Below are 72,089 nucleotides of genomic sequence, written 5' to 3' on the forward strand. Positions count from 1 at the left end.
AAGTTGTCACCCATAAAATGAGCACTTATTTGATAGATATCCTGTGTGAGAGTTCTTTTCTTTCCTGAAAAAAATTTCTAAGCAGGACTTTTGATGAATCTTCTTCGTTACAAGAAAAGTATCTGGTGTCTACAACCTCAGAACCTCCCATGGAATACTATATAAAGGTTTTCGTGGAATAATTCAGAACTAGTTCTGCTGATAAAATCTTTACAATGGGATGCCGAGATTGCCAGCAGGTCTTTTGGATACTTCTTGTGCTTTTGGATACTTTCTTGTTTTACAGGAAAGACACTAAAGACTCTACTGGAGAAGGATTTATTCCACAAAATAAAAGGCTAGCATGGAAAAACAGAGTTCATGGGCATCATCAGAAGCCTAGCATATCTAAGCCCACAGCTCCACCACCCTGGCAGGCATGTGAGATAAATTAATATGATACAAGTCTGATGCTACTCAGTAGAACTTCTTGGCATAAGAATGTCAAGCAGGAGATCCAGAGTCCTCTCTGTCTTATGCTTGCCACTAGGCAGGACACATGCACAAAGATTAATTCTTGTTTCCCCATTTCAGAGCTGCCAAAACTGATGTGAAGGTCAGCGGAATGACATGGCAGTGGTGTGGCGTGCCTCCAGTCAGTGTGCACACATTAAAAGGCTTATTCCACAGGGATGGGGGAAAAAAGGAAATGAAAGTTATGTCTTTTTTTCTTTCTACTGGGTGCCAAGAGCTATATTTTAGCTGCAACTGAGACAACTCTAGAGAAAGGGGCTGACAGTCAGGAGGAGGAAAGTAGGAACAGTAGGACAAGATAAGCTTAACCTGCAGAGAATGGGCAAAGAAATCAAAAGAGGAAGGTCAACAAAGTAGAAAAAAAGAAAGAGAAGAAAGAATAAAAGCAGAGGGAAATAACCCAAATAATTCAAAGGTAGTGGCAAAAATAAAGAGATAAAATATTCACTGAACAGACACAGAACTGAATATAACCATATAGGTCATCAATTCCAGCCTCAAAATACCACAGACAACAATGAAATAGACATTAAGCTGAGAAACATCCATAACCTCCGCTTCAATTCCCATTCCAATTTTAAGTCAGAAAACATTGCAGCCTTACAACACTTGATTCAAAAGAACGAATGATGCAGTGGCTGTAACATGTCCAACCAAGACAGTGGGATAGATGAAGGGTGTTGGAAAGATCTTACATTCATGTTATTTCATGCAGGTGGCCACACTCAGATACTTCTTGAGAGTGGATCATGCTCCACATGGCTGTTAAGGAAAACTAGATGATAAATCACTCTAAACAATCCTTGCACTTCAGTCCAGAAGAAAATTCTGTCCCAACCCCACATCTAATCAAAGCTTTTAATTCAAAACACATTGGTCAGGCACCACCACTAGGGGCACCAGCAGAAACCACCTACTATCCTGGTTTTCGCCTTGGCCAATTTATGATAATGTAATGCTTCAAAGGAAGATCAATTTGCCCTCTCCCTGCTCCTCATTTTCCCCACCCTTACATACACATCCAAGAGAAAAAAGGACTTTCTTCTTTACCCCAACAGTGGTCAGTGGGAGCTCTGAAGCATGAAATTAATTAATTAAAATACAAATGCAGTGTAATTCCTTCTATGAACTCTGCAAGCTCTACTTTTTAATTATTTAAGTTCCTTGCCCTTGTCATCCCATATGGAAGACCAGAATTTCATTCTTTTGAAGTTTAGAAACCTCTTCTGATTTCCAAGCTAATTTATACTCATCTGATCTTTTAGCACTGCTTTATTTTCAGCTGAAACAATTCTCCATCATGGTATTTACAAAGATATTTACTGTACTCCTTCTCATCTTTCTTTTGGTAGTCTAACTGAGCCTCCCACACACATTTTTTAAAAGGCTGCCACTTCTCTTAATCATTTTCACAACTCTCTGCTATGTATCACTTTCTCTTTTTCGATCAGAAGTGGCCCAAACTGGCCACTAAGGCATCCTCTGTCCTTTGTTATCAGTGCATGACTAAAATACTTCCCTTTCTGAAAATACACTTGCCTGATACATCCCAGAATTGCACTAATCCCTTTCAAGGCAATGTCACGTTTCAGAAAAAAAGGCAAAGAAAATGTGAAGCAGAAAAGGGAGATGCTTGAATGGAAAATTGAAAGCATCATGAGGAAAAACAGACATTTCTGAAGGGAGAAAAAAAAAACATGAGTGCCCTGCAAACGTAAGAAATAATCAGCTTTGTAGAAAAGGTAATTCAAAGAAATAATGGAAAGTCAGAAAGCTCAGGCAAGGCACATCTGTACAAAATCACAGTGCTCTAGCTTTGCACGACCTTTCAGCTTCATGCTAAGTCTCTGACACTGCGTGCTAACATCAGTGTTTTGGCAAAAACTGGGCTGACAGCGTCACGTTGGTGAGGACGGAGACTCTAAGTGCAAAGAAGACAGGGTGAGTGGATCTGTCCCATGGGCCCTGAACAGGCCCTTTGCAGCAGAGCTGGTAGATGACCTCTCCAGAATGCAGTGCTTTTTGCCTCATAATTTAAGAATTAGCACTCCCTGTATGTTTTTGTGTGTTTTATGTCAGGGGGCAGGGGTATGTGTATGATATACTAAACCTATGGTATTTTTCTTGAGCCCTAAAATTTTAAGGCAAATATCTTTTAATAAAAATATTTCACTCCATACACATGTAAATATTGTCCTTTAATGTGTGAATTAATATGATAGAAGATCTCAAAGTGCTTTATGAATATTAATGAGAAGTTGCAATAATCATAGAATCGTAGAATCATAGAATGGTTTTGATTGGAAAAGACCTTTAAGAACATCGAGTCCAATCATCACAGAATCATAGAATCATAGAATAGTTTGAGTTGGCTGGGAGCTTTAAAGTTCATCACCCCTCTTCAGTAAGCAGGGACATCTTCAACTAGGTCAGGTTGCTCAGAGACCCATCCAACCTGACCTTGATTGCTTCCAGGGATGGAGCATCTACAACCTCTCTGGACAACCTGTTCCAGTGTTTCACCACCTTCATTATCCTTAGGCAGTTTATGCTTATGCATCTTCTGTGTAGTCCACTTACTCCTAAGTAAGTCCTGCACTGCTATCTCACACTTTCCATAGTGAAATATGGTTATGCTTTTTTCAGTTATCATTTTTAAGAAAGACTTCAACACTGAATCCTTTTGCAGAACTTTAAGACAGAAAATGGAGGGGAGAGAAAGCTCTACATTTGCTGCTACAGAGTAAAGTTGATGGCTTTGCCTTTTCAAAAGACAAAGGAAATAATAAAACTCAACAAATTGTCTCCTGGGTGGTTTGTATAGCAGCATCTTTGTTTCTGCCAGTGCAGAAGGAAACTCAAGTTGTAGCAGACATGCGATATGTCAATTAATTTCCATTGTATTGGCAAGAAGCAACACATATAAGACATTTATCAAGCTATCTGAAAGTCTAAGAGCCAAGAATTCTTCTTCCAGCTCTTTCCTGTCTCTGCTTTCCTCCATACACATACATGCACAAGTAAAGGCAAATCTGCCACTCCTGAAAGCGTAACACTGTAAAGTTCTGCAGTTTTATTGTGAGTGTTTATCATAAAGCATCCTTATCTGTTATCTGTTTATAGAAGTGGCTTTGGTATGTTATTTCAGAGTAATAGCCAAGAGCGAGTTAAATTGCATTAACCTTTAAAGCTGGCATTAATGGGTAACCGTGTCAGGAGACTCTATTACTGTACAATTTCCTTTTCCTATTCTTATACTGGCTCTGCATTTAGAGCATTTTTTGCTGCTAGTGCCAGCCTTACATCACAGCCTTAGAGCTCTGAGTACAGCACTCATGCTCTAGGGAAGCACTGGAGCTGGAAGAAATGTAGGACTGGCTTTCCCTCACCACCGACAGACAGCAGGAGAGAAGGAAGGTTCTTGTGACAAAGTCTGTGCACCTTGTCCTGCTCGATCAACAGTTGATTTGGTGCGTGTTTCGCACCTGCAATAATGTGACTTCAGGGCAAGACTGCACTCAGATCCTGAGAGTAGTATGTTAGACTTGCTATCAGATCTGTTATCAGTGCAGCGTATGAGACAAGTCACCTCTTGGTTCTGCAGAAGATTATCAGCTGGTCATTGCGAAAGACAGACCTTGGAATTCAGATTTTTAGATGTGGAGACTAAAGCTTGTGAGCCATATTGTGTTCTCTCTTGCTCTGAGAGGGAAGACGTCTGCTTGATACTCCAAGTGTATAAGCCCAATTTAACAGCATCTTTCCATGAACAGGGATAGCTGGAGGTACTCCAAAACTATTATGGTGTAAATGGTACTGGAATGTAGCCTAACACTTATCAGATATTCCCTTCCATGTATTAATTATATACGTAACAGTCCTGTGTTTAGGAATAATCGCAACAATCTATCACTTTCAGAGAACTGTAATTGCAAACAGAGCATAACCATTTGTCAGCTGTTTCAGATGGGAAGGAGTACACTGACTGAAGGCAGCAGCCTCTTTGATGACATTTTGATTAGGAAGTTTCTTTGTTACAGTTTGGTTTGTGGACCCTCCTCCCCTTCATAACTCTTCAAACCCTCTTCATAAGCTGTTTATCCAAAGAATACCTATGCTTGACTCATCTCTCATCAAAATCCCTCCTGAGTTTTGAAGGGAGAACTAGCAAGATAATGCTGTGAAATGACACAATGTTCACACACAACTGAGGCCACATTTCTGAAAATATACAGCTGGCAAAAAATGCAGCGATCTCCAAATTTTTCACAAATTGAGAACCATCAGATTTCGCATTTGGCAAGCATAGATTACCAAAGAGACATTTCTTCTGCAAAGGGGGAGAGGTCCAGAGTCAGTTATAATATTTCTCAGAAAAAAAGACCTGGTAAGAGCAGATATCTACTTCCTAGACACCTGCATACAGGACGTGCCTCGGGTGATGCAGCAGAGATGTATGTTACTTGGCTGCCATGGAGATAAGTACAACAGAAGAGCCTAATAAAAGAGAACATGTTTTGTTTTGAAGCACTGTTGTAATAAAGGTGCATGTTAAATACAGAGCCACTAGAGTTTCTTGCCAAAAGCTAACATTAATTCTTTAAATTAACACTGCAATTATCACACACTAAAATAAATGCTTCCTTTTTTATCTTTTCCTTTTTTCTTAAAAGAAAGCCAAAACTGATTGCTTCATGAGCCTCCCGTAGGGGCACGCAGGCTGTGCTGCCCTTTAAAATTGAACCTTTCTGCTTCTTCTCCCTGGCTGATCAGCAAGGCTGGGCAGTGCAGGATGGGGAGGCTTCCAGGCCTTTGGGTGCACCTGGCTTTATGCTTTCTCATGAACCAATTTTTGTCACCAGGGTTGTGCTCAGTGACATCTTTTAAGCTATCTCCCCAGAGAGGTCTGCCACAGCCCCTGCCTAGGTTACCACATTCACTCCTTCTAGCTATAGGGATTTACCATCACAGTGCAATTCATTTTCTGGTATCAACAAGAATGGAAGCTTGCACATCATTTAGGACTGGTATAGGATTGTGAAGTTACGGGGAGCATCCTGGGTGGCGAAACCCATGGCATCTACAGTCTGACCCGGTTTTGCCTGGAGTTACTAGTATAAAGCCCTGAAGGAGTCTATCAAAACCCCTTGCTTTTTTATTTCATACAACAGAGACTCATCCTATTAGTCTCAGAGGTGCCAGTTACAAACCCTAGGGTGTCAAGCAAAAATAGGCGCATGCATACTTGCACATCAGTAAGCCCCCACTTTAGGGGAACAACTCCAGATCTGCAGCTTTATAAAAGGTTTTGAAACAACATGTTGCATTAGGAACAACTCTCTCCCTAAGGAAAATAAAGGAATAAAATAATGACCATTGGTAGAAATGGTGTTGATTTTTCTTAATGATAAATGAAATATAAATTTCTATTAAAACAATGTATGCTGCCAGTCAGCAGCAGTACTGCATCCAATGCCTCTTTATGTACCCATCTCATGAAAGTGTCAGGGATATTTAAAAAGAAAAAAAAAAAAAAAGAAATATGCTAAAATTAAAATGGAGAAGAAAAAGTCATTTCACACATTTAATGGCATAATGAAGTCTTTTTAATGTAATTTTCTTTACTCTTCTGATTACATATTCACAAAGAGGATCTTCACTTCCATCTTTATTAGGCACTGTGTTTGTCATCATTATGGGTTAAGTATTTTCATAAACATTTGATGAATATTAACCATTTAAAATAAAAAATAACAGTTTATTTTCACTGAAATGACTGCTGCACACGGCGATATTAATACTACAACAAGTAACGTGAAATTACACACCCCTGCAAGGAAGCCGCGCAGAGGCTGGGAGAGGAAAGACTCAATCTAGCTAGCATGCAGACGGGCTTGCAAAGCTGGATCTTCACTAGACCTATCACCAGGGCTGACAGTGACCACAAAAGACCATCAAGTCTCCCTGCCAGAAACTTGTTCCTGAGCCGTTTCTAAGGGTCACAAAATAACAGGCTGCTTCTTCGCTCCTTTCCCAACTTGATCACATTTTTCTCTTCCCTGTCCTCGCAAGGGGCTAATCCAGCCTAGACTCCAGTATAACATCCTGGTTAATTTATTTGTTAGCTTTAGTTGGTACAAATGTCCTACGAAACACATTTTAAAACATGGCCTGTTCTCTAAAGCAGGGGAATAATTTCCTGTAACAACCAGTTCCAGAGCCAAGTACCACAGAAAGAGGAGGAGGTATGAACACCATGAAGAAAGGTCCACCAAAAAGCGGTTGATTGGAGTTGCGTAAAAATGTAACCTGGATAATTTGTTTATAAGCAGAGCAGAAAAATGCAGATGTAGCATTTTGGGTCAATAATAACACTAGTTATAACAAAATTATAACTATAATTTTTTATTTTTATTAAGAAAGGTTTATTAATCAATGAATGAGTCATTTCAAAAACAAAACCAACCATGTGTAGTACTCAAACATTGTCTCACCTCTTTCCTCCATCCTAGTTCTGTTTCATTCGCGCTTTTATCTATTTCTCTTCCCCCAGTCAACAAAATAAAAACATCAGTGATGACATCCTCATTTCCAGGAAACACATGAAAGCTCATTTCTGGCAGAAGGCTGTTGTAACAAAAATACCTAGCCTGTTTTTTTTTTTTGTCAGAAGGCCTCCATATTCCTTCCTTACCCAGCTGAAACAGGAGGCAGCTGATACCCTGGGGGTGACCCCACCTGTAAATCAATTTTTAGACAGCAGGGGCTGGCTCACTCCATGAGTTTCCACGCCAGCATCAGCCTGCCCCAAGAGTAAGAAGACATAAAGTGCAGGGTTTTTTAAAAAGAAGGAGCAATATAGAAAAAGTGAAGGGTAAAGGTCCACCTGAGGATCGAACAGTGTCCCTCCCCAAAGTGAAGAGCAGTATTGCCAGTGCTGTCAAAAGTTATTAGAAGGGCCAATGTGGGAAGGAGCAGAGGGCAACTCTTTGTTGCCTTCCCAGCCATAAAGTGGGTCACTTCAAATCCTGTCGGTAGGGGATTCAGAGGAGAAATGTAAACAGCCCAAAGGCCCATTTCAAAAGATCCTGACTTGGCCCTAACTGAAGAGGGTTAGCAGAATTACTGGTGGATGTTTAATCAGGATTTGAGTAACGCAGATTGAGCATTAGGCTGTGGTTGGTTTAGGGCTCATGTGTGCTCAAGCGTCAAGGTAATTTCACATTGTGCTTTGCTGCGCCCTTTGCCAAGCTCTGCCAGTGCCTTGTGGGAGCTAGAGTGAAAGCTCCACCTGGAGACAGTAGGAGCCTACCTGCTTCCCTGGTTGCTCACAGTGAATGCTACTGGCAAGGATTTGCTAGGAGAGCAGGGGGAGCAGGAGCACTCATCCCTGGAATTAGTTCCTCGCTTGCTTCCTGGCTGCAGCCCTGGCAATTCTCTTCCTCACAGCACTCGGTGCTTCTAATTCCCCAGTCCCACAGGGAGCCGAGTACATGCTGTGCAGTAACAGTGAGTAACGTCAAGTCTGCAGCAAGGATATGGAGGAGAGGAGACTAAGGGAAGAAGGAAAACTTGAGCCAAAACCTCCTGCCACTCCCTGGCTACCATCCATGGGAGAAGACAAAGTCTCAGAGCTATGTTTGGATCTGGACCACATGCAGCCTCACTGTCCACTACCTAGTGTCACAGGAATAGGCAGCCAGCCCCTTGCACAGTGTGCCCTTCCAGTGTACAGCAACGTGCTAGTAGCCCACTGATGCTATCTCCACGCTAAATTTCTCACTCTTCCCTGCAGTCGCATTAGAGAATTTTCCGAGAAAATGAGATGAGATGTGATTCTCTGCTTTGGTCTCAGGCTCTTTTTCTAGTCGTTCTGTCTAATTTGCATCATCTCCACTGACTGCTCTCCCAAGGAAGCTGCTGAGGCCACTGGTACACCAGGATGAACAAGGAGGCAAGACCTAGCTTCTGGGAACCACTCACTCTTCCTTGTCTGGGACAGATTTCGAAATCCTAATCCTGAGCAGAAGTTTGCAGCTTAGTATACTGTTTCAGTGCCAGAACTGAAGTGCAAACTGGTATTAAGCCTCAAGGTTCTGAGTGCTGTGAAGCAAATGGATCCTCTTCTTTCTGGCTAGTGAGTTAAACAGGTGCTAAGAGTGCTCTCAGCAGCAGGAGCTTAGTTGTCCGCATTGCTGGCACAACCTCTGGCATAGTTTTGATCCAGGCAAACAAGCATTCCAGAGGACTCCTGGGCACAGCCTGTGATTTGGAATGGGTCAGGGTTCCTTTCCTACAGGTACTTTACACATAGCCGCCTTGGTCTGGAGGGAAGAAGAGCTTTGTTGTATGGAAGCAGAGCACTTGAGGCCAAGCAATATGGATATCAGGGAACTTTTATGAAACATGTCTAAACCACTGGTACAGAAGTAGGCTTTTTCAGAGAAAGTCTGCTCAGGACCGCTCAATAGAGAGGACAGTCTCTCCTGAGGTGGGCTTTCCCCAGCTGAGCTCAGCCCCGAAAAGACAGAAGACCTTCTCCTGGACTTGGTTAAGGTCTTTCAATCAGGGAGGGAATAAATAGACCTAGATGAATTTAGCAGCAGAAAAAATAATTTAAGATACGGAAGAAAAAAGACCTTTACGCTCCTAAAAGGTGTGTGCTAATAGAGCATAGGTAGCAAGAACAGAGGTGACAAGAGAAGCATTCAGCTCCAGTTTGCATGCCCGTGCCTGGGAAGCATGGTTCAGTATCTCTAAATTATTTAAAACTAGACTGGTTTGTTATTAGTTGAAACCAAGTCCTTGAATGTTATTAGTCAGCAGATGGTATATAAATGTGATGTCAGGAACCAATCTAGCACGACTCACGGCAAGAAGGAGGATGATTAAACAGGGAAATGAAACAAAGCTGAGGAATGTCACAAAAGAGTCAGCATAGAGGGACTTGGATCCCCAGCAACACAGGGGCTTTAGACTACAGGAAAAAGCTTTGCCAAGGAAAAAAAAGCAAAAAGTGAGTCTGTAAACAGAGCTGACCACAGGGGATAAAGATGAAATAGAAGCAGACTTTTTTACTGTCTCAATCAGAGAGAAAAAAGTGACAAGAACTGACTGAGACGCTGAAAAGTGAGTGATATGCTATTGCCAAGAATAATGCTCCAAACAGTGTAACAGCTGATAAAGGTACCGAGCGTTGTGAACCCAGACAGAATAAGACTTCAGAGACATCTTTTGGATAAACGAAAAAACAACTAACAAACTAACCAAAAGCATTCAGCAGCAGAAAAGGGAGCAGATGTTAGTGCCAAGAGCACTTGACACCACAGGCAACTTTGGAGACAGTTATCAGTGACTCCAGCTGAAAAAAGCAGGTGTGTCCCCATTGGAATAAAAACACAGTAGAGTCTGTCCTTAGCTCAGCATACTCACAATTGGCCCTTACCTTTCTTTATTCTTACCTAGGACAAATGAGGTCCCTCAAGAACTAGCCCAAAAGGGCCAAAAAAAAAATCATTTTCACTTTCTGCCCCTCACATCTGTGCAAGAGACACAGTATGTGCCCTCCTCAACTTTTCCAGTGTTTCTCTACTCCAGTATCCTCATTTCCAACAATGTCGTTCAAACTCAACCCAACAGGTTCTGGATTTGTCATTAAAAGAAACCTGTATCAGACTTCTCTCAGGGAGAATCATAGGTAATTTTCTTTTTTCAAGGAACTTGGCTCTGTTCTAACTCTGCACTTCCTGGAGAGGTTCAGCCTCCACCTTTTGCTGGCCAATGTAAACTGTTTGTCCAGATGGCTTTAGGCAGAAGTCTTCTGACCTACCCCTGGTGAGGGTGTCTTCTGTTCCAGCCACATCAGGCAGGTGAAGACAACAACCTATCTCCATCGGACCTGCACCATGAAATGTGCAGATACACCAGTTATATCCAAGCAAGCTCTATATCAGTCTATATCAGGTATCTATATCAGTCTTCAGTCACACAGAGAGGCATTTCTGGGACACTGGCCCTGGCTAGCAAACCATGCTTGCAACATGGTACCTGGGCGGCTTGCCATCTTTCAGATCTGCCTGGCTCAGCTCTGCCTTGGGCATCTCTTCAGGATTCAGCAGTGTGTCATGCAAATGCACCTGCAGAAGGTCCTCTGATGATCTATGGCCTCCAGCAACTCAGCACAGCGTTCAGCACAGACCTAAGAGAAGGTCCCTCTGCTGATGGTGGATGTATTTTTATTTATTCCTTTTTGTCATGTATATTTAATGCATCCACCGTCTTTTTTCTTGATCTTGCATGTGACTTTCATTTTTCCCCATCACATCTCCTCTACCTTAGCATGTGTCTGTTGATTTTTTATTTCTCTCTTCATAGTCAACCATCCTCCTTCCTCATCCCTTCAGTTTAGACCACACTCCCACCTCTCTGCAATATAGGTCGTCCTCCTCTATCTCTCTTTCTTCCCTCCATCGCCCTCCCTTTCTCTCTCTCTCTCTCCCTCCTTTTTTTCCCTCCCTTCTTTCTTAGTATAGGCAACCCCTCCCATCTCCCTCTCCCCTCCCTCTCCTGTCAGCAATGCAGTTTATCCGTGGTTGCAGTCTCATCTATCAGTCCAATTCATCTTTCCCTGCAGCCTTTGGGGGAGAGTGAGAAGAAAAACCACAAGCTGCCTTCCTAAAGAAACCAGAAGCAGCCACGGGCATTAATATGAGAAGCTTGGGAAGGTGTCGTTTTTCACTCAAGCTGACATTTAAGCTGTTTCATAAATATGAAATCAAACCAAGGGCCCAGATGGGCCTCCACCCCCTCCTCTTTTGACTAAGAGAGGCTGTGATACTCTCTTCACCAGCTTAAAACAAGGGAATGACAGGAGCAAATCCCTGGGGGTTGAAGGATAGAAGGAGTAACTGTTCTCAGCGATGGCACCTGTGATGTTTACACTAGCTTAAGCGAAGAACCACCAACTAGTACGGGAGAGCCATCAGTCACTATTGGTAGTGGCAGGTTGTCTGAGGTGGGATTTCCCTCTGAGTGCACAAGGCAATGGGGTGGATATTTTCCCTGCTATCCCCACAAGGGATGGTGGATCTCTTTCCATCTGCAGTTCTCTTATCACCATAACTCTGTTTCACACACATGCAGAGCCTGATTTCAGGAGAGAACAAGGTATAAATCTCTGTTCCAGGTCTTATTTATAAGTCTGGCCTGCTTACACCACCCCAGTCACTATGCAGCCCGTGGTACCATCATGTGTGTGCAACACCTTGAGCAGAACACATCCCGGGGAACCACCACAGTTTTCAGCAGCATTTACTGGACCAGATGGGAGACCTGCAATCTTATCTTTCCCTCCCATTGGGAAGCAGTTCCTTTCATGGCTGGAGTAAGGGAGAGGTGTCATGGGCACCTCTTAATGACCACAGATCCCAGGAGCAAGGGAAAAGAAGCAGATCCTGCTGCTTCTTCCTCTCCCTCTTGGTATGATAAGGAGAGTGTCTGTGTTTGTCTGAGATATTTGCTTTGTTGTGCCCCACTGCCACTGCTCCAGACCTCTATCCACCCCACTGTACGTACAAATCTGTACTGTACGTGCAGGCAAAGGGAGAGGGCACAGCCTGAGGAGAGGAGACATGATATGGCACCTTTATATATGCCCCTAGATATTACTGGCACTGATTCAGCTCCTTGGGATCCACATCATAGTTACAACTGCACTGAAATTCCTTTTGCCAGATTATATAGGACACAATAGCAGAAAGTGACCTCTTGAGTCACTGACCTCTGCCTCGTGGCTTGACATGACAGAAAGTCATGTCATACAGTCCCAACCCTCAACACAGCACACTCATAGCACCTTATGCTGCCTGTCACTACTGCAACCCTTGAAATGCTGTGCTTGGCCTACTGTCCCCGATGGACAGAAACCATCTAATTCGCAGTACAAGTTTAGATGATCACTTTTGCGAGATAAGTGAACTTCAGTTGAAGCACTTCTTCTCCCTCCCCTGTGTTTGACCTAATCATGTGTTTATGGTGGATAATTGTCCACCTGCGGTCTCCATTTGATTAGACTGAATAGGGCAGGCTTGTTTCCTCTGACATGTGGCAATTATCTTGATCATACAGCTTTCGCATGTTTGCATTTGCTCCAGTTTTAGTTCTCTTCTCTTGAAAATGATTGTCAAGAATGACATTCTTTGGTCCTGGTGATGTCTATACATCCTTTACGCAATCACCATGGTACTCCCCTGTTTCTAGTGGGTGCTTCTCCACTAGCACATCCTAAGATCTCATTTACTTCTTACATGGGCATTTCAAGTAATGAGCTCATAGTTGTACTGTGATTGACTGCTACAAGCAGCTCTGTCTTCTGTTTTCTTGTCTCACACTGATAAGCCTTCAGTGTGCAAGAGAAACTCTTGCTCACGGTGCCCAAATCTGTGGCCTTGAATTTTGTGCTGCTGCATTCCTTCACATCCCTGTTAGCCCAATCCCCACAAAACCTTGTATGATATTCTGGTGATTCTAGGCATTGATGATGCTGCCTCTTAAGATTAATCTACTCTTAATTTTAGGCCAAATACATTGATTTGAAGACTAAGGCTTAAGAACTCACCTAGTAACTTGCTTTCAGCATAGCTGTCTTCTTCCCTTCTTTCACCAGTTTCTTACTCAACTCACAATTCTTGTACTAAACCTCATCTTCTCTCATTTAGCTAATAATTTCCCAGGTGGCACTGTACCAAATTTTAATGAAGTACAGATAGAAGAGATCTACTACTTTTCCCTTGTCTAGAACATCAGTTACCTTATCAAAGACAGATATCGAGTTAGTCTGGCACAATCTCTTTTTGATAATGGCATATTGCGCTATATCCCATTTTCTATTCCATGTCTTCAATTATTCTTTCCAACATAATTTGCTCTGAATCCATCTATTCTTTGAGGCCAAAATAACAAGCTTGCAGCTGCCTAGATCACTCTCCCTCCCTTTCTTAAATATGGGTACTACAGTTGCAAATATCCAAGCAGAGGAACCCCCAGGGACTGGACAGATTCATTAACAATCCCATCTACCAGATCTGTGATTTCATGGGTCAGTTCTCTTACTATGCTGGGGAGGGTGATTTCCTGGCCTCCCCAGTTCAAACACAGTAAGCTCTCTGAATTGTTTCCATCTTGCATGCGATCATTAGCCCTTTCAGTAGTCTTATTCCTGTCCACCTGACTTGCTCCCCACACTCTCTATTTCTGCTCTTAGGCCAAAGTATCCCTCTAGTTTAGAGCTGTGCAAATTTTTCTCACTACAAATAGAGGCTCCACTTCTTTCTTCATTTATAGTGCTAAGGATCCTCCTGTTGTTTCATTTCCTTTGCAGGGACTAACTCAGTTTGACTTCTGGCAATTCTAACTTCATCCCTGCACTTCCTGACCTCCCAAGACATACCTTTCTTTGTTGCTTAATCCCCTTTCCAAGGTGGCTTTGATGTGCAGGTGGACTAGGCAGTTATCAAGTGCAGCAGACTGCTGGGGGTGGGTAATAAAAAGGCCACACACCTATGGTTCACTTGCCCTATGCCAAATGCTGCAGAGTTAGCCTTGCTGCGATTCCCAGCACAGACAGGGTCGGGAAGGCTGCTACTGCTGCAGGAATATGCCCCCAAAGCAATGGGAACTGTTCCTCCTACCCTCTGCTCCTCTGGAAGGTAGTCAGAAAAGTAAGTTAAACCTTTCTCTTGCATCCCCTTCCCAGTATCAATTCTTCACTTCCCCTACATCCCCTTCCCAGTATCAATTCTTCGCTTCCCCTCCCAGAGGCATGCATCCACCTTTCACACATGCCACCACAAGCAGCAGCCCAAGAGGCACAGATAGGTAGCTGCTTTGGGTTTAGACTAGAAATAGGGCAGTTTCACAGCTCCTTTGGAGGTGGGGGGAGATGGAGTCAGATCTGCATTTTGAGATGACAGTGGTCGCAAGAGTATTGAGTAGCGGCGGGAGAAAGGAAGACTCCTTAATTTGACTACAGTTCCCTGAAATATCCCACAAGTCCTTTGCAGCTTCCCAGCTCATCTTGTCTTCACTCACCTCACATCTGCTCTGCACTGCCACCACAAATTACTTCTTTGATCTTCATGTTTAGGGATGGCAGCATTCAGAAATTTAATTAATGCTGTAGACAATGTGCTGCTTCTGCCCTCCTCTGTTCCTTCTAGGCTCTCTGCTTTTGGCTAAGATGTTTTTAATGTTAAGCTTTTAAAAGAAATTGGTTATTCATCTCCGCCAAGATTGCTCCTTTTTTTCCCAGTTTGCACATTCCAAATAATTTTGCACTGCCTACTTAAATGTATTCCCTTGCTCCTCCTCCTTTAAAGTCTCTGAGTTCCCAAGTCGAGCTGACTTACTGATTTCTTTGCTTGCACCAAGTCTGCAGTTTGGAAATGAAAGGAAACTCTCAGTTATGATTCATTCTTATTTATCCATCCACTGAGTTTAAACTGCACCAGATAGCTGTAGGACTTGAAGGGGCCTTGAGAGCTCACATAGTCCATCTCTGCCCCAAGCAATGATCGGCTGTCCAGACCTCCATCACTCCTGACAGGAATGTGTTTAACTTGCTCTTTTAAATGTCCACTGGCTGAGACTTCATAACCTCCCCAAGCAATCTGTTCCTGGTATTACTCTCCCTGACCTCAAAGTGTTCCCCAATGTCTCATTTGAATGTCTTTTCCTGCAATTCAAGACCATTATTGCTTGTCTTCTCCACCACGGACGTAAAGAAAAGGTTATTGTCTCAATGGCAGCTTTCTCCTTCCTCATAAACCCTTTCGATCTTCTCTTCCCAGGCTAAGCATCTCCCAGCTCATTCACTATTTCCTCACTGGTTGTGGTTTCTACATCTCTGAGCACTCCTGTTTTTCTTTTCTGGACCAAGTCCAGGAAACTCAGGTCTATCTTAAAATGTAGTATCTAAAATATAATGCAGTTGAGGCTGACTTGAAAAAGGATTACTCCACATAATTTACACATGACACTCCTATATACATCCCAGTGTGATGTTTGCTTTCTTTGCAACATGTGATTTACTATTATTGACTCACAGGCAGTTTGTGATCCACTGTAACCCTCTATATCCTTCTCATCACAACTATACCTGGCTGCTCCCATTTTGTGCTGGTACTATTGATTGATCCTGAGCACCTGTACTCATCTTCATTGACTTGCATCTGATTTTTTTGCAGATTATATCCACAATCCATCTAGATAATTTTTAATTTGAATCCTGTCCCCTGTACCATATACATGATTTTCAACAGGGTATTCTGTTATTTATTAAAGGCATGCATTATTTCACAACCTAAGTCATCAGTGACCATGGTACCCAACTTGATGCATCCTTCTAGTCAACCAGTGAATCACTGATAACTGTTTTACAAGTGTGGTTTTCCAAACAGTTTTGAATCCATATCATAGTAATTTTATCCAGGCTGCATTTCTCTAGCCTGCTAATGGAAGTCTCACATGAGGCAGTGTCAAAACCTAACAAGTCAAGGTGCTTTATCGTTATCTACAAGGCTTGTTACCTGTCAGAGTAGGAAATCAGGTTGGCTTTATACAATTTGTTCCTGACAAAATCAAATTGCCTGTTATTTACCATGTTGCTATCCAACTCATGATCAATCTATTGTTAGGTCCCGCATAAAGCTCTCCTGTAAAATTCTCTCTGCTAACTGAAATCAAGGCTACAATAGCAGCACTTTTGATGAGGCTCACTGATTATTTGGCGATGAAGTCTTTTAGCTACACTTTCGAGAAAAAAAATAAAAGGCCTTACTTTTATTAATAGCACTTATTTTACAATCTGCATTTGAAGAAATACAACCTTCTAAATTGACTCAATTCCTAGTTATATTTGTCTCTCCCTCATCATGTTGAAGTTCTTTATGATCCCATGGGCTATAGCAGACACCGAGGGGCAACTTCCTTACAGTTTCTCCCCAAAGTGATTTTAGTTCAAGTCAATTCTCTTTTAGCTCTGCTACTACAAATTTTCCCATCACACTCTTTATGTGCATATCCCCAGTTAATACTATCTTTGTTTCTGTCTTTCCTGAAAACTATATACTCCTTAATACCTACGTTCTAGTCATAACTGTTACTCTAGTATGTTTCTATAATATGCAGTTACTAATCAATAAGTATTTTGCTGGTTTTCATGTTGCTTGGACTAATGTTAATGGACCTTGGTTGTTTCGGTCTAACCTCACACATTTTTCTAGCTAAACCGTTTACAAGAGTTGCCCAAACAGTATCACAAGTTTCACTACTTTTACAACCAACTTCTGTATTTTTATTTTCTTTGCCTTTTTGTTTTATTCCTTGGTACTCATCCCTCTGTTGCTATACATTCTTTTACCCAGTGTTGCTGTTTCTATGTATTAAACAAGCAAACGTAGGCACAAATATTGTACTAACCTTTCCCAAACTTCCTCTCTGTTTCCTAGACTCAGTTTTTATTGTTGTGCTACCTCAATGCCAGAAATCAGTCTCTCAGGCATACAGGAGTTGTCTCTCCCTAGAGGATGGCTCTCCATTTGGGAATACCTCTCAGTGTGTAGACTTTTTGAAAGCCTTCCCAATAAGATCAGCTCTGCGACTCTTACTGTCTATGTGCACACAAGAAATCCCACTATAGTTCACATGAGCTTTGCTTACTGCTCTGAGCACTTTCCTTAGCATTGCACAGGTATTTTTGACCTTCTCTGGTGGTAACGCTTGTCCCAGCATAAAGGTCAACCACTGGATTTTTCACAGGGTCTTCTTTGAGTTCACAGGTGTTCATGGTGGAATTCACCACTGGGTGTACTGGGGACCAATATATCTCTTATGACGAAACAAATCCATCACTCCTGGGCTGTGTCTGTGGAAGCACACTCTACAACATACAAAGGCCACATTTTCAAAGACAAGTAAGTAAGTAAGTCACCAAGACAAGCAACTTTCTGTGCTATGGTCCAGATGAATGCCTTGCAAGAGCACTCTAGACAAGAAGGCACAGCTGCTGCAGGTAAGTGTTCAGGGATATTAGTTCCCTGGACTCAGTCACTTCTGATCCTTGCAGTCACGCAGCAAGCTGTAGCTTAGATGAAGGGAAAGGAGAGACAATCATTCCAGCAAGTACAGAGCAAGGTAGAGAAAGGGGAAGGTCTGGAGTGTCTCTGCTGTATAAGAGGCTCGATGCTATGGATGCTTTTCTATTCTGTCCATCTGAGAGGTGCATGGACTGGGAAATCTATGCTGCTTCAGACATCTCTTGGAAAACATAACAAGCCTCTGGGATTCATGGCAGAGTGCTGTCCTCAGTTGCTGATTCTTCTGCTGCTAGTCTTTCTGTTTCCTCTCACTTTCCTCTGTGAATGATCCTTATCTTTCCTGTGTCCCAAACAATATCCTATCTTTTCTTCAGATTGAATCGATTCTCTTGCTATTCCACCCTCTGCCTCCTTCTTTGTTACAGTCTCCAGTGCAGTGAGCCTGTTGTCCACTCCATTTCTCCTCCATCAGTCAGTCTCTTCCTGTGCAAATATCCTCACCTAACCTATATCCAATGTCCTTCCATTCAAGTGGGATCATGGATCTGCCATATCACCACACCTAATCCTCATGCAGAAATCTTCACTGAGCAGAAGTGAAGCCCAGTGGTAGCAGAGGTATTGGTCTGGAGAGAAGTTTGTGATAGTGTAGAAAGCAAAGCCTGGAGATTTAGGACATCAAGAAGTTTTAAAAGCAATTAAAAATATGCTTGAGAAAAAAATTAAAGGAGGAGAACTTTTCTGTCAACATGCCTGGTCTCACAGATTATTAGAAGAAGATATTATTACAGGTCGGGGAAAAATGACATAAAGTCTCTTTAAATATAGTTCAGTAAAGAAACCAACTTCTGTTCCTATAGCACTTAGAACGTGGTATCCATAATCAACTGAAAAAAAAAAAAAAGGAAGAAGAAGAGAGAGGAGGAGAAATAACAGACATGCTAATAAAAAATTATATTTAGAATCTCTGAGTCTCCAAGGAACAGCAGACGCAGAAGTCAATTATAGTACCTCAAAGGGAGATTTACAAATACTGTACCTAGTGGGAAATTACACAGATTTGACTTCCTGCATGCTTGCAGCTCCCATGGTCCTTTCTACTTCACAAGGCACTTGTAGCTCTCTATCACTCTTGGTGGCAGCTTTTGCATGTTAGTTGTGAGTATAACAAACATTAGTTGTGTATATATCTAATCAAGTGATTTAATAGACCTGAACAAAATTTGGAATCTCTATGTCAAAGAAAGTTCTGCATTCTCAAATTTGCCTTTGTTAGAAAACAAACAAACAAACAAAAAAAAACCAAAAAAAGAAAAACAAAAAAAGAGAGAAAGCCTTAATGAAAATTTGTTCGTTTTGTCTATACCTTAACTTTAGTATTACTTTACACTGTAGTTTCAAAGAGAAAATAGGAATCCAATCAAGAAGTTCTAAAAAAGCCTAAAGAAACATTTCAACCTACTAGAAGTGTTGATGTGCTTTCTGAGATAAATTTCATCAAATGGAGCACATTTCTACAGACCCTGAAGCTTCCACAAAATCAGACTTTACAAATGGAAAATTGTTATACTCAAAAAAAAAGGAAATATCAAGTACCACTCCTGTTGGGTTTCCAACCTTCAGCACTGGAAGTGCTGATGGTCACTGTCTCTTGTGCTATTAAACAGCATTCTAGACATGAGCATCAACAATCTCAGCAGTTCCTCTGGCCAGACACTTGAGAAAGTATGGTCAAATTCACGTGGTTTCACACTTGCGACCTACAGACCGCTGCAGGTCCACAGCCTGTCTTTAAGAGTTGGTGTAAGATACCTGTGGAACACAGTGTCATTTGTTAGGTTTGAACTCACTGTAAGAGGTGAAATTTCCTCTGGAACTGTTTGGTTTCCAGTTTTGAAAAGCATGGCTCTCCCCAATAATTGTCTGCCTTACAGAGCAGCAGAGGATGAAGACCCACTGCACCAAGCCTTGCCCTGCCTCAGGAGCAGAGGAAAATGTACTCGCCAGCCACATAAGAGGCCCAGGGAAAATCTCCGAGGAAAAGAAAAGCTTTCAGAAGGAGAGGGATGACAGCTTCAGCTTCCTTTGAAAGTAGTTCTTTTCTCTCTGTCTCCAGGACAAGTACACATCTCAGGTGATTCCTCTTTTTGGCTTTACTGGTTAATCCCCACTGTGTGTTTTATGTTACTCTTCCTTTGTATTTCTGAAATTACTCCTCCTCCTCTCTTGTGCAGTTACTGGAGAGTGGTAAATACATTAACAAATGCACCTGTCTGCCAATTAAACCTGAAAATCAGAAATCTGCAAATTCAGATGATCAAGCTCCACAAATCCTAGCTGCTACAATGCAGCAGTGAAGTACTTTGAAATACAGCAGCTGTATTAGATAGTTATCACCTGGGTGAAACATTTGGGCTGTTGATGCATCAGATCTATCCTCCCTGCTCAACAGGATCACCTAAAACCCAGGAAAAGTTCTTGAGAGATATAATCCACTACCCATTTTTTTCACAGAGACCTTTCTTGCTTCATTCAGCGGCAATGAAATCACATCCCTTATCTTGGGAAAGAAATGTTTCAGTTCAGGTCAAGTAGTGGTCTAGTATCAGTGAAGAGTGAGTAAGACAAAAAATTGGTCATTATCTAGTAACTAATGAGTGGACCATCAGAGAAATCACTACAGCTTGCACTTTGCTGACCATTTCGGACTAGAAGAAGGATTAATTACAGTATGGACAGTGGGATTTTCCCAAGTAAATACAGGGACATGCGCTGCAGAAATTAGCATCTAGGGAAGCTTTCCTAAGCTTCCTTTGTAAGTCAGTAAAGCTCTAATCAATATAACTAATGCTGTTTAGGGTGCAGTTTATCACATCCTAAAATAAACACCTATGTTTTATCTGCTGAAGCACTCTCCTCAGTATCCATTAACAAGAATGGCATATAGACATCCAGTAGGGGTGTATCTAGGGCAGAGACTCCTGTGTTGTAGATACCCATCACTAAGAGAGATATGTCCTCCCCCTCTTCCTTTCCGAGCTATAAATGGGGCCCTGGTAGACCAGTGGGGAATAGGCTTGCATTCTCTGCACACAATTTGTTGAGAACTTTGCTTTTGAATCATCTCACAGCTAATGGTCTGTTCCATCAATTCTTGAGGTTAAGGTGACCTTGTAAAGCTATTTAAGTGCATTTCTCAACTATCACACAGCAAATATATGTATGTACACATTTAGATATCCGTGAAAGAAATTAACCCTACCTCTCTAACTCATTTCCCTCTTCCCTTTCAGTGGCAAGATAATCCACTTAAATAGAGTTCCCAACCTTTCTACAGGCACAAACCAACCTGAAAAATATGGGAAAACTCAATTGGTTAGTTCCTTTTCATGGAATAAAAAGAATAATTATTTCCTTATTAAAACAAAAATTATATATTTTGTAAGCTTTCATCCTTTTTTTGTCTTCATTATACCTCTTAAAATGAAAAAAAGAAACATGGAACTTAATAAAAATAAACCAAAAGTGATACAAACATAATAATTCGCAAGGCATGAAAACGCTGCCTGTATCCTGGAAACAGACTGCGTTGTCAGTCGTTTCTTAATTTTCACTCTATTAAGGTAATTTCCTGTGACTGTGGCTTTTTTTTGCTGGCAGCCATTCTCACACTATCATCTCTGCCTTCTTCCCATGCTGGGCAAGGGTGTGTGGTTTGAGGGTCCTTTTCCTTGATCAGGAAAGAATACTACATGTATCAGGTCTATTTCCCAGAAGCCTAAAGGAAGACATCTTGATCCCTGAGTCCAAGTTCATGGAAGGGAGCAGCGAAAGTAAACTGTAAACTTTTTAAATGTTAACTTCCATATCACTGTAATATCTGCTGTACAGCAGCTTAACTGGATGTCTCCTACAAGAAGCCAAGGTTTAAGGCAACACTGCACACTAAAACCTTTGCCATTCCACCGAGAAAAATGTCTGCATCACCACTGCACTCAAATTTGGACCCAGATCTGGTTCTAAACTTCCAGCAGACTCATAGCAATTTGTAACCAGGCTAAATCTTGAAGTATATGAGTTTCTGTGGCCAAACTGACAGCCACATGTTGGTTTTCTTCATAGCTTAGTTTCATTCCTTGCTGGTGACACTTCTCCCATACTCCTCCTTATGAGTGGAAGATGTTGTTACAGTCCATCAAGACTATTAGATGTACCTGTCATGAGATATAAGGACCCTGAGGAAGTTTATATCTAAATCTAGATTTTGCAGAGAGTTGTCTCAGCTTGAAATGAGCAGCATGTCTTCAAATATGTCAGGAGTGACGTAAGGCCAAATTAAATTGATTTTAGATCCACAGTAAAATTATTATATTGAATAAGACTAAAGCCTTTGTCCAGAACTCTGTCTGCTCCACCTGAAATCACTGTAGAAAGCTTTGTAAATCTGCAAGCAGAAAATGCTTTTGCCCTCTTACCTTTTCCATTTTTCTCCTTGCTTCCAGCTAGAACATTTTATGATAGTGTGGAAAAGTTTTTACTGGAAACAAGAATTATCAGATGTTCTCAAACTAAAATTTTCTGCCTGTGATCAGAACCTGGCATAGTAGAGTGGACAAAGTACTCTTCCATCTCTGTTTATCCCTCCATCTCTAACACTTACATTCTTCTCTTTGCATGATTTCACAATGACTTTGGAAATCAAAATTAATTTTATTGTTATTGTTATATAGATGTCTTGTGAATATTTTCCAAAGGTATGTTGGAGGCTGTACACAAATTTCCCTGGGAAAAAGATGTTTTCCTCAATATTTGTCTTGGGTTTGCCTTCACCTGTGTACAAAGAGAACTGATTGATAACTTGATATTTGTGGTATAAAACTTTGGTGATCGAGGTACTTACTTTCTTTACTATCTTTGTTCATTAGGACACTCTCAGCCTTTGAGCCTCTTATCAGTGATATCAACAGCTCATGTTCTCTTTAAAATTATTGGAAAGCATAAAAAAAGCTGGGCCAATATTGCTAAGTCTGGTTTCTCTTTCAGGTGTATTTGATAGGACACAGCTCTGTTATAATCTCCTGCATGTCATTAGAAGCAGGTATGATCTGGATGATGGCCCAGAATGAGAGAAGGAGGAACTGGGTTCCACAAGCAGCTCTTGCCACAGAGATGAGATCCAGCCTTGTGGGAGGTTCTCCATTTCTCTGTCTCCTTTCTGTCCTGCACAACAGCCCTAAGTGAAAACTCACTGGCTTTCTATGGCATTTTCAGTTTTGTAGGTCAAAAATACTAAAAGCGTGAATCTGCTTACAGTGTTGCCCAGTTCTCTCTGTTCTTGATGTTCTGAGGAGCCAAATCACTTCCACACTTGGGACAATACACAAGTGGGAGATTAATACCATAGGTATGTCTATAACATGCAGGAGTGCAGACCCTACACAGAGCTGCCTGAAAAGAAACTGCTTTAGGTTAGAGAAGCAAATATAACCATGATGGTGAGTGGAATAAGTGAGCCAGTGAGGAGGCAGTTTCTTTTCTTTACCCAAGGTTTTAGAGGTGGCACAGACGTATTTTACTGTACCATATTGTGATATATCACTTACTTATAGTTGTTCCCTCAGTTCCCCAATCTCCTCTAGGAGGTTCCATCTCTTTATGCATTTTTATCAGCAAGGACAACAGCCACTGTAGCATGCGGGGAGAGGGTACCAGTAAGGCTTTAGTAGGTGGACCTATGTCAGCATCCTAATGAAACCGCATGTGATGTGGTTTTGGAACAAGGCAACGTGGTCCTTCATTTCCATTGGGCACTGGGAGAGAAGGTCTAATCCATCTGAGCGATTTTTGACAAGGAGCTGATGCTTGTTTGTAGATAGATGATTTCAGAAAAGGAGAAAGGGATTCGTGTATTCATCAGCTGGTAAGCTCCCATTTTCTATTATCCTCTGTGTCAGCAGTTATATGGATTTACCACAGCTCCTGAGATCCCAGGTCCAAAACTTCTTAACCGATCCTCAGCCAGCGAATAATGCAACTCCCTACCTTCCACTACGTCTTGTCTGCACTTATCATGTATCGATCACCTATCATGTGATGACCACCAAAATTGTGAATAGTTTGGGATTCAGTTGTCTGAGGAGAACACTTGAGAATGATTGTTATGGGGCTAATGCTCCCTATGCTTCCCAAGGAGCAGCTCTGAACCTTTAGCAGCACTTCACTTTGGGAGTTGTTATTTTTGATGGATTCTTAGAGCCACAACCTGGTGACTTGCAGCAGAAGCAAGATATGTAACTCATAAAGGAAGACTGCAGTTATCACCACTTCATGCAGATCCAAGTGCTTGAGACTAGTTGGCTTGTTAGTGCAACTACAGTAACTCAGCAGGCACAGCTCTTACCAACACCCTCTATAGGATGCCCTTAGTGTGACTTCATAGCAACACCCTCTGGCCTTCTAGAAGAAGAGCAAAAACCTCTTCTGGAAAGCACACTCACACCTCAGTGGATCTGCATGTGGAAGGCCAGGACCAAAGCCAGATAGAGACTTGAGACCATGAGAAGGAAAAAAGGGGATCTCTGAATCATCTGATGAAAAGAGCAAGCAAGGCCTAAATCAACCCAGCTCCCTGGATGCAATTATGTGTCTTGAGTTTTTGCACTGACTTTGTTCATGGCCACTGTCATTTGGAAGTGCAGAAGGCCAAGCAAAGACAGAAAGAAGAGGTGAAAGACAAGATGAGGTGCAGGGGCAGAAAGCTGCCAAGAAAATTAAAGGCTGGAAATATACCCCATATGGGCTGGAGGCATGCTCATTTACAGCATCAAGTTTTGCAGAGTTTCTAGAGCAAGAAGAAACAAACAGGCACAGAAGAGTAAAAGAGGGGTCCTGAAGCACTGACAAAACTCCTGCATTCACTGCAAATTATGTGACAAGCAGTAAGTAAGTATGGGTCCAGAGAACATGTGCTCCGGCCTCCCATCCTCTGACTTCATTTCCACTGCTTTGACCAAAACCAAACTACACCAACAACTACAGGCTGCCACAGGAAAAAAAGAGATGAAAAGATGGAGAGCATTGTCCAAGTGGTAAGTCCCAAATGAAGCTTTGCAGAGAAGTCAGGAGACTCTCAGATCACAGAATCACAGAATCACAGAATCACAGAATCACAAGGTTGGAAAGGACCCATTGGATCATCGAGTCCAACCATTCCTAACACTCCCTAAACCATGTCCCTAAGCACTTCATCCACCCGTTCCTTAAACACCTCCAGGGAAGGCGACTCGACCACCTCCCTGGGCAGCCTGTTCCAGTACCCAATGACTCTTACTGTGAAGAATTTTTTTCTGATATCCAACCTGAACCTCCCCAGACGGAGCTTCAGGCCATTCCCTCTAGTCCTGTCCCCTGTCACTTGGGAGAAGAGGCCAACTCCCTCCTCTCCACAACCTCCTTTCAGGTAGTTGTAGAGAGTAATAAGGTCTCCCCTCAGCCTCCTCTTCTCCAGGCTAAACAACCCCAGCTCTCTCAGCCGCTCCTCATAAGATTTGTTCTCCAGCCCCCTCACCAGCTTCGTTGCTCTTCTCTGGACACGCTCCAGAGCCTCAACATCCTTCTTGTGGTGAGGGGCCCAGAACTGAACACAGTACTCGAGGTGCGGTCTCACCAGTGCTGAGTACAGAGGGAGAATAACCTCCCTGGACCTGCTGGTGACCCCATTTCTGATACAAGCCAAGATGCCGTTGGCCTTCTTGGCCACCTGGGCACACTGCTGGCTCATGTTCAGTCGGCTGTCAACCAGCACCACCAGGTCCTTCTCTTCCGTGCAGCTCTCCAGCCATTCTTCCCCCAGTCTGTAGCGCTGCATAGGGTTGTTGTGCCCCAAGTGCAGGACCCGGCATTTGGCCTTGTTAAACCTCATCCCATTGGTCTCAGCCCAGCGGTCCAGCCTGTTCAGATCCCTTTGCAGAGCCTCCCTACCCTCCAGCAGGTCGACACTTCCTCCCAGCTTAGTGTCATCTGCAAACGTGCTGAGGGTGCACTCAATGCCTTCATCCAGGTCGTTGATAAAGACATTGAACAGAGCTGGACCCAGTACTGAGCCCTGAGGAACTCCACTTGTGACTGGCCTCCAGCTGGAGTTAACTCCATTGACCACCACTCTCTGGGCCCGGCCATCCAACCAGTTTTCAACCCAGGAGAGTGTGCGCCTGTCCAGGCCAGAGGCAGACAGTTTCCTAAGCAGAATGCTGTGAGAAACTGTGTCAAAGGCTTTACTGAAGTCCAAGAAGACTACATCCACAGCCTTTCCCCCATCCAGTAGTTGAGTGATTTTGTCATAGAAGGTGATCAGGTTAGTTTGGCAAGATCTGCCTTTTGTAAACCCATGTTGACTGGGCCTGATCACCCGGTTCTCTTGCATGCGCTTCATGATAGCACTCAAGATTACCTGTTCCATGACTTTCCCTGGCACTGAGGTGAGACTGACAGGCCTGTAGTTCCCCGGATCCTCTCTGCAACCCTTCTTGTATATGGGCACAACATCAGCCAGCCTCCAGTCTAGTGGAACTTCCCCAGTCAGCCAGGACCTCTGGAAGATGATGGATAGGGGTTTGGAAAGGACATCCGCCAGTTCCTTCAATACTCTTGGGTGGATCCCATCCGGCCCCATAGACTTGTGGGCGTCTAGCTGGGCAAGCAAGTCTCTAACCGCCTCCTCTTGGATCACGGGAGCCTCAATCTGCCCCTCTAACTCTTGGATTTGTAAACAGAAGGAACAACTTTCTTTGCTATTAAAGACTGAGGCGAAGAAGGCATTAAGTACCTCAGCCTTGTCCTTATCCCCTGTCACTGTTATTCCTTCTGCATCCACTAGAGACTGGATATTCTGCCTCGTCCTCCTTTTCCTGTTAATGTACCTGTAGAAAGACTTTTTGTTGTCTTTCACAGACTTAGCGAGTTTTAATTCTAGTTGGGCCTTGGCCCTCCTGATTTTTTCCCTGCACGATCTCACTTCGTCCCTGTAGTCCACCCAAGATGCCTGTCCTTTCCTCCAGAGCACATAGAGCTTCTTCTTCTTACTGACGCATCTTGAGATCTCCCTGCTCCACCAAGCTGGCTTTTCCCCCCGCCGGCTCCTTTTCCGGAACACAGGGATGGCCTGCTCTTGAGCTGCTAGGATTTCATTTTTCAAGAGTGCCCAACCCTCATGGGCTCCCTTGCCCTGAAGGACTGTTTCCCACGGGACTTTGCTAATCAACCTTCTGAACAGGCCAAAGTCTGCCCTCTGGAAGTTTAATGTGACTGTTTTGCTAACCCCCTTCTTAATCCCACCTAGAACTGAAAACCCTATCATCTCATGATCACTTAATCCCAGGCGTCCTCCAACCGTCAAATCCCCAACAAGACCTTCCCTATTCACAAACAGCAGGTCTAGGAAGGCACCCTCCCTTGTTGGTTCGCTAACCAGTTGTGCAAGGAAGTTGTCTTCGATGCACTCCAGGAACCTCCTAGACTGTTTCCTTTCTGCTGTACTGAGATGATACTCAGACAGAAGCCCTAACTCATGCTATAAGAAAACAAGGAACACATCCGTGGGCAACTAATAAAACCTGTTTTCTTATGTTAGTGTGTCATAGGTCACTAACTTTCAACAGATATATTGCCCATAGTCTTCAGATGCATTGTCTATTTTTCCTTTTTATTTTCCTTCTCCCCATTCTGTCCCACATTTCACATTCATTCTATTTGTTTTTCACTCTACCTTATTCCCAACTGCCTTTTCACCTCATTTTTTTTCAATAGCTGTTTTCTCTTTCTCACCAGTCTCTCTACTTTTCTCTTTCCTAAGGGGAGCATGGATAGGGAAATACCTGAATTAAAATGTGTGCACATCTGATGCATGCAAGAACTTGATATGAGACACAAAAAGTTTGCCATATCCCTAGCAATTAGCTCTTTGACTACCATCTTTCTAGCAGCAGGATTTTCTTCAAAAGGAAGTACACGGTACAATCATCTCAGGTAAGGAAAATTAAATTAATTTAGAATTGATAAAAAACTCACACAATCAAATTCTGAAAGAGTGAAGAAACATGTGATTTTGGTATCTGTCCTGACTCAAACTGCTTTTCAGCACTGAAAGTAAAACATATACCATTTACAAAAAAAAAAAAAAAAAAAAAAAAAAAATAAAAAAAAAATAGCAAAGCATTATGTATCCTGGATAACTAACATTGGATATGGAACTAGTTCAAATTCAAAAGATTTCTCTTAATTCATACAAACAGTTAATTACTGATGTCAGGGAGTAAACCAAACAGCACAGAAACTGAATACTTATTGATATTAACTGAAGTGGAAAGAAGACAAAGAGTGAAATAGAGAAAAAAGACATATAACTTTTAACAATTGATAATGAATGGAATACTGTAAATTAGAGACAGAAAGAGCGCTATTCTGCCAAGAGTTACACCAATGTGTAACAGAGCACAGACCCCGGTCCAACTGATGCCACAGGGATTTTTGCTTACCCCCTGTAAAGTAGGGTTGCTGCTGTCACCTTGTATTCATTTTGTTTTCCCCTCCTTTGCCCTCCCCCAAGGCAAAATCCCTGAATCAGCCATATGTGTTCAAGGCATTTTGCCACTGTCAAGCAAAATGGGGAACTCATGAACGCTCTCATGGCAGCCATCCCATATCCCGCTAGTATATTTCAGCTGTCAGGTGGATTAAATGTCACCCTTTAAGCAAACTCATGAAAATGTAAGAGCCTCAATATTTTGTCTTTCTCAAGATGAGTTTGCTGTCTCATGCTAAAAGTGGGCAAGACACAATAATTTTACACCATTTAGCCTCGTTAAACACCCAATCATGGAATCATAGAATTGTTTAGGTTGAGAAAGACCATTAAGACTGAGTCAAGCCCTTAACCTAGCACTGCTAAGCCACCACTAAAGCACGTCCCTAAGCACTGCATCTACACAAATTTTTAATACCTCCAGGAATGGTGACTCAACAGTTTCCCTGGGCAGCCTGTTCCGATGCTTGACAACACTTTTGGTGAAGAGTTTTCCCAATATACAGTCTAAACTTCCTCTGGCACAACTTGGGGCCATTTCCTCTCATCCTATGACTTGTCACTTGGGAAAATAGATTGGTCAGGTATTCAGGAGTCCAGCATCCAGTGAGTGACCCAGTAAGTACCTCTCCAAAGCACTCAACCTGTGTTAGGCCATGGCAGGAGGTAACCAGATTTCTGGATGCTCCCAGACCTCAATGCATGAGAATTGCAGTTGCTGACAGCTTCTAAGAAACCTGCATAGATGAACTACTCAGATAAGCAGTGGTGCCAGAAAGCTCACACTGACCAGCAACCATGCCTTGCTTTAGCCAAAAAATATCACAAAACTAGATTGCTCGGTGTTGCTCTGCAGACCCTACACTCAAATGTTGACAGCTCTGTGATGTGGCTCCTGGTTAAATCATTGTGCTGTTTTTGACTAATAGAGTTAATTTTCTTCCTGCTAGCTAGTACAGGGCTGTGTTTTGGATTTGTGCTGCAAACAATGTTGGTAATACAGGGATGTTTTAGTCAAGGACTTTTCTGCTTCTCAACCTACCCCACCAGCGAGACGACTAGGGGCTAAAAATTGGGAGGAGACACACCTGGGACAGCTGACCCCAATCGACCAAAGGGATGTTACACACCATATAATGTCACGCTTAGCAATAAAAAGCTGTGGGAAGAAGAAGGATGGAGGAGGGGGAACATTCAGAGTTAGGGTGCTTGTCTTCCTAAGTAACTATTACACATGATGGAGCACTGCTTTCCTGGAGATGGCTGAACATCTGCCTGCCAATGGGAAGTGGTGAAGGAATTCCTTATTTTGTTTGTGCCTGTAGCTCTTGCTTTACCTATTAAGCTGTCTTTATCTTAACCCATGAATTTTCTCACTTTTATTCTTCCAGTTCTCTCCGACATCCCAGTTTAGTTGCCAGCTGGGGTTAAACCAGGACAGTCATTTAGATGTGTAAGTACTTGATTGTGTCCGAAAATCAACTATTTAGATCTTCAGAAAGGTCTGATTTTGGGTGACAGAGAGAACTTCCAGTATGAATGCAGACATTCCAGCTGAAAATTTAGCCCTTTGATTAAAAACTTTCAGGAAAGTCCAGCAGTGATGGGAAGGCTAAATGCCTATGTCACATTGAAATGTTCTGTTTCAGTCTAATTATTCAGGGATTAATCATCTGCAGAGTTTCTAAATGTTGCCCAGACAAGTTGTTCCGTGCCTGCAGGAGCTGTGGACTTAAAAAAATTGCCTCAGTACTGTCTCCAACTCAGCATCCAGTTATGAGCCTGACACTCTCTACTGAGCCAGCAGAAGTCCTCAAGGACATCACGTTCATGGCTACTGGGGAGAGAGAACATGAGTGTCACAGCATCCTGCCACTTGCCATGGTCCTATCCGGCCAAATCAGACTTTGATGTTAGTCCATGGTGAGATGGGGTTTTCTATGTCCCGAAGGAAAGCAAAACACACTTGGAGTTACAGACTTATGGTCTCTGAATCTTTCTGCTTCAGCTGATATATTGTCTAAATCTAAAACTTATTTAAAAACCTGTCTGCATGCGATGGCTTTTAATTAATCTTCTCTTAGTTTTTATACTATATAGTACCTTGAAGACGCAAGATCAATCACTGCTGTATTGTAATGTAGAGTTGGGAGACAGAAAGATAAATGAGCTATCAAGTTTAGCATTTTGATAGCTAAGTTTAATTTTAACTAGCTCAGGAACATACTGTAGATAGGTGGATAAAGTCATGAAATGGAGCACTTGTCTTTAGGACCCAAGCTATAGTCCACCAGAAAGGAACAGAAAGAGTTCCTTAATGCCTGGTCCATCTCACAAGGATTTTTCAAATGAATATACAATTGCTGAAAATAAGAAACATCATCAAACAGCAAAAATAAAAATTGCACAAATCTGATGAGATGTGATTGCACCTTTCATCTGCATATTCTGCAGCTTCCACCCTCCAAAGATTCATTCATAAAGGCATTGGGACTATTTCCTATGCATAATATTAGGCATTTGTGAGAGTCATGGCAGAAACAGGTCTCAGTACTTTATAAGGAAGGGTAAATACAGTGTCATGTCCATGATGGAGAAGAGAGAGGGAAGTTTATCACTCAAGGTTACAAAATGAGTCAGCAGCAGAGCTGGCAGCAGAACTAAGGAATACTGAGTCATCATTTACTCCATCCATGATGCTATCCACAGCACTGCAAGTAAGTGCAGCCAGTCAAGTCATTCATCCTTTTGAAAGTGCCTCTACAAGGATGAAGCACGTTCAAGCCCTTGCACCTTTTCATGACTCACAATGACTCAAATTCTAATGCGTTTCACAGGGTCTGTCACAGAAACTGTAATTCCTGTGTTTTCTATTTGGTCCATTGTAATGATTCTTATTCTAATACACGCCATGCATCCATCACAGTGACAACTTCTAACATGCTCCACCCAGTCCTACTGCAATGACTAATGCTAATGCACTGCACCAGTCTGTGAGGAATTTCCATCATGCATCGTTTTAAGATCACATTGTATTCAACGGGATGTTCAGATTAAGGTAGTTCGTGTACATATGATTGCTTTGAATCTTAACTCTGGCTTTTTTCCATTAGACCAATGAAAAGGTTTAGCAGGGGACCTAAATAAATAGCAGCTCTTTTTCTGTCTGTGTATCCAAGGAATTCATAAAATACGCATCACCCAAGTTTTCCATACACTAAGTGCCTTTTTCTCAGAGGTTTATTCTAAACCACAGGGGGCGAGAATTACTGAAATTCACAAAACGCAAAACAAATGTTGAAATCATTGCTTCTTGCTCCATCAGGTCAAGTGCAACCATTGTATTTGGGGTTTCTTTGGTTGGGGAGTAACTGCATACCTGTACGTGCTTTCTCATGTAGTAAAGAAAGTGAATGCAACTTGTATGACTGATAATATATATCTCACCCAAACAGTTCAGTTTTTAGTTACTCCTTTGGTATGATACCGAATCTCTGAGCACACAGTTAATAATACATAGCATCCATTATTTTACCAATGGGTAGAAAATGCTGTGGCTGCATTACACAAAAAATCAACCTGGTATTAATTAATTCAACTGGTTGAAAATTTGTTCAGAACATTTTGATGGTTTAACTTTGCTCAAAAGGACTGTGTATGATATCAGATACCATCTGTCCTCCTCTATGTGGCATTAAGCCAGCATAAAAAAAAAAACCTTAAAGCCCACTTTAGACTCTGTAGCTTCTGCTCTTGTTAATTCAACAAACAGGTACACTTTTTGCCCACATCCAATCCAAATCAAAAATGTAACAGGAGCTGATGCAGCAGGGCACGTGGCATCAGAGTTGCTAAATGCTGTTTTCTTCCCAGCTCACTCCATCTGCTTGTCTGTGCAAGATTATGGGCTGCTATTGCATTGTCACAGGGATTTTAGCCAGTTTGTTCCATGCTGTGGCACGTGATATGGCTTTGGTACTGCAGACATCCTGGAAGGACCAGTTCCAAAAGATGGTTCATGTTCTGCAAAAGCAGGCTCTCATCACTAGAGCCAAATGTATAGCAAAGATATGCAGGTCAACCATTTTTAATAACTTAGAAACGGAATATGACTCTGGCTATTTTTATGCTCTGTTTATTCTTGCTTTAGAGAGCTCTCACACGTGCAAAGTCCCATTGGAACAAGAGTTCACAGGGAGTAAATCTCAGGCCTGTAGCTTAGAACCACTTAATCACACAACAGACTTCATTTCTGGCAGAAGTAATTAACAAAGGTTCAGCCATCTAATCAGGGAACAAAGGCACGGCTCTGTCACCTCATTGACCAATCATGCCACCCGAATATCGAATCATGAATATTGACTGCTCACAGCAAAGGATTTGCAGGTAGCTCCCAGACCAAAATACGTACAAACTGAGGCTGAAGGTCAGTCAGTGCAAACCCACAGCGTAAAACAACTCCTGACTGAGCACAGACAACTGGCAAACATGGCAAAGTTGTGGAGGGGGGGAGCAAAACAAAGCAGCAGCAAAATTTGCCAGCCATTGCACATTCTGCTTATCTAAGTATAAAATAAAGGACAGCAAGGAAAAGGGAAGGAAAGGGTGGGAAACAAGGATGCTCCTTGCACTTTCTTTCTGATAAAAACTGATAAACACAGACGAAAGTTCAGAAGTATGGGAGAACTTAGGTTTGTACAGAGCTTATAAAACAATGATAAACTCTTGTCTAAGAGCCCACCCTGCAGAACTCCACACCATGTATCTGTCCTCTCAGAGAGAACATTCCTCATCCACTTCCCTTTTCCCATGCTTCTTTTGGCCAGTACTAAGCAAGGGCACTCTGCCAAAGCTGATTTTTTTTCTGCCCTGCTTGAGAGCTTGCTTCTTTGCATGGTGTTTAGGCTTTCTTCTTTATACAGAGGTGAATTCCATTCTTCTGCAATATGAGAAAGGAAAAGAGTGGGCCAAGGAGATAGATAGGGCTCAAAACTAGGTTATTCTGGTCTGCTGGGGCAGAACTGAGACTGAGAGCAGTCTGAGCCAATAAGAAAGCACTCATTCAGATCATAGCATCACACCACACCCCTGCCTTTGCATTGTAATTAATAATAGCCCCATAATCCAGACACCTTTTTGAAGGGAGAGCCAACAAAAATGGAAGCAAACTGAAGAGCTCAGGCTTATTCTAACTTATCATGTAAGCCTGACTCGCAGAAAAAGAGTTTTCAGAAAGGATTCACATCTTAGGAAAACAGCCCCAGCTCTGCTCATGGACTTTAAAAACAAAACCAAATCTAAAGAAATCTTGAAAGAGTTAAGTGGAAGACTGCAATAGTTCGTTCAATTTAAAGAGATGCCATTTAAGGAATACCTTCCAATATCTTCCACCACAGCGACATGAACAGAAGACTGTGCTACAAAAGAGGGTAAATAGAGCGTAGGGAGCTCAACAGAGGATTTAAGTTCATGCATCAAATTATAGTAAGGCAAGCAATGAAAAATTCTAAGGCTATTCCAGTCTTGCAGTCAAAATGCTATGCAGAGAAGCTGGAGAACCGGGAATTATTTTCTTGCCTGGCACAGTTTTTATGAATGACTTTGGCACTATCAGTCCACCTTGTTCTAAATATTGATTTCCTTAGTTGTAAGGGAGAGCAATAATGACAGTAAACTACTTCAGAAGAAGCAGAATGGACGTGGTAACGTTTGCAACATGTTCAGACATGAATTTGACTGAGGAGACAGGAAAAGGCAGGAAAACGGGGGCTTCCCTGGTCCTTTTCTGTGAAGATCTGGTCAGGCATGGTGGAAGGTATTCAGCTGTCCACACAGAAACAATGTTGGGTCCAGTCTGGCTGCTGTTGGTCATGCAGGGTAAAAGCTGTAGGGAAGTCTAGGTTTGCAAAATCTGAGGCTCAATTACTTCACTATTCAGCCTAGGTCTAGATGTTTATCTGAGTGAGGCCATAACATGCTGGGTTACATTCAAGGTCAGGAAGGCTTCATCAAGAAGTACATGAACTGAATGCATAGGCAAACGTGCAAAGCCAGCAAACTAGGCCAAAGGGGAACCAGGGAATCAATGCATGGTTTAAAAAGAAAATCCTTCCCCCATCTTGTCTTCTACATGTTATATACGAGAATGACCAAAACAGAATCGGATGTGGAGATTATTATGGTAGAGGTTTGAAGGCCTGCACACCCCTGCAGCCCTTCCCAGCAATGACCAGTACCATGCTGTGATAGTACATAAATAAGCCAAGAATTAAGACAGTTTCATAGTAAAGAGGTCTGAAGAGTAAATGAGCTTACTGGAGTAACCCAACCAGCCTCCTGCAGGATGGGCCCTTCTGGTTGGAGGCGTCTGCATGAGTATGCGTAAGTAGGCAAACAGTCCTCCCATGAGGCTGCAATCAGGCAATTAAGGGGATATAACAGAGTTTGCCCATAGGGAAGACAACTTCTCCCATTTTCTACCTCCCAGGAATCCCCCTCCTTTCACCTCTTCCACTTCTCCTGCTTCTAGAAAGTAACAGCAAACTTTATTTATTGCTGCTTCTCCTAGCCTCATCACTTCAGCTGCTGAAGGCTCATGAGTGGCAACTCAGTGTCCTGTGAAGCAACATAGCTGGCACATGTCAGTCTCTAAATCAGTGCAAAGAGGCGGCAAAGAGGTGGCCAAGAGGTGAGAATGTTTCCCAGAGCACTTGCAGCTGACCTGCTGCAAAACACACACCGTGCCATTCACATGAAGACTTCACTGTTGTATACTGATGCTTCTTAGTATATCATTCACAAGTGTTCTTGGGGTCAAAAAACAACATAACACCTTCCTTCCAGAGTGAGAAGTTGCAATTACTTCCCCCAAGTGATTACTCTAAACAGGGAACTGCTAAATAGCTTTAATTGCTGGCAGCAGCTCAGCTTCTCCAGCACAGGCCAGTGAATGTTGACAGTGTGGTTACAACCATTTCTCATTTTTCTGACTTGGAGGAACACAGCTTTCTCCATTCAACATATCACATGAGGTAAATAAGAAGCAGCACTGTTTGGAAAAAAAAAATAGAGAAAGTCTGGATAGATGAACAAGATGAAGAGACGCACTGATTATCTAAAATCACTTGGCGGAGGAAATTAGACAAAGAACAAATTTAAGCAGGCAGGGAGAAGGGAAAGCAAGCCAGGTACTCTGCTTTCCCTTCTCTCACAGGCCTGCATCTCCTCCTTATTTACTGTAGCACAAGTGTTGCCACATTGCTGTGGACCAGAGGAAACTCAGTGCTGCATGGGGGAGGACAAGCAATGCCTAGGCTGTGGTAGGGAAGCTCGTAATGGGTACCCATAGGTAGAGATAGGTTCTCTCACAAGAGCAGCATTGCATCAGCTAGGTCTCTGCCAGAGCAGTTTGGTACCAGTCTGCTGTGACCAGGATCACAGTAGGGAGCTTCATCTCCATGTGTGCCAGTCTCACATTCACGTCAGGATGGTGTCGGCCTCTGGGTTACTCACACATCAGAGTACCTGGAGAGTAAAGGAGAAGCTGTATCTTGCTGTCAGCTGTTTACTGCTTGCCAAGATAGGGCAGTTCAGAGGCATGGATGGAGATGGTGAGGAAGGGAGTAAGAGAGCTGTAATGCTTTCCAAGGATAGAGCAACCTTCATAGCCAATCAAACCAACTGTCCAACTGTTGTAATACTTTGTCTCAGGCAGTGGCTAGGATCAAGGATAGATGTAAAACACTTAAAATGGGAAATAACTAACTAATATGTCCATTGGGGAAGTTTCTTTATAACTCCAGCAGTTAGTGGTTGGATTTATGCCCCGAATCTCAAGGGCTGATATTTCTTATAAATTTTTTATTTTCTCTAATGTAACTGTGAATATTCTCACTATCCACAGAAATAGCTTCCTTATTTTCTCTTTTTTTACTAAGACTGTGAGCTCAGTGGGTAACACCCTGCAGCAGGCAGTTCCACAGTTTAAGAGTTCCATAAAGAAAACAATATTCTCCATACTTCCAGATGTGTGTTGCTTTTAATTTCAAAGGATACCCTTTTGTTCTAGTACTGAGAACCTTTTTGACTATCGTTATTTATATACTTGTAACTTACCCCTTCTTATTTATCTCTTCTCTGAATATTATCTTCCTTCATCTTTTTCAGTCTCCCTTTATCTGAAAATCCTTCAAGCCTCCAAACCATATTCACTGCCTATCTCCAAGTCCTGCTATATTCTTTTCTTTAAGAGGACTTGATGAGAAATTAGCTAAATATGAAAGGTGAGGGTTTATCAGTAACTGTATGATGGTATTATATCTTTAATGTTAATTTCTGTCCTACGCTGTAGATATTTCTGCTGCGCATCTACTTATGCTAAGTTCAAGGAATTATTGAGGGGAGTCTAACTTCTCTGAATATGCATCTTTATGCAACAGCTCTCTCCTGCTGTTCCTTATGCCTCCAAATACAGCTCTCATCTTCTGTCTTAGAGAACATTATCAGGCTGTGTTTCTTGTTGGGGATTGTCATTAGAATGGCGACCTGCTAGGGTTATATAGCTGCCCAACTCCTATCAAACAAGAACTTGAAACATTTTTCTGTTATTTTTAAATACAGCCTTGTACCGCCTCGTTTAACTTTAATGTTCTGTTTGAATGCATTTCTCTGTAGTCATCTAAGGGAATGCTCCACAAGGAAAAAACCCTGAAAAAAAATGGTGGGTTTTTTCCTCTGCTAAAATCTGCTCTGAAGTGATGTTTGGAGAGGGAGGATTGCCTGAGTGATAGGACTAGTGCAAAGCACTATGGTAGAGTCAAATCCCTGCTCTGCTCTCCCTTCTGTTCCCTTATGTGATCTTGTCACCAGCACAGGCTATGGGTAGGCAATCACAAGTGGTCAAGTTTCTGATGCTTAACTAGTTACTGTTCATCAGCTGAACGGTCGAAGCAAAGATGTCCACATTTCATGTCCATAGAGACAGCAAAATAAAATCTCTTCACTTAAACTACCTTCTAGGAGCACACCAAAGGGCAATTATAGCTGGCCAGCTGTCACTCAGTCAGTTATGAAAGCACATCCATTCTCTCAAGGTTTCTGCACTTGTAATTATTCTTTAACTCACAAGAGAGTGGGGAGAAAGCAGCAGGAAAACTGCATGGCACATGTATAGAAAAATCTGTCACAGCACTGCAGCCACAAGGCTATGTGTGTATTGCATGCCTGAGAATACAAAGCAGCAGCAGGCTATGACACCACACAGAAAAGTGGCCTCTTAGGTCCCAGATTCCCCCTTCTCTCCTCCCACAGTAAACCTCATCTGAGGTCAGTAGAAGGATGATCCTAGCCATGTGGATGAAAAATAAAAGATGTAGTGGGGGAGGTCTAGGAGGCAAGGTGATGCTCCTAACACTGCCAGGGGAAGAATGGCAGCAAGAACATGTTCTAGGGCAACTGGCATCACAGTATCCACCTTTTCCTTCCATTTTTGAGCAGTGTGCAAGCCAAAGCAGAAACTGCTGTTGAGAGAAGTGAGCCCAACATTCTCCAGGAAAACGCACAGGCAAAATAAGCAACATGACTAAGATCAGCAGTTGGTTAGGTTGGTGCAATATGTCCAGGAGCAGCACATTTTTGGCTACAGTCCTGAGCTGTCGTGACACAAGTGTTGTTTGGGGTGAAAGAGAAATATGGAGTTGACAAACATGGCTAATAGGAAGATGGGGAAAAAAAAAAAAAGAACTTGTCCTTGTTGCTTCACATTACCATATCATTGCCAGGGTCAGTTTTTTGCAGGTTTGGAAATAAACTCTGAGCTATTTTGCAAACCTTTCATATTCACTGCAAACATCTTATTTTATTATCTACATTTTTGTTGTTGGTTTTCTTTTTTCCTCCTCCTTTTTTTTTCTTTTTAATCCATTCAGCTATTTATTGGATCTTCTATTCTCCAGTGTGCATTTCTTCTTTGCTGCACTATCTCCTGCTTTTCACAGATAAACACCTCACACCTGGGAGACAGGCTCCTCTAATTAGTATTAAAACCTGAAGTTTTTTTCCACCCTTCTTTGAAGCTTTCTAGGATGCCTTTTCATGAATAATAATGTCCTCAATTCAACATAATGCAACACTCAATCAAAAGGCACTGTAGCAATCACTTCCCAACAAGACACATGAGCTCTTCCTCCTCCTCTGTACAACTGCTCTGAGGCAATAAAAAGTCCAGCCTGGAAGAGGTGTTCAGAGGTTGACGCTCCTGCTTTTGCAGCCTACTGCCCTCAATATGCTCTGTGCAGAGGGTTTGGTGTCTTTTGTCGCCTCTCCAGCTCCTCATTGCCAGTCTCCAGCATGACAGAAGTTCTGACTGCCTGACCTCCTGCCAAATAAACCACTTTGAAATGCAGTTCCCTCTCAGCCAGCCAAGCCCCCTGCACAGCATGGGGCACCCTCAAATCTCTTCATTCTTACCTGAAGCTATCTTGTGGTCTAAGTCCCAGACTTCTGCCTTTAGGATGCCAGCCATGCAGCTGCCTGCTGAAGACACCGTGGTCCAGATGCCACGGTACCCACGCTTCAGACCATTTCCAGTGGAGACTTCCTTAAGAAATTCACAGCACCTGCTGTCTTCCCACAGAATACCACAGTTTCAATGGACGGAAAAGTCAGTGCTCTCCAACAAGAAGCTGTTTCCTGGCAGTTTTCCTAAGCAGTCCCATTCAGAAACTAGCTAGAGTCACAGCCTCTGCTCCCTGAAGGCACTCAAGTAGTACCACAGCCTTCATAAATGGTGCTGCCAACAACAGAGAATCACTGTAGCCAAGGCTAGATAATGCTGTTACAACATGAGTCATCTAGTACTACAATCATAAGGATTATTATTCCCTATGTTAATATTCTAATAGTGAATTTCTTTGCTTCATGTTTGTGTGCATATATAAGAACACAGAGAAATGTTTGCAGGCACATGCTAAGATGTTGACAGTGGAATGTGAATGCTGTTTCAGGAACATTTATACCTTAACACTCTTGCACAGGGACCAGTCCTACTACCCTTGATCTTGTGGGAAGTTCAAAGGAGATGGAGCGGCTTAGGAGCTTCATTCTTCCTCCTTCTGTCAATTTTCATTACAATTGTTCTTCCCGCTACACTCAGATAGTTCCACAAAGCCCTCTCAATGAGTAAGACTTGATTCTGCTCTACATAACACCCCTGATCTCTGTGGGCCAAGCTGCAAAGTGCTACTAAGAATGACAAGAGTTAACAAATAGGTATATTTTAGAACAAAATGGCTAACTGAAACAAGTATTCCAATATCAGGCCCAAGCAGGGCAAAGACACTGACAGCTTTTATCTCCACAGAAGGTTTTGAAGGGTCTCTTAGTTTGCCACTTCAGCTGATCTCAACTAGCCACATCCAGGTAATGCCACAAACGTAAAGGATTGAAACACTCTCTCAATGTCACATCCCAGCTTCTCTTGTAAGTCAGGTAAAACCTCTGCACAGCAGGATCTGGGGTTTTTGTGTATGTCAATCTTTAAGTAGATTTTTATTGATTTCAATAGATTTTATCTAAGGAGTGAAGAAATGACTTGGGACCCTGGTTTTCTCTGTGGATAGGACCTCCAGAACTATGCAGCTAGGTGGGAATGGGTGCCAAAACAGTTTAACCCTTGCTGGTGCACTGTGACAGTGAATCACAGTTCACACAGCTACACTGTGTTGAAGGAAATCTATCAGCTAGAGAGAAGGTTTGGAAAGACGTGCCATTTGGGACATTTGTTCTGTATCATCCCAATCCTAGAAAACCTACAGGACCTTAACTGATGCAAGGGGGGCTAGGAACTCAAACAGAAGAGTAAAGGGACTAGATATTTCTCTGGACTTGGAAGAACAGGAATAAATACTGCGGGCATCTGAGGAATGTTTGAAGTCCATAAACATCGGGCTGTCGTACTATCTGAGATGCCCCAGGATTGCTGAGATGTGTGTACAGGACAAGTAAAGGTGACAAACAAACCCATGGGAGAGCCCTTCCCTTCTGGAGAGGCAGCTGGAGTGGCTGGTCACCTGTGTTGAGGTGTCTTTAGGCAGCCTGTGGAAAAAGGTATTCTGAATTTAGACAAGCTGGACCTGTGTTCTGTGGGGTTTCTTGTACTTTGTCAGGCATCTGATACTGGACCCTGTCACAAGGCAAATGCCAAGCTGGACACAATGCTGGTCTGATGCACAGAGACAGTACTGGATGCCAAAGATCCCCACCACTGATTTAAAACATCAGGTGAAACATGAGAATGCAGCATGTAATTATTACAATTTTCTCTTCATTAAATGTTTCTTGCCACTCTCCCTTTCCCCCATCTCATCCCCCTCCTCCTCCTCCCAGATAAAGAACTAGCTAGGCTCCATGAGGTTCTGAACATTATCTAAATGTCCACTGGGCTGAGAAGTCAGCTAGTTCACCAATCATATCAATTAAATGCTAGTTATTACCCTTTCATTACCGTACAAACTAATCCCATACATCTTGTAAGCTGGTGTTGAGGTGACTTCACGCCCCTTAAAACTCATACTGTTAATTAGACTGCAATCAGCTCTCCTTTGATTTGCAGCACTCCCTCTCCTCACTATCTTTGCATCCCTGTGTCCCAGTATTCACCCCAGCTCCTGGAACCCCTCACTCCTGCCCCGCAGCTCCTCCTCTGCCACAAAGCTGGGGACCCCATTCACAGCTGTATCTGTTTTCCTTCCTTTTCCCCTATTATTCTAGGTCTGGGTTCCCCTCACACCATTCTGCCTCTTATTCTGAATTGTAAGCCTCTCTCTCCACTTTTCTGAGACTCCTGTCTATTAAACCAGCTTTTGTTTGAACAGAGCCAGCAAATCATACTGAATTATGCCAGATTTTAATGTGGCTGCATACCATAGACACATGCCCATAGGGATCCAGGCTGAGAACACCAAGCCCACATCATCTTTGATCTAAGACACTACAAGATATAAACCCTTGATCATAGTCCTAATGCTAATTAGTCATCACCTTCCCCTTCCTAAGATATATGTGTCTAAGAACATTGTCTCTGATTTGGTCACAGAGAAATTAATAATTGCATACGCACTATGTAATGGCATTTCTATAAGAATGTTTAATACTAGTGAAGTGGTTGTGTTGAATCAAAAATTATAAACTTTCCAGCTCTCTTGTAATTGCTATTCAGGGAGTCATTCTAACAGCAAGCTTCCAAAAGGAAATAAGCAGCAATGTTTTTGTAACAAAAGCAAGATATCTTCCATGAAAACCATAACCCCTCTGTTCTTGGAAGAACTCTGCATCATATCCCGAGAGGTGCAGGCTCTGATCAGACTCCAGCCCAAAAACACCTTATTACTTTTGTAATTTCTACAAAGGAACTACTATCATGTAAACCAACAATTATTTTCTCTGAATAGTAGCAGCAACATATCCCCCAGCCACTACTAGGAATCACACTATAGTTCGTGCTCTTATGCTACTGCAAAATGATCTCACATAATGAACCACGTACGGTGTAATTGATGGAAGCCATATAACTCATGCAAACAAATGGATGCCTAACAAACAAACATTTCCAAAATGAACTTGCACTGTTTGTGTGTTCAGCTGAGATATGAGCTGCATCTGCTGCAGGTGACAGACAGAAAGCAACAGAGACTGGCAAAAAAAAAAAATAAATAAAAACTAGATATTCACTAATTTAATCAGTTCTTTCCTTGGTCTTTACATCTGGTGAAATGTACTGACTAGCACTCTTAATTCTAGTCCTATGCCTTAATTCCAGTCCTAAGGTTTTGTAGGATCTAGTATATAGGCACCAGTATTGCTCTATAGCTAAGGTTATGTATGAAGATTTCTGTTGGCTGACATATAATTATTGAAATAAATTTTCAAATTTAGCACCAGAGACAAGTGAATTTGTTAAATAATTGCTTCAGTTGAAGATTTAGAAATTCTTACAAAGTAGACCTTTGAAGATGTCCATTGAAATTCAGGCCTGTTCTTCTCATATTTCTTTGGGTTTCACTATCTTAAATCATATATGCTGTGCACACATCGCATTTCACTCAGTATCTCATCTTTAGAATCTTGCAGACGTAGGGCAGGTATTGGGACTTGAAACGAAGACCTTTAAAAGTTATTTCTATCATTTTTTGCAACTGGATTTAGCCCGGCAGAGAAAACCAATAGATGCAAGAGCTGTCATCAACACCAAGATGTGCTATGCATCAAGGTGCGAAAAAGACCTTTGTGCATGAAGTAGTTTATGAACATTGCATTTCAGTTAATGAAAGGGAGTAAAGTACAGATGCAGTTTCCAAACAGCAAAGTCTCCTCTTGCTTCTCTTTCAAGAATATTGTCAGTGTAAATGTAAACAAGTGAAAGCCAACCCCAAGTGGACCATGTCTTTGCTAGGAAAAATAAAGTTAGCCTCTTAACTCATCATAGCCGTACAAGTTAAAAAGGTTTGTAAAGATAGTGCCACTTTCAAAAAGTGCAAACTAGTTTTGGCTCCTTACTTATGTGGAAACAACAACTGCTTTGTTTCTCCTAAGATTTTCTCTAAGGCTAGCTGCTGGCCTTCGTTGCCAGGAGAAAATACTGTCAGGACATCCATAAGCTGATAGCAGAAAGTGCTGTGGCAATCTGACCTGGGTGCACACAAGCAGACAGCTGTGGTGGTCTCAGAAGTCACCTCCTGCTAGCTGCCTGCTCCCAGTCAGCTTGCCATCAACACCTGCAGAACTTGCCTGGGCTTTAGCTGTTGCCATACACAGCAGTAGCCCAAACACACCTTCAACAGCAGCTTCTTCTGGCATCTTGGGCTGCCAACCGCAGTGGCTGGAGAGCAGCCACCACTTTTATGGTTTCAGAAGCAGATATATCCAGCAGTAGAGTGGATCATGCACCAGGGGTTGGCTGTGGTGACAGTAGTACCTGCCAAACACCAGAACTGCCAGAAACAGTAGTTGTTAGCCACATAGGAAAAAGAATCCCAAGTGCCTTCTGAGGTCTCACCTGCAAGGGAAAGCTCCAGCAGTCTTATTAGTGGGGTGTGCAGATGTACAACTTAGCAGAATGAATCCTAGCACGAAAACCATTATCCCAATATAAGAAAAAGGGGCTTAGGGGCAAAGGGCTGCAGCAAACATCTTCTCAAGTGACATCAACTATCCTGACATAGGCTTCTCTAATAGCCAAAAAATTGCACCCTGCATGAGGATTGTATCTGTAAACTGTATCAGTTTAAATCTACTTCTCCAGTCTTATTGGAAGGGTATTCCCATACAGCTTAAAGAAGGGATAAAACACATGTGGGGAGGAGCTGGGGACATGACAGCTGGTTATGCAGGGTCAAGGGGAGAAGGGCTGAAGCACAGCTTGAAAGGAAAACTGGGGTGGAGGGGCAGGGCAGGTCTGACATTCTAGTGGTTAGGAGTGTGAGGAACAATAAAATGCCCTTCAGGAGGTTCTTAGGTATTAAACCTCTACACCCTTGAGCACACTGCCATACAGCAGTCATGGTAATAATTAATAACAAGGAAATGATTCTCGCCCTGTTCTGGTCACCTTATTAAAGTGAGGATATTGTGGAAATGGAAAAATCCCAGCAGGACAGCACCTTGGATGATAGATGGATGGGATGCATTTTTAACAGAGCTCACTACATTTCAGGAAACATATTTCTGAGGGGAGAACGGCAGCAAAGCTTTTATGTTCCTTTCCTATTCTGCTGCTACCAGCTGCTGTCAGAGACAGGACAGTACAGGGCAAAGTGGGCCCTTGCTATCACTGACTGGTGGCCAATTACATTATGCTCTGTGGCCCTAAAATGCTTGGCTAAACCAGTAACCTTGTCTTTATATTTTCTTTGCCATTCTCCTTTGCCCTTTGGGTTCTTGCTGAGACAAGGAACAGAAGCTGTTAGAAAAATTCGAGCCAAGATGTTCTTCATGAACATTCAGAGTGGCCCATACAGTGTGGAAAAAGGTGCTGTTCGCACTGAAGGACTCTTAAAATCCAGTTTTCAACTGTTAGGCCAAGCTGTCATTTCTAATTTAATAAGGGATGACCTCAAGTAGTTTCAATGCACAAAAATTCAAAATAGGCTTTAGGTTGGTATCCACATGTGGCAAACATAAACACAGGACTCTAACTTACACAAGTGCACAGGAGGGAATAGATTTGTCGAGGCTGTGCCAGATTTTAGCCACAAATAGTCCACCCACAGAGGCTGTTTCAAGCCCAGAGGTCACTTCCCTGAAAGCAAATCAGGATCGCAGAAAAGAAAACATCTCATGCAAGCTCTGAGCACTTTTTGCCCAGCCTCTGCAAATCCAGCCCCACACTACAGCTCCTTCTGCCAAGGCTTTTAGGTGACATGTGGGCTAACAGAGAACCAGTGACTCCCACTGAGCAGCAAAGGACAGACCTTTTGTAAGGATCTGTGTTACAGTTTAAAGGGGAGGGAAGAAAAAGGGAAAAAAAAAGAAACAAAAGAAAACCTTAGTCCTCCAAAACAATTCAACAAATATCTCCTCGGTTAATAAATAACAGGCTCGGCTGGGGAATTGTAATTGTGTATATAATGCATCTCAGATCTACGGTATAATTACACTGTGGAAACCATTCACTAATAAAAGGCACCAGCCAGGGGAAAAGATGCCTTCTTGCCATGGGTTGACAGGCAAGCAACAAACAAGGCGCACTTTTTCACCTTCTATTCAATAAAATCGTATATTAAATATGCAGGCAGAGCACCTCCATTAAGCAATCCACTTCCTTCCTTTTCTTTCTCTTCTTTTTTTTTTTTCTTCTCCTTTTGTTTCCATCAAGACAGGGAAGGTTAAAAAAAAAAAAAAAAGCTATGTATGAAACCCCCAGCTATACGTGAGCTGTGTTTTAATGAGGCCGCATTTTGGTCCCTCTGCTATGCTAAGTAAATATGTTTCTCCCCCTGCAAAGAGAGGCTTTGCTTGCCTGGGCCGAAGGGAAAAGAACTTGGGGAATACTAGGAGGCTTTTTCTCTGCCTGCACCCTTTCCTCCATACTCACTAAAATAAAACCCTTCCTTACATTATAGAATGAATGCTTGTTCACAGAGTAAAGGCAATATAAGCTATTTCCATAAAATTCACAACATATTTGGATCTTTACAGGGAATCAGAGACCAGGGGACTCACCTGAAAATCACCTTTTGGTTTTTAAAACTTATGAAATCACATCTGGATTTAAACAAAAGAGCCAGCACCTTTTCTCCAGCATGCTCTGAACTGAGGCATTCAAACCAACGCACACCTCCAGCTACTTTGGCTACTTAGAATTTCAACCCTGACCAGAGAAACGAAAAACAAGAGCATTACATGACTATTTTGAGGCTCTGGGAAACATCTGGTGTGATGCTTTGCTGTGGGAGCCCCAGAATTATACACAAGGGACAGTGTAGCAGGTTCAATACACAAGTACAACATAAGCTCCATCCCAACCCTTCATTGCAGCACTGAACAGGACCTAAGTACTGGAGCATGTCTTTGTCTTCTCTGCCTGAGATCCTAGCACTCAGCTGGTTTTGCCATGTCTTTGCAAGGAAAGAGGAGGTAGCATGTGCCCTCACAATTCCGTCTGCCCTAGCACACAGGAAGGAGAGCACTGACAGGAATCCTTGCTTTCTTTGTCCCTGACCTGCTTATCACAAGCACCTAGAATAGGTGACACAGGGATGAACACAGTGAAGCAGGATAAGCCGCTTCAGCCTCTTCATGCGCCCTCTCAGACTGTGACTGCAGTGAGATGTGTGCGTCTGTAGGTATTTGCTTCTTCTCTGCTCCCAAGGAAGGAAGCAGAAGAGACATGCTTCCCACAGACTGAGGAGTTAGGTATTAAACTAGAAATCTTACATCCATATGCACTGAGTGGGTGAGCTGCTAATTGAGAAACCCCACAGCTGATAAGCAAGCACTTCTGGTTTCAGTTGCTACCAGCTGATGCACCTCATTTCCCACCCATGTCTGCAAGAGCGCAAGTCCAGTAATGACCCTGCTGAGTTCCTCGGGATGCGGAGCCTAGCCTTGAAACACGCAAGTGAGAGCAATTGAGCTGCGTTCACTGTCACTGCCTCCCTCCTGGGGCCTGGGGAGGGAGCATAGAGAGAGGAGTTGAGTTAGGAAGGTTTCCTGACTCAGCAGTAGTGCATTCATTCGCGGAGGCACTGCTGCTGCCACTGCTAATAGGTTGTGGTAATGGAGAGGCGTCTCACAGGCAGGACGGTGGGAGGCTGATCAGCTTCAGCAGAAGAAGTGAGGTCAGTGGTAATGAGCGACAGCGAAGAGGAATGCAAATTGCAAGAGGATTTATGGAGCAGTTTCTGCTCAGTGAGCAGATTCCAGATAAGTAGACTGTTAATAAGGCAGGAAAGATCTTCGGTTGTGCCAGCTGTTAGACAGGGACTGGTATGCTTTTCTGGCTGGCATTCACATGAGAGTGGGTGCAAGGGTGCCCACACCACAGACACCTTTGAACACGCATTCTCTCACTGCACACACACACACAGGGGTGGCATGTGCACATGCTAACACATGCTTCGGTGCTTTGCCACTACACAGCAGGATATGTACTTGTGCCAGGATCAAGGAATGTTGAAAGAAAGCAGGGATGGGTGGAAGGGGCTGCTTACCAGCACACAAGGCAAAGTTGAAAAAGAAGCACAACTTAGCAGACCCAATCCTAACCAAAGCCATTTTTATTCTGTCTTCTTCTTTTGGGCTGTCCCTCCTCCCTCCATCTCAGAATATGCCATGCTGCTACATGAGCATCTCTCACCAGCCACCCAGAGATGAAGTGACCTGAAAGCACACACAGTAAATCCCAACAGAACCAAGAAGAACAAGCTTACTGTGGCCACCTCTCTCCTGCTCAGGCTGGAGTCTCTCAGGAGCATTGCTGCTGTGAATTACTAATGGTAGGTGTCACAGACTTTGCTGAGGAATGACACTCTTCGGCCAGCCTGCAGCATGTTGGTGACATTCTGGAAATCTTTTTTCTTTTAGAATTATTCCTTCTAAAAGTTGTGGGATTTTATCACAATAAGCATCTTGGCATCAGGAGGGTAGCCAGTTCGTCAGCCATAGCATTGACACCATCAGCTGCTTGGTGTGTTGATGCCCCAGACCCCGTAAAACTTCTGTTCTCACCACTGGCCTTGCACCGTCTGCCTGTCTGCCTGCAAATTATTAGATCCTAGTCTTCAGGGTAACAACTACTCACAGACTAGCTGCCATTGAGCCCTCATTATTGATAGAAGCAAGTCTAGCCCAGCAGAGGAGGTGAGCTGTGAAGCCCCACTCATAGTGCTTGTTGTAAATCCCGGACTGAGTCTGCCCCACTGGACTGTGCTGGCAAGGTCCAGCCTCAAGAAGAAGAGGTGATTGGAGAAGTCACTTCTAGAGGGACCATGCCCAGGACACTGAAATAGCGATGAGGGACTCTGATAAACAGGACAAAGCAGAGCAAGGTCCCAGGCTAAGGGGTTCCGATGCCCTTCCCTGCTCTGAGCCAGCACACAGGGGTTCCACAACTATGCACACAATGGACAACATGATAAGGGAGCACTAGTGACATGGACTAGAGATCCTGAATCATTTTGCAACAGTCACTGCACAGACTGTGCTGTTCGCAAGACCCTGGCAGCCGCATGTTCTCCTTGGCTTCCCAGCAGCACCAGACATCCTTGGCTACATTTGGGCACACCCTTCTGGAGCGCCAAAGGGTCACGGCAGTGCACATCTGCATCTTAGCAGCACCACAACACAGGAGTGAAAGGCAGGAACCAAATGAGCTAATTTAATCCTGAATACATAAGACTTGACAAGTCTATTAAAGGGCTGGAGTCTACGGTGCCTCGTTATGAAAAATTAGTGCTGTCCTATAAAAACACTGAAGACTGTGTGTCATTTCAGGACCCTCACATCTTGAGGATACCACTTTTCCTTAACAGGTGCTTAATAGGGATATATAGACCTTGAGAGTGAGACAAGGGGATTTGGACCTGGTACCTCTCAATCTGACACTTTTAGGATACTGTAATTTGCATATCTCTTTCTTTGCAAATGAAGAGAAGTTGGTTTAGACAGGGGTCAAATGGACCAAAGAAAGATTTGACTTGTTTGTTGCAGCATCTCGGTGAAAACCTAGTAAGAAAAACAATAGGTTTGATTCAAACAGAATCAAAACTTTGCAAAGGTTTTCAGCAACATAAAAATAAATCACAAACGTATCATCTTGAGCCAATCCCAGATTCGGTCAATCCAAATACAATGTTCTATTTCTTCTCTGGGTTATTCAAGCTGCTGCCTAATCTTTTCTTTTTAAGTTAGATCAGTGTTAATACCGTTTCAAAAAAACAAAGCTATTTCTGTGAAAAGAACATCAAAATTAAAGATTTGAATGTTTCAGAAATGAAACACTATAGTCAAAATCAAGATGTTTTGACAGTTACAATAATTCTTATCTCTCTTCTCCTCCCATTTTTGGGGGCATTTGCTGTGGTAGTGGGGGTTTTTGCTAAAACTTTTTGACAGATTTGGGCCAAACATATCCAGTTCTGCCTCCACTTCTCTCCTCATTCTGTACCCTGCCCCACCTCTTTTACTGCATGTTAAAGAGTTTTACCTGTCTCTGTTTGCGAACTTGAACCTTCTCTTGGCTCTGAGCCCTACTGTAAAGGTAAGACGTCTGGGCAAGGACCCTGTGAACTCAGACATCTCTGCCATTTAGCATCTTGCAAGCTTTTCTATGACTATGGGCAAACAAACCCATCAACTATATGGAGAAAAATGACCAACAGAAAGGCAGGAATACGTCACAGTAAGCTGAAGATGTTTACTGGAGGAATACATAAATCTGACAGACAAAAGAATACTAGTTACCCTTGCTGGAACACAGTAAAAACTCTACCAAGACAGCTATGGCTATAATGGGGTGAGGGGCTGCAGCATCTCACACAGTTACAGAGGCGTGCTGAGTTGGTCAGTACCCTCAGACACCAGATTTTCACATCTCAGGGATGTTCAAACAAAGCTTAACTCAGTACATTTTGCTGACCTCTTTTCTTATAATTAGAGTGAAAAGATTTCTCCTGCCAGCTACTTCTCTAGGAATGTTGTCTTCCAGTCAGGCAGAGGAAAATACACATATGACAGCTGGAAAAGCTCAGAGAAACCGAAGTGCTTTGTCTCACAAAAGAAAATACAAATGAGCAATCTGAATGCCATCAAACCCGCTGTGAGAGAGAAAGAGAGAGAGAGAGAGATCGAGGTAGTATCAAATCCCTTGTTAGACCTTAAGCTCCCTGGAATTAGGCCACTTTAAGAAGAAAAGGGACTAGAGTTTAAAGGATTCAGAGAATTTCCCATTTCTTGATACAACTCTTTGACCTTTGCAAAGAAAACTACAAAGAACCCAGAGCATAAAGGAACAAGACTTCTGTGTCTTTCGTTTTCTTTCCTTTTTCCTCCCTCTCTTGGCTTTCTTTGTAGAAGCAGGTAATTGTGCAGCCCTTTCTTGGAGAGAAGCAGTTCTTCCTCAGTTAGAGCTTCATAATACAAGTGCCAGTACTGCTGTCCCTGACCTGATGGGAAATTTGAATGGAGAAAACAGCTGTGTGAGAGACTCATCATTAAAAATGTGCCTCCACAGTATGCTCTAGAGCAATGACAGAAACTGTCCAAGGTCTGGGCTCGATCCTAGCCTAAATGCATTGAAATCTTAGCCTAAATCAACAGATATCTAAGAAAATTGCCCTAACGCAGATGGACATTTTCTAGCACAGGTTACTTCCTCTATTCAAAAACTTCACAGTTATGCAGGCATGAAATGGTCAGCAGCGTGTGCTTGAGTTCTCTTGGGAGCTGGTGTCTTGTGTCCACTGATGCTCCACTCAGATTTGAACCTGGGAAGGGCAAAACCATCTATTGATATGCATACAGCGCTTTTCTGTCAGTCTGCCACAGAGATTTCCATGCTTGGAAGAAAATTCATCCATAACTGACTATGTAGACAGGTAACTAGAAGCCACTAGTGTGTGAGCCATAGGGAACAGGGAGAAGATGAGAAATGAAGAGCAATTGAAGAGTTTGGTTTCTATGGAAAGAAAGGACGTATCTCTTCCACACCTACAGATACTGAAAGCACTGTGTACTCACAGGAGTACTGAACATAACACACCCACCACATGCAAACTGCAAAGAAAGCACTCCCTGTACACCTGTACACACAGCCTGCATGGGCACACAAGTGACTAGAGGAACTTGGAGGGTCACCCTATATGAAGATAATCAAAACCCAGACTTGCACACTGACAACTGTCATCAGAAAATCAATTGTGAATAAAACTTTCTATGGACATGCAGCCATTTCCACAGGCACAGACAATTCCAGGCACAGACAGTTCTAGCCACATGCACCACACAAGCTACCATGCTCTATGCAACAGAACTCACATACCATCACATGCTCTCAGCAACATACACATTCCTCTTCCTGATGCACTTATGTATGGTGACTGGTTTATAGCAATACATCAATACAATTCCCCTGTTCCCAGCGGGTTTCCACACAGGCTCAGTAACAAACATCCATGCACATCACTGGATAACTGGCTTACACCTGCAGGTATTTCTGGCAGCAACTCATGCATCTACAGGCAAAGAGGATACTTGCCCAGCCAGATACACACCAGTTGTAGGCGGAGGAACCCCTGCTTCCCTGACTGTTACAGTAAATGACATGTATGACCATAAAACACAGCCTCATTAGTGAAGGTCTGCCTAGGTCCCCCAGGAACTGACTCCTCTTCAAAGTTCCGCTTCTTTTTCAACTCGTTTTTTTTCTGTGTCTGCAAAAGCTCTTTCCTTCCTTCCCTCCTTCCTTCCTTCTCTCTGAAGCTCTCTTCAGAGAAGAATAACACAGCTGAACTTATAGGTGAGCACATAGCTGTCTGACTGCCTTCCCTTCATATCTGCTACATGCCCATATAGACAAATGCACATCTAGCTGCCAGTTGCAGCACAATCAAAAAAAAAAAACCAAAAACCAAAACATTAGAAAGTAAATGAAATGGTGGAAAACTTCAGGAATAAATCCTTCATTGTGTGCCAGGCAGCCAAAATCAACAGCATAACACCAGGGTTGAACTTGCACCAGTGCGGTGTTTTGATGAACTAAAGAATTAATTAACAAATATCTCGCCAGCAGATCTCTTCTTGCAGCAGAGTATGTGAGGAACACATAGATGTATGTAAGAGCTCTATCGCCACCATTACATGCTGGAGAATAGCATCTAATTAATTATAATGATGGCAAAGATTAGATCCAAATTCCTCTACACAGTGTGTACACAGCCCAAACAGACAAAATAAATCAGAGAGCCGTACCATAATCCAGCAGCTTCAGAGGATTAAATAGGTGCATTTTAATCACAGACTCAGAGCAGTCCCACTCAGTATGCACAGAGCTGCCCTCGTAGGCAGACGTGTCTTTAAAGGATCTTAAGAAAGTTATCTCACTTCAGATGAAAAATATAATTTAGGCCTTGCCCAGTTGCCATCATTTATGAAATCCTGGCTTACTTTCCCTCACCCGACTCACAATGCAAATTCCAGTGGTAATAAAATATCTCTCTATAAGCCTCTCCTGCCATGTCAGCTGGGGAAGACACCAGTGTTCATTGCTCTACTAAAATGCTCCTGTGCCGTGCTCTGTTGCCCAACAGTAGGTGCACCAATCTAGAGGTGGCAGCATTGCAGACAGAGGAGAGAAAGGGAATAGGTTTTCTTTTTCCCCCAAGACTTTTATTGAAGGAAGATGCTTGACACATTCTTTTTCTTACTTTTGTTAATATGAACAATATGAGAAGGCTGTGTTTACACTGCTCATAAAGTAAGTAGGTCTATTCTCTATCACAACTGATCTCCAAAATCCAGTGGGAAAAAAAGATTTCTCATAATGCAAAAAGGGGGAAAAAAAGAAAATTATAAAGAAACAAATCTTTTCATGCAATGAGGGTAAAAGTCATTAATTGTGTAACTAATCATTCGGTTTGCTCCACCCCTGGAGTGGCTGAGATTGAATCAATCTTGTTATACCTACTGTGAAACTGAGTTCTCACACTAGCTAAGAATAGAACTGGGTGGCCCAGCCCATGAAAACGTCACAATTTGTTGGCATGAAAAGCTTGACTAATACATACTTTTCAAAAGGAATAGGTGTTTTTTAAAAAAAAAAAACCACAACTGGAAATACAGTCATTTTTCCAATTTACCAATCCAAACAATGTCTTTTGACATTCCTTGAAACCAAACATTTAATTTTGGTGTGTTATACACACTGTTTCACAGCCTTGTTTTCACTTGTGCTGGAACAGACTTTCCATAAAATGTGGCTGCTCTCTGACTCTCAGCCTGCCCTGTTCAGCTCAGTCAGAGCAGATCCGCAGTATATTATTGGAATCTTATTTCAGACAAGCAGACCAGTCTGGGAGAGACCTGTATGCAGAAGGCATCCAAACTACAAATCCCATGATGCACTGCAGCCCCTTGGGTAGGCACCTCTTGGTGTCAAACAAAAGTACAGCAAGATAGAATCATAGAATCACTGGGTTGGAAAGGACCCACTGGATCATCCCCAGGATCAACCCCCCTCAGCACCTCATCCACCCATCCCTTAAACACCTCCAGGGAAGGTGACTCGACCACCTCCCTGGGCAGCCTGTTCCAGTGCCCAATGACCCTTTCTGTGAAATTTTTTTTCCTAATGGCCAGCCTGAACCTCCCCTGGTGGAGCTTGAGGCCATTCCGTCTTGTCCTGTCCCCTGTCACTTGGGAGAAGAGGCCAGCTCCTTTCTCTCCACAACCTCCATTCAGGTAGTTGTAGAGAGCAACTCCTCAGCCTCCTCTTCTCCAGGCTAAACAATCCCAGCTCTCTCAGCCGCTCCTCGTAAGACTTGTTCTCCAGCCCCCTCACCAGCTTTGTTGCTCTTCTCTGGACACGCTCCAGAGCCTCAATCTCCTTCTTGAGGTGAGGGGCCCAGAACTGAACACGGTATTCGAGGTGTGGTCTCACCAGTGCCGAGTACAGAGGGAGAATAACCTCCCTGGACCTGCTGGCCACATGCCATTGGCCTTCTTGGCCACCTGGGCACACTCTTGGCTCATGTTCAGTTGGCTGTCAACCAACACCCCCAGGTCCTTCTCCTCTGTGCAGCTTTCTAGCCAGACTTCTCCTAGTCTGTAGCACTGCACAGGGTTGTTGTGCCCCAAGTGCAGGACCCGGCATTTGGTCTTGTTAAACCTCATGCCATTGGTCTCGGCCCAGCAGTCCAGCCTGTTCAGATCCCTTTGCAGAGCCTCCCTACCCTCCAGCAGATCCACACTTCCACCCAGCTTAGTGTCATCTGCAAACTTGCTAAAGGTGCACTCAACGCCTTCATCCAGGTCATTGATAAAGATATTGAACAGGGCTGGACCGAGTACCGAGCCCTGGGGAACCCCACTTGTAACTGGTCTCCAGCTGCAGTTAACTCAGATGCTTTGATTCATTTCAGCAAGTACAAACGTTTGAGCCAACCCAAGTAAAAACATTCTGTTCAGATTCTAATATTGTAAAGCCATCAAATGTTGCTGTGTTTTATTTATGATAGTAAAGAAAGTAGTGATTCCCCTTGGAGAATCATTTCTGTGGGAAATCTCATGCTCAAGGAAGTTCTGGAAGCTAAAAGACTTGGTAAAGGCTGCTCTTCTTTTTCACACAAAATGCATCTTCATTGCAGTTAAATTGCAGGGTAAATTGTGGGAAGCACAGACATAAATGAGTTAGCTTGATCTCCCATGATATTGATATGAGTAGCAATGAAGTTAAAAGTAACCCGTGTAAGTTTAGCTGAGGAGTTACGTAACAGTAATCCCATGCTAGCATTCATGACATTCACCGCTACATTAATTTAGTTAGGGTGGTTGTTTCTATCCATCCTGAAATCCTACCTCTGGTTCCAACATGGGTATGTCATCCACAGGCTGGCTCCATATCTGATAAAGACCATGGCACAGAACCTAGCAATATCCCAAATGGGTGAAATGAGCTCTTCCAGAGGAAATTTCCTGAGAAAGGTTACCCCTCGTATGGCCTCAAAGAAACTGAGGATAGTAAAAATACTTAATATACTAAAATAGGGTGAAAACAGAGTATGGATCTGTAGGCTTCCATAGCACACCTGAAGAATTCATCCACCTCAGAAAAAAAAAAAAAAAAGAGAGAGGAACTAAATTCAGATGTTCTTGCAGCTCTTCCTCTTCTCTTTTTCTCTTTCTAAGATAAACGGTGTAATATAACCTTCCGTCATTTCATCACAGCCTCATGCCGTGAACCAGTCAATACTTTTTATTATCACTTATTATCACAAAAGCTGCAACACACTCTGATCCATCAAGTACAGAGCAAGGTCCCATTCCACCTGATGCCATATAAGCAGAGAACAAAGACAGTCTTTGCCTAAAGGAAAATCTAAACATAAGACAAGAGAGTGGGTGGCTAGAGACAGATGGGGAAGAAGAAAGTAATGAGACCAGATGTGTCAGTGTAACAGGTAGATCTCTATACACTAAGTGCGTAAGAGTTATCTTGCTTTTGGTTTGGGATGGGTTACTTTGGTTTGGTTTTTTTGAGAGGGGTAAGGAATATGTGTTACAGTAAAGATGAATCTGAGGACAGAATACAGAGGTGCCTTTGCAGATACTGGCAGGAAGGAGGAAAGAAGACAGAAAGATGCTCTTCTACAAAGTGTGTGACCAGAAGTGACCAGGGACAGAGCTGAGCTGCCACTGCTGGGGAAGGTGGCTGTATTGGGCCTTGAATCAAAATCATGTTCATCCTGTTAGAGAAGAACTGAGGAAAGTTGGGCTGAGGGTTGTTAAAGCAAAGCAGCAGAGTGTGGACTTTTTAACAGTGCGGTGTAAAGTCTTTGTCAAGGTCCAAGCAAAATGTGCTGTGACACCCAGGGGAAGGAGGGCTTAGCTCTGAGCTGGGGCTCTGGCTTAAAGATGCCGGTTTTGAGAAAAGATCTGCACCTGTAGGGCTTGTGATGTCTGTTTGTGAAATTTTGCCCTTTAACCATTATGCTGGGCCTGCCTATTGCCAAATGCCGGTTGGAAGAAAGAAGAGAAAGGCTGGATATTCAGAGGACCTCTAATCCCAGCCTAGACTCAGGTTTTAAGGTCCTGATGTGTGAAATGATCCAAAACCTGTGGCATGGAGAATTGTATTCTGAAAACTGAAATGCATTCTAAACAGGAGTTTTCTCAGAGCTTTCTCCTGAATTAAGCAGAAAAGTATTTGATCTGCCTCCTTTTTCATTCTTTCCATTTTCCTCTGTATTTTTCCCTTTGTGAGGAAACACTGAAACCAGAAGGATCACTGAAACACCAGACCTGACCAAGCATGGGGCAGAATCTGCTCATTCCAATTATCTGCCAGCCTAATCATAAAAACATCACGGTGCACGCTCCATATGTCATTTTTATTGAATTCATTCAGGAGTTTCTCGATTAATCTTTTATTATTCCTTTCCAAATCCCTAGGTTCCCATAACGGGAGCTGATCAGTGAAAGCAGTTCTTGCACAGACAGGAAACACTGAAAATTATCTTGGCTGTCACATCCTTCTGTCACATCACCACAATTCCCTATGGACTCTTCTTAGAGTGACTCCTGCCAGAAGAAGGCCCTAGGTCCTCAGTGACTCATAGCCCCTCAGCCCTGGCCCCTCCGTGTAGGAGGACCCTGATCCACGCCAAGGCCAGTCCTCAGGCACAATTTTAGTGGCACTCCATCTGAAGGAGGAAAAATGAACACTGTCATACTAAATACCCATGATCACAGCCTCAACACATCTGGGGAGATGTCTGGCCCAGCCCAGTATCTAATTGGTACTTCTACCACACTTAGCACCAATGACACTGGGTAGATACAATACAAGATTAAAAAAAGAGAACATGCAAGGGAAGAAGACCCTTCGACTCAATGCCTCCCCCTTGCCTCCCCTTTTCTGAGAAACCTGGGTCTTCTAAAGATGTAGCAATGACATCCCTATTCACATGATTTTTCATGCCATCTCTGTTTATCTTTATGTTAGCAATTTGTATACTGCCACACAAATCAGAGAGGCTAAAGCAGTCTTTTTCTCCCAGCCAAAGCTTCTTCATCTATTCCAGCTCAAAGAAAGAGGCAATAACAAAGCCTTCCACCTCACATCTGGGATGCATCCCACCTGTGCGATTCCCTTCAACTAGGCAGAATGAGACTTAAAGGTACTAAAATCTTCCCCAGACAGCAGTGTTGCCAGTGGAAAAAAATACTAGTGGGAGAAGAGTAATAGCTAACTGTTTGTTATCTCTAGAGCGGAGTATTCTTGTCCCAGTATCTTGTTTGGCATCTTCATCATCACCTCATTAAAGCTTCGGTTCATTAATTAAATATTTAATACATTAAATGACGTTCCCTCTGTACCGAGGAGTTGAGATCTTGTTGCTGGTGAGCATGATGCTGTGTATCCTCCTGGGAGGCTCCAATTTGCCATACTAATTGCATAGAGACTATTCAAAAAGCCCTGCGCTGAATCTTCCGCTGCTGAGCAAATTGTATACTCCATCTCTGCAGGAAAGAAGTCTAAACAGGAAAAGGCACAGAGCAGCAACTTAGACTTCTCCACGGCTCCTGGCAGTCTGGGGAGCTCTCCCACCTGACAGGATATAGTGCAAAGGCAGCAGTCCAAAGACTGAAAATAACCTCCACCACATTGGTGTTCAGGGTAAGATGCAGCTGTTTCCAGCTTTGCTAAACCCAGGGTAAGCCTTGCTAACTAAGACAGTTAGATAGGAGCTGGTTAAAAGCTTTCTATTAGCATATTACAGGTCCTACTACAGCACCCAAGATTTCTGCTCCCTTTGTTTTACCTATTGCAGCTGTACTGCCTATTGACCCAATGCAGCAAAGATGAATTGGTAAGAGCAGAGGTGCAGAAGGAGGAGGCTGGAAGAAAGGAAAGGGGGCAGAAATATCCCAAAGCAGATGGGTTGCTGGTAGAACAGAAACTTGGACCAGCTGTAAAATCGTATTGCTGCCCTACTCCGCTCTCATCTACAATTTCTTGTCCCCAGCCTGCTCTTTGCTTTCACCTCTGTCACTGTGGTGAGAAATTAACTATTAAGGTGGCTGAGCTGTGATAGAAAGGATTGATATCTCTAGTAAGAGAGGCAGGAAAGCTAATTATTTTTGTAAACCTTTGTTCAGGCCCGTCCCCCGCCTCTCTCGTGCACATCCATCCCTGTTCATACTTGTAGGGAAAAATTAAAAAACTTCCTTCTATTGATATTCTGATAAAGCTAAGGATTCAAGTGCCTCGTAGAAACTGCAAGAGCCTAAATATGTAATTTAAGTTGTAAGGCCATTTCCTAGATTGAAGGAGAGACACATCATTACCATACCATTGAGAACAATATCACGTTGTAGTCCCATTTGAAATCCAGTAACTAAACTGCAAAGTCCATGGACAGTAGAGATTGGCACCCTAGGCTTCCAACATCAGAAATGTGGCTTTTGTAAGATAAAGAAATCCTCTATGCACAGGTGGCAGAAGGAACTGGAAGGGGCTTGGCTCTCCATGGGAAGAAATTACATGCACATGCATGAGGTTTTTTAAGAGGAACATCTAGCTGGGAGGATTAGGTAAGGAAGATTAAAAAGGACTTTAAAAGGGTTATTTGTCTTGAGTTTTGAGGTGGAAGGGCTTCCCAGGAAGGTGAAAATGTAGGTGGGTAAAGGCATTAGTTTGTGAAGGCAACAAGGGAAGAGGAGAGAAGGCAGCAGAACACAAATTACGATAATGGGCTCAAGTACTGAACACCGAGTAAGAAAAAAGCAGGAGGCATTAGGTTGTCTGTGTCTTAGAATCATAGAATAGAATCATAGAATGGTTTTGGTTGGGAAAGACATTTAAGATCATTGAGTCCAACCACTGATCCATCCCTGCTAAGCCCACCACTAGACCATGTCCACAAGTATGACATCTACTTGTCTTTTAAACACCTTCAGAGACAGTGACTCAACCACCTCCCTGGGCAGTCTATTCTAGTTCTTGACAACCCTTTCAGTAATGAAAGTCCTCCTAATATCCAACCTGAATCTCCCCTGGTACATCTTGAGGCTGTTTTCCCTTCATCCTGTCACTAGCTACCAGGGAGAAGAAACCAACCCCCACCTCACCACAACCTCCTTTTAGGCAGTTGTAGAGAATGATAAGGTCTCTCCCCTCAGTCTCATTTTCTCTAGACTAAACAACTCCAGCTCCCTTACCTACCCCTCATAAGGCTTGTCTTGTTAGAACACTCTTTAGAAAATGAAATCAGGCTGCTAATCGGGGCCAGCAAAGCCCTGTTTTGCACAGTGATACAGGGGTCTTCCTCCCTGTTACAACTTGTAGCTTCGGAGCAGGTTTGTCTTAGCTACAAGGCACCTGCCCTAAACTGCTTCTTCTGCTCCTGCTCTTAAGTTGCCTTTTCCAAGCTGGGTTCCCCACAGCTTGAGTGGGAGAGGCCTTCACATGCCTGGATCTTGAGTAGATCCAGTCACATCATCACTCTCTTTCTTCTCTGATTGAAGATGGGGACCAAGGTAATGGAGGAGAGAAAAGCATATCACAGGACAGAGGTGATTGGGCAGGCCTCCACAGGTCATTCAAAGGGACTTGCTGCCAAGAAATCAACTTCTTATAGAACAGTGAAAGGAGAGGACACCCGTGTTGGGGTAGGCAACTTTTACTAGCTTCTTTCTGCTCTGACACTTTTTTTTGTTTCTTTTTTTTTTTATTCCTCCTTTTAACGCTGTGTTAAGAAAAGGAAGCTCTGTAAAAATTAAAAAAAAGCTGGGAGATGAAGAGAATATTAAAAACTGCTGAAGCATTTGGTGAAAGACACAAGAGATTTGCTTTTAGGACAGGAAAGCCACTGAGTGGATCACTCACCTGAGAGACCCTCTGCAGCAGCGGAGGGCTGCTCTTCCCAGGGGTGGGATGAAAGGAGGTGATAGCTTCCACTTTCTGGACACCAGAGTGGAATCGGAGTGCTCAGGCACTGGGCAGCACACAGCAACCACAGAGATTGATAAAACACGTGAAGAAATTCATCCACAGCTAATAAAATATCTCCATAGGGTTAGGTACCCTTTGGTGCTTAATAAATAAGATTTAGTCCACTGACTGTGCACAAAACTTCAAGGGCTATTTGGCCATGAGAAGGACCATTAGCTACAGATGTAGGAAGTAAATCACTTAGGCAACACAAGTCTCACCTACGATCACATTGCAGATCAGTGATGAAATCAAGGATCCAACTCAAGTCTGCTGACGTTTGATCTCCTGGTCTAGTCAAGAGAACTATACTGCCTCTCACTAAATACAAGTGCCACGTATGAGCAACACTATTGAAGTCAATGTTGTTACACTGACATACATTTGGTGGAACTGAAAAGGAGTTAAAAGGTTAGAAGGTCTTCTTTAGCCTAAAAACCAAGATGGAGCAGGTAGGTATTGGTTGCACTAGGTCTGGATAAAGGAAAGTCTGTTCATATAAAACTTAGTTGGTGGTAATATGGATCCATCTGCCTTCACAATCCCTAGTTTGGCCCTTTCTACTACACTAAATTCATATGAAACCATGCACACTTGAAAAATCTCAATGATGTCCAGCCAAACACCTGTCTTTTTCCAGCTTTCTTAAGGAAATATCATGTCCCATGACAGTCAGAGATCAATTTTCTTCATGGAGAATATTCTTCAGTTTGTTATTCTGGAAGGAACAGTAATGATGCTGCAGATCTTTCTTCAGTAAAATCTCTGGTGCAGTAGAGTATAAATACCTACTTGATGACACAAGCCCAATCCATATCCATGGACATAAATTGCAAGGTCATCTGTAGAGGACTTTGGAGCAAGGTCTGAACAAGGTCTGATTGATTACAGAACAAGATGAGTTTGAAAGCAGTGTCAAAATACCCCCATTACTTGGAAATAAACATGTACCCAGATTTCTGTTTGTCATAGCTGCTGTGACATATACTATCCAAAGCCATAGTTTACTGGGGAAGGGGTGAGGATTTGCCCAAAATATATATATTTTTCCCTGCTAGCTCTACAAAAAAAACAAATAGATAAGGTTTACAGTTGTTACCACTTTGGATTGACACATTCTATTTGCCTGGATCTAATATTTTTCATGCCTTTGCTGCTGATACTGCTGCTGTGCACTAAAGCTGTGATAAGTTAGGTAAATCCCAGACTACTCTTACACAAACACAAGCTCTGGGTTATGAACATTTCCTTCTCAGCCTTATTGAGGCAGAGAAGTAGAATGGTAGTCTTTGTTCCCAGCTCTTCTTCCCTGTAATACTGAATTATTTTGAAAGACGCCCATCATCTGCTTTTTATCCTCCAAATCACAATTCCATACTTTCCCTTTGTAAAACTTTCCCTTTAAAGGCTGTTTTCTCATAAAGAACAGGAGGCAAAATTTTCCAAAGGCATAACCCAATGAAGTGATACTAGCAGAGCTTTGCTCATACAGGATTTGAAGCCCATTAGATACTCAGCTCAAAGTCCCTTCTGGGGTGAAAAGCTACACAGTCCGTGCCTGTGCTGAAATGACAGCCATGATACTTCTCCTTCAACAGTACACACTCCAGCAATTTATTGTGTTTGGATGCAATTGCTGGCAATGACTTAACTGCCAGCATGGACACGACAAATCACTTTCAGCATCATGTCAGTGATTAAATTGTGGCTCTTAGAAGGCCAGCCTCATGGGATCTGTGTATAAGGACAAACAAAACCAGCCATGGGTGTTACCAGGGCCACATCCAGGTGTTAAATGGATAGGGGCACAGCTCTGCACAGCCACATTAACATTCCTGTGCACCATGACTTGGAGAGCAATATCAGGAAAAACTTAAGAGAGGGAACAGACCTGTCTGAGCCCTCTCCTTCAGCCTGTGCCTGAATGTCACACAGAAAGATGCTATCTGTTTAGTCTGGGTCAAGGATATAATGCCCTTCAATTAGGGCACTTCTGAGTGAGGAAACCAATGGAGGTGGATGCTAAAGCCAGAAGCAGGGAGCTAGAAAGGATCGAAAATTCTTGCCTGTGGGTTTGGTCCAGATAGGATCAGGTGGGAAGGTGAGGAGGAACTGCCAGCTGAAGTGAGTGTGGGGACAAAGGCTCCCAGGATTCTGTCTTCTTTGACTGGATGGCAGGAGTGAGGAGGGGTAGGAACATCCTGCCAAGCACAGATCAGGGCTTTGCCACAAGGAGAAAGATAAGTTAGAGAAACTAACATCTCAGGAGCTGACTGTAACTGCAACAGCCAGTTCAATCAAATCACTTCCAGCACACAGTAACAGTATTTATCAGGTGCTACCCAAAACTGCACTTTTTACAGATGGTGACCAATCATTACGGTTAGCCCCATGCTTATTTGCCAAATGTACTACCCAGGCTACTGTAGCTACCTTACTATATAGATGCCTAGAGAGAAGGCAGAGATGTGTGAAACAGCTAAAAAACACACTCTGCAACAGAACACTGATTTAAATAATCCTGGACTTCCCTTTTCTGTCCATAAACACCTGCTGTCATGGTTCTGCATGTGTCTATGCAGTGTCTTGCAAATCCAGAATAGGATATGTTTTGCAAAGGAAAAGAAGCTGTAAATTAATGAAAGACTAAGCAAAGATGGTGGAAGTAGTGAAAAGGGATCTCCCCTCCTCCCTTGCACAGGAAAGACACAGCTAAAGGTAGACTGATAGCTCTCATCTCAGCTACACAGGCATCCCCGAAAAGGCAGTCCAATTTCCCTCAGAGGGCATTGGTATAAAGCCTGCTAGAAGTGAAAGTAACTTTTGTTCTTTAAGCATCCCAAATCTCGAAGAATTGTTGCAGTAAAATCAGAACCATGGTCACAGGTGAGGGTTCAGAATTACCCATATTTCCAGATTCCTGTAACAAATCTGTCCTTAAGCAGTAGCTCTAACACTGTGTATTAAACTAAGCAAATCTGTCGCACAAATATTTCACAAAATTTGCCCAGGGTTATTTTTGCCTTTTCAACTAAAAATAACACACTTTACACACTCCTCTTGATTTCATTCTCATTGCATATAATGTAAGTACTCATCCTAAGGTCTACAAAAGACAAAGGCTATAGCCTTTGCACTGTGTAAGGTCTGTGAATCACTCAGACATCACCTAGTGACGGAAGTTGTAAAACAGACCAGATGTCTACTGGGGTTGCTTGAAGATGCTACTCTCTGTAGGGCCTGCAGAGCTGCCTGTTACCAAATGCACAGGAAAAGGTGCCACCTTCTCAGACCTGCAAGTGAAATTGCTTGTGTGATCATTCCCTAACCCATGGCAGTTGAAACAAAGCAAATTACAGCTGAGTGGGATCATTTTGATGGGCACTGCTTTGGCAAACTGCTCACACTAACATCTGAGTGGTGTAGCTGGCTGTAAAGGGTAGGCAACCTCTTCCACCACTCCAGCTGGATCTAGAAAAGGATGTGCACTCTGAGTCAGACTAGGACTAATCTTATTTCTAAAAAGAATCAGCAGCTTCCTTTGAGCTTAATCCCTTCATCTTTCTAGGTACGTTTCTGTCTCCCAGGGCATGCTGCTGCCAGGTTGTGTAGAAATGGTGATGCAGTGCTGCAACGAAGGGAGAGTTTTGCAGGAGAGGCCTCCAGATTGCGCGCCACAGTGTCGAAAGGTACAAAAGCTACACAAATAATTCCCACGCTGTATTTCCCTACAGTGTCTAGAGGAGGGCTCAATTCAGTTGCTTAAACACAGTCATCTAGAGCCATGGGACAATATCCACATGACATCAAACTACTCTTCTAGAAGGGTACAGGCATCCTACTGGTCTTTGGTAATCCACAGCTGTCTCAGGTACCCTAAAGCATCTTCAGTGGGAAGAGTCAGCTAAATTTAAAAAACCTGAACTCAACTATTAGCTCAGTGATTCCAGATTTTTTTTTTTTTGTGACAATGTTTACCACAATCAGTAGCCAGAGGTGAAAGTTGCCAGGCTATACTCAGCAAATGCATTTGAAAATGTTGTCATGCAAAACAGTGTGAGCATCTGAAGAATGTGGGCCTGCATTCAAAAGGCCCAAAGATGCAGCTAGACACGTACTGGGATTTTCAAAACTATTTAGCAGCCATCATGCAAGATTCTAATTTCTGCTGAAATCAGGGCCAAGGCAATTTCAAGCGTCCTGTTAGATACCTTTGGTGTCTTTCAAAACTCACACTGAATAGCAACACAAAGTGCCAAGCAGGAGCAGAGTTTACAGCCCCCCAGACAGAGGCTTAGCACAAATGCAGTCAGGCAGAACACAGAAGAGCACACAACTACATCCTCTGCAGCTAGTGCTGTGCAACACTCAGTTAAAGGTCACAAAACACACGAAGGTAGGCAAGCCAGGCAAGGACACAGCCACAGCTTTGCTACTGATACTATGCAATCAGCTCTGATGGTTACTTTAAGTAACAGGAGAGTTGTTTCAACTCTTACACCAAGTAACTTTTTTTCCCTAGCAGTGGGGTTTTAAGCTTAAATCCAGCTGCCAAGAAAGAAAAATCAACCCTAATTTCACTCCTCTCTCCCCAAAATCATTCATTCCCTCTCCCAAAGAGGGAATGACTTCTGCATGCCTTCTTTATTTGTCAATTAGGACACTTACCCAGTCAGAAGCAGCAAAGGAGGAAGCCAATGCTATGCAAATGGATCTGACCAATTGTCTTTCACCACAGCAATACCAAATAACAAATACACTTAGGAAATCCAATTAGTAGGGAATCCACAGGTTGCAATTTGTTCATAAGCAGCACTCATTGAACACGTTTGCAAATACACGTGTAAAATTAAAGTTTGTTCAAGAGCAGATAGAAGTTTGTTTGTCTCTCCCAGATTAGTCAAACTAGGGGATGGGTAGACAAGCAGATAGGCTGACAGACAAACAGATATATAGAATTGTTCCTGTAAACCTGAAGGTTGCATTTTCAGGGAGGCAGTTTGGGTGAAATCAATAAACCAATTTCTGGAAGCTAGTGTACTGCTAGTAATTAGAAAAAGGCCTCTGCAGCCACCCCATGCTCAGCTGTGAGATCTCCCTTCATGGGTTTCAATGAGAGTGAAATTGAGTGACTTCAATAATTTCATGCTGGGTTATGGGAGGGAGGTGAGGAAGGGTGAGTTCCCAACTATCTAATAGGTCTCTAACAGCTCGATAATTGGCCCATCCCGTGGGTGATTAAGGATGAAAATAACTAATTTCCGCTCATCTTACAGACTAATCAGATCACCTCACCCCTATAATTTTCTCCTCTATTTAAAGAGACAGCCTCTTTCTTTCCGGCATCAAAGGCTAGCAGGATGTAATCATTTAAGTTAGTAAAGAAGCTGGTTCAGGCCAGGCTGGAGTTAGTGCATTTTAAGATACCAGTTCTTCAATTGGTTGCTCTGTAATAAACCTTTTACTTCTGGTTTCTGCTGCAGTGCTCCAGCTTCCTCATGTGCAGCGTACAAATCCTGCTCCATGAACAGATTGCTGTGCACTGGAAAATGTGTTGGATGGGCTCAAACCTGAGCACAAAACTGAATGTCAAAGTGCTTGGGCATCTTCCCAAGCTTTGACGCTTCCTAGCCACACTTTCAAGAGCTCTCATGGCAGGCAAGTCCTTGTCAGAAAAGGCATCTTTCAGCACTATTGGTGGCCCAAACTCCCCAAATACAGTAGGTTAGATATGAGGTGTATATACCTTGCAGCTCCACTGAGGCTTCTTGGCTGCTGGGAGCAGGCAACAGTCTAAAAAGTTGAGATAAGGGCTGAATGAATCCCCCTTGGACTGGGGACCTCAATTTGTTCCTTGCATCAGAGCTCTGTACCAGCTCCGAATCTATTATTTCTTATATTGCTCAGTGCAGCACTAAACATTTTCTCCCAGTACAGACAGTCCTTGTCTAGATTTGTGGTTGTGCCTCTACAGACCCCGTGCTCTTAAGGTTGATTCACAAATGTGAGTCCCTCATGTACCACCTGTATACATAGGTGTAAATAATGTGTCCTTGTTCATATAGGGACTAAGTACCTCCTGGTTCAGTACTAAACTGAATACTGGTAAGGAAGGCACATGCAATGGGAAGATTGGTCTGACCAGCACTAAAGAAACAACTTTCCTTTAGTAATCACCAGTATCAAAGGAACAGTGAAGTCCTTTACTAGAAAGATTTTGCTTTTATCAGAGACCTTCATGGCTTCAGGGAAGAACTCGCAAAGGCCTCAGAAAAGCACAGGAAAATCCCTCAAGCACATATCCCTCTTCCCCACATGAGAAGCCTGCAGTATTCTGCTTTAAACCACAAAATTTATTCTCCACACCCTTCTGCAGGGTGCCTTGGAAAAGTCCAGTTTCAGGAGATTGCAACATGGGGCAACTCATGCCACTAACGAAGAAGAAAGCAAGTTCTTTCCTGAAAGAAAGATAGAATGCTCGGTAGAGAGAAGAAAAAGCCAGCTGGCAGAACACACTTCTAGCACACCTGCCATTCTAGGTACCAAGCATACTCTTCTGAAAACTCACAAAAAGCAGAACACGGTTATTACAAAACCCTCAAGCACAGCTGTTTCATTTCCATGAGTCTCTGTCATGACAATGGAGATCAAGATGATGGAATTGAGACTGAGACCTCAGTGGTGGCCTCAGCACTGCTAGTTTTTTGCATCAAGCAATTAAGCAGTATTTACAGATGGAGAACTCCAGCCCTGAAGTTGAATCAGGTCGACTTACTGGCATAATCCTGACTATTTGCAAAGAATGCAAGGGTCAAGCCCTATTTCCCTGGATGTAGCAGAAACCACAATGAACAGCAGTTTTCTCCCTCATTATTTTCAGGTCTGCTTCTCCAGTTAGTTTCGTTTCTAATGCATCCTATCTTTCCTGCTTACTTTCAGTTTCATATTCACAACTGCTTCCCTCCCTTCATTTTATCCCTGATTTTGCTGGTATTAAACTAGAAACCTCTTAGCTCTCATAATATTTGCCTCGTGCCTTAATCAGTGGCCTTTTCTCTACCTCCATAAAGGACAGCTGTATTTTACCTGGAAGAAAAGATCCAAGGCACAGCCACCAACTTTCACTATATCTCTGCCAAGAAGGATGTCACTGTTACGGCTTCTCTAGGAGACTTCTTTTTCAGTCAGATCCTTCATTACTTCTACTGAGGAACTATAAATTCATTCCCTTCCCACAAGCAAGCCATTGATGCACACGTAGCACTACACACACTCATTCACAAGAGATTAAGAAGGCTGTAGGTTTGACAAGCCAAAATATCCTACCACTCATCCTGGTCTCATCAAAAGCACGTCTCTGTTTAGGACATAACAATCTCACAGCAGAAATATCCACTATTATTCCTTATCATCTCAACTTCTCTATTTCTTACCAAATGTACCCCGTCTCCAGCCACCACAGGCAGCCCAAGCAGGCTGCTGGCTTATTTTGTGCAACTCTGCAGTGATAGAATTTTCAGTCAGGAACAGGCCTGGTAGTTAATGGCAAACATACCCATGTGAGGACATCTCTTGTTGTCATAAACTTCAGTCTGGGCTCCTATGTGTTTACTAACATCCTCAAACAGTCAATCAACAAAGATGATGGTACACCACTCATATCTGCAAGGCAGGGACTGAAGGCTGTATTCAACTTTATTAAGACTTTGGTGCCCATTACAGTATGCAAGAACATTTATGAATTACCTCTGGACAATTGTTTCAGAGGTTCAGGGAACCATAACTACAGGGCTGTGGAGGTGTCACAATCTGAATAAGGGAGAAACACACAAGTGAAATTTTAAGCTTCTGATCTGAAAGGCATGGCAAAAATAGACCTCAAAACTACAGCTCTGAGAGAAATGAGCCCTCCTACCCCTTTCAAGGGCTTCCATGTCTCACTAGTAGTAGAAGGGCCTCTACCATTAACTGTTTCATCGCTGGTTGATAAAAGGAGAAAGGAAAAGCACTGTATCGAGAACTATAGAGAGGACTTCATCGCGGCACTTTACCATAGAGTTTGCAGCTCACAAATAAAGGTTGGGAAAACATTTCCATTTTTATTTCTTTATGTTCTATCCTGCCTGCTTAAGTTTGAATGGAGATCAGAAGCAGGCTGGGTCCCCTGGAGTAACCAAAGGGTTAATTAATCCTTTTGCATACCAAAGCAAATAGAGAAAATTATTAATAATGAAAATTTTAATGAAATCTGAATCTTTTTCTCCCCTCTCTCCCAGCTTATGGAATACCTCTGCAATTTCCTTATACTTGTGTTATCAGAATTTATATTAAAAACATCCAGGTTTTATAATATATTTTGAGGATCCCAAATATTCAGTTTGTGAGCTGCAATGCTTAGTCTCATTTCACCATATTTGCCACTTGGTAAATTCCTGCTGATCCTTTGGGTGAGCTAATGGGCATTTCCACTGTAAAAACCTACTTGTGGGGTTTTTCAAGAAAATACTCCGGATTGCAAGCTCTTTCTACAAGTCCTCAAGTTAAGTGAGTTCAATTAACTTATTTGAATCAACAATGCCTAACACCCCTTCTGTTTCCAGATAGCACAGTGGGAGGAGAAGGGTCTGGAGGAAGGGAAGGGAACTTCATGCCAAATGGGACCATTTTGTACACTGGAGGAGAAATTTACACATTTTTGTAATTGTATTTTTTTCTTAATTTTTTTTTCTTAATGGAAAAGCTTCAGGGTAGAGACAGAAGATAAGAAGGGCAGGGAGTCTTACATACTGTCAAGTTTCTGTGCAAGTATCTTACACATGTCCAGGCCTCCATTCAGTACACACTTGAGTTTGCACTTAAAATTACTCCTAATTCCCAAAAAGCTATTTCCAGCTTTTCCAGCAACATTCTATCATAACAGTCTTCAGCATATGCACATGGCTGAATAATGGCACAGTGCTGAACTGAAGTCTTCATTACTAATGTATGCACATGTACGCGCACACACATATATGCAAGATGCATGGCTCTGTCTTGTCTGTTCTGCTACACTTTCCCTTGAGAGACATCACTGCAGCTGGGCTCGCATCCCTTTTCCAGCACAACGCACCACGTTCACTCACAGAATTGATCTGCCCTGAAAACCACTTCTCTCACATTTCTAAATCTCTTGGTATAAAACCTGTTATTCTCTTCACATTAGGCTATTCAATACCTGTCACTTTCCCCCCTCGGAAAAAATTGACTTCCGAGTGACATTATATGATAAGCAGTTATATACTGAGACTTCTAACCAGATGGAGCCCTTCCATCACTGGAGGCAACGCAGAGCGTGTGGGATAAATGTTCACCATTGCATAGTCCCTCTGCTCACTGCCTCACAGAAAGAGCTGCTCCTTGCCTCACAAAACCTGGCTGTTTGAACCTGCTCCACAGCTCTATGGAACAGATTCTCAACATGGACATCTGTGACAGTCCCAGTGCTGGTAAGGCTGGTGCTCTCTGAGGCATATTTACAGACAGATTAAAATCCTCTTTTTTTCTGCTATCTCATTTTATCTATTTATACCTTGTCTCTCAGACGTCATTGTTGGACATAAACCTGGCCCAGGAGCTTTTCGGACTGGATCAAGACCCCACAGACTGTTCCAAATCTGGAAATGTATCAATGTTGTATCTCACCCTGAGGAAACTAACACCTCATTCCAAACAAAGGCGGTGTAGATCAATCAGCACAACAGAAAAACACACATGCTTCCAGACTGCAAGCAATGCAGAACCAAAAGCAGAGCAGAGTTAATATTTTGCTGAAAGTTAACGAACTGTAGAGGGACGTGGGGTGTGGTCAAGACATCAGGGCTCAATATCTAGTTTTCTGTTTAGTAGGTCCTGGGATGTCACTCATGGTTTGCATCTGGTTGTAGATGCTTCTGTCAGCCCAGTGCCTTGCCCTGGTGTACTAGTACAGAGCACTTCCGGTTAGGACTCACCTCAGCCACCCCAGAACTCCCTCACCAATGTGTGTATTCATGGGATTTGCAGGACCCTTCAGAGGTCAATAATAACTAATACTATCATTAACGTAATAGCATTCAAAATAGGGAAAAGGAACTCATACTTTCAGCATCTTAAAGTAGAGTTTTCTGGGTTGTAAAAACAGCCCACCCAGCCAGCCATTTGTCATGGAGCTTAGCTCTGCCATAAAATGCTAATCAGCCTGAACAGTCACGTTCCCCTTGCGCCATATCTTTTTATGAGCACATTAACATGGTCGTTAGGGAGAGAGGACTCATATGGACACAAACACGTACCACAATCATTTATTTCTCCCTCAAACTCCATCCCCAGCGACTCTAATTCATTTGCAGGAAGCAGTTTTCCTTCCCTTCCATTGAGGTGGTTTCTGGTTTCCAGTAACCCAGACATGCCCAGACCACCAAGTTGTTGTATCACTTATTGCATCATTTATCCCCTCTGACAGATGTCACAGGACCAGGTAGAGCTATCTCTTCCATAAGAGAGAACACATATGCTCTCTTTGCAAGGAGTCATATTACATGGGTCACTAGATGGAGCTACCTTTTTTTTTTTTTTTTTTTGGAATAAGGACCTGGCAAAGGTTTGATAAGTCACTTTTTTCCTTTAGACACAGAAAACGATCTCTCTGAATGTGATATAAAGATAGAGATGGGAATAAAGTTTGGTAATTCAGATACAGAGATACAGGTCACTGCCACTCAGGCTAAGAGAGAGCTAAAGTCAATTTTAGGAATAGATAGCCACTCTCTGTAGGGCACCTTAATACACGCGTGGTGTGTGGTGTAGAGTAAAAAAGAGGAATCAAGTGAGAGGAAAGGGTACAAGGATATTTGTGCTGTGGGTTTAACCCCCTGACTGGCCAGGGAGATGGTGACCCCCATATTTGTATTCATGGCGTCCAGAACAAAAGCACTGCGAACAGACCCAGGGTGTCATTGCATCCTGCTTGCTTTATCACCTTCTTAGCAGAGTTAGCCACGTCCACTTTGGAGAAACAAGAATAAGGCAGTAGTAGCTTTAGTGAAAATGATTTCTTTTTTCCTAATTCTTTCTTCCCCCACCCCCATCAGTGAATTGTCCCCTCCTTCCATCTCCTATTCACTATCTCACTGTATGCAAACCACAATCCCCCTTTTCTTCTTTCCGCTTTATTTTCCTGAACACTCATTAACTGCTCACAAAGGACCGTGCCTGGAGGATCGGAGCTGCAATTATCTCCTGGTTCTGACCCGTGTTCAGCGGTCATAGATTAGCATCAGCAATAATAATGGAGTGCGAGATGCAGGCAGCTGCATGCTGGGGATTTGACAAGTATCCAGGCTGCTAGAGCCAGCGTTAGAGGAAGGGAATCCACTCGGGGGACTGTGTCCTCCTGAGAGTGGACATGGACGTTACAGTTTTGTCAGGAGGAAATTCCCTTACGCTTGTTGCAGGAAGAGGATCAACTCGTCCTCCAATATTCCAGCTGTAAATCCTGCCTCTATTCCTATTCATTCTGTTGCGCTCATGAACCTAAGGCAAGCAAGCTACCCTCCTGACTTCCAGCTTTGCACATTTTTTTTCATTTGCGAAGTGCAAACAACACCAGGCAAACAGATCACCAAACTATGCACATTAGTGACGAAATATCTCCTAGACTGCTAAAATAAACAGTCCTGCCTCTTCCCACCTACAGCAAAAGGCAGGGGAAAATATTAGACTGATTCACTAGTTTCTGGGATTTGTACCCATTGTGGGATCCCATGCACCTTTCTTCCTTTCTGTTCACCCACTCATCCGTTTACACCATCCATCCATCTCCACGGTCTCAGTGGACCATACTGCAATTGCAATTCCACAGGAGGCTTCAGTGTGGGTCTCCTTCTCATTTCGCTTATCTTTTCAACAGCTTCATTTGCTAAATTCTGTGATTTTGTTTGTATACGGTCTCATGATTTCCTGGTTTCAGTTACTGCAAGCAGGCTCTGACAAACAGGCGAGTCCTGTTATATGCTTGGAAAAAATAGTTGATCTTTGGCTCAGTTTTATCTCCTCTATCCATCAACACTATTAGAGCTGTCTCTATGTCACATCCTTGACTGAACCTTCATCACATAAAGTCCAGGATGTCAAACCTCTCCAGGCAACGTTGGAATTTGTTTGTCACTTAACGCTTTCTGGATGCTACAGGTTTTTTTCCCCTTCAGTTGGGAGTTTGTGGACAAGATTCCAAAGTTCAGGGATGTATAAGTTCAGGATAAAACTTCATCCATTTATCTATTTAGGAATAAAATTATGAGCTTAGCTGGTAGGCAGCAAAAAGCAATAGATGCAGATACATCTATAAAAGAACTGGCTCTGGACTTTTTTCATACTCCCTTCCAGTTAAGATGCTTGATCCATTCCTGACCTCATTTGAAGTACCCAGTCTTCTAGAAAACAGGGACAGAATTCTCACCAGAGTGAACTTTTTCAAGAGAAATCTTCAAATTCATCCTGCCTCTGGTTAGCTTAGAAATAACACAAGAATAGATCCTGTCAGAGTATATCAGTGCTCCCTGAATCTGGTATCTGCTGACGCCTGGACATTTGGAAGTACAGTGATAGCAAAAATAAAAGTATGAAAAAGTCAATTGAAACTTTCTGAATCACAGAAGCTGTTAGCTTCAGATTTGGAGAAAAT

This window comes from Cuculus canorus, chromosome 1 (genome assembly GCF_017976375.1).
Source record: "Cuculus canorus isolate bCucCan1 chromosome 1, bCucCan1.pri, whole genome shotgun sequence".
Lineage (NCBI taxonomy): Eukaryota > Metazoa > Chordata > Aves > Cuculiformes > Cuculidae > Cuculus > Cuculus canorus.